General features: G+C 51.3%; 2 protein-coding genes and 1 long non-coding RNA gene across 3 annotated transcripts; 1 reads left to right on the top strand and 2 right to left on the bottom strand.

Annotated features, from left to right (window-relative positions):
- Positions 1 to 23154: 23154 nt before the first annotated feature.
- On the bottom strand, positions 23155 to 40621 carry LOC119099768 (peptidyl-prolyl cis-trans isomerase G). Its single transcript, XM_037222830.1, has 12 exons — positions 40489 to 40621; positions 38241 to 38539; positions 37074 to 37161; positions 36587 to 36616; positions 35999 to 36144; positions 35530 to 35644; positions 34951 to 35239; positions 34338 to 34430; positions 33756 to 33895; positions 28808 to 28860; positions 23627 to 23800; positions 23155 to 23213 (listed from the first exon to the last, which is right to left on the bottom strand). The coding sequence occupies exons 2-12, from the start codon at positions 38527 to 38529 to the stop codon at positions 23155 to 23157; spliced, it is 1476 nt and encodes a 491-aa protein (XP_037078725.1). The 5' UTR covers positions 38530 to 38539; positions 40489 to 40621.
- A 5279-nt stretch (positions 40622 to 45900) lies between these two features.
- Positions 45901 to 55309, bottom strand: LOC119101413 (S-adenosylmethionine decarboxylase proenzyme). The gene is made up of 9 exons (XM_037224743.1): positions 55212 to 55309; positions 54198 to 54320; positions 53531 to 53617; positions 51153 to 51279; positions 50387 to 50489; positions 49618 to 49856; positions 48997 to 49089; positions 46464 to 46619; positions 45901 to 46086 (listed from the first exon to the last, which is right to left on the bottom strand). Exons 2-9 carry the CDS (start codon positions 54311 to 54313, stop codon positions 45949 to 45951), a joined length of 1059 nt encoding a protein of 352 aa, XP_037080638.1. The 5' UTR covers positions 54314 to 54320; positions 55212 to 55309; the 3' UTR covers positions 45901 to 45948.
- An 11519-nt stretch (positions 55310 to 66828) lies between these two features.
- Positions 66829 to 67814, top strand: LOC119101463 (uncharacterized). Its single transcript, XR_005094567.1, has 3 exons — positions 66829 to 66869; positions 67070 to 67210; positions 67779 to 67814. It is a non-coding gene; the product is annotated as an uncharacterized LOC119101463 (long non-coding RNA).
- The last annotated feature ends 3859 nt before the right edge of the window (positions 67815 to 71673 follow it).

Raw genomic sequence — 71673 nt, 5'->3', positions numbered from 1 at the left:
TTGTCAGTTTACGTAGCCATTTTGGCGTCACCTATGCAAGATTAAAAGTCGTTTGTTGCGGTTGAGCAATTAAGCGATTGAGCGAGGACCCGATGAGTGAACCCAGGGCCACGCCATACATCACCGGAGCACAGGCACCCCTATGCACATGATGGGAGCGCTCGCTTAGCTGGTGCTGGAACCAGTGCGCTTCAGCGGTATACCGCCCGAACTTCTGCACGAGTCGGCGAAGCAGGACGCTGTGAAAGGCTTAGCTGCCCAGCTGTTTCCAGATGGGTGACTGGCCACGTGTGTGAACTGTTGACAATGAGCCTGACAGCGTTCAATAGTGCCGACTCCGTGGAGTGCCCGTGCTGGGAGCCATGCTGCTGCTCACTGATTACGTTACGGCTCGGCGGATACGCTATCAGCAGATTGCCAACGACGCGATCGGACACTTTGGCTACCGCCGTCAGAGTAGATATGGGACTAGTTGTTTTGGTCGGATTTAGAACCTGACTTGTGAAGTAGTGAAACCTGGGCTCCCTTCCAGGCGTTAGCAATAGGGCATATTCGACATGATGAAACGAAATACAAGATGTAAAATTAGCACAGGAATCGAATAGCGTGTTCAGAATGGTATGGTTAGCCCAATCACCTCTCCCCATGGCTCTTTTTGTACATAGAATCGCTATATTCCTTTCAGAGGACTGGAAAATTGTTGGATGTAGGGATGCTTTTATGGTGGCTGCCGATTTCACCTACCTATATCTGCCTTGGCCCTTGGGGGCACTGAAACATTTCGCCATTCACCCCTGTCCCATTTACCCAAGCTCATCCATCTTCGGAGCGGGGATCGCGCTCTGCAATTTGCGAGGCATGTGAACGCATGAGTGGTGTTTTGTGTAGTTTCGCTCAACTTAAGGTTGATCGCAAGGTGTATGTCAATTACACACGCGCGATCAATGCATTAGAAGCCCAGTTGAGACGCAAGGACACCAAAGCATAATAAACAGTGAAATGAAAATGAAGCCGAACATAATAAGGGCTGTAAGGAAGTTGTGCATAAGTTGCCCCGTAACGGATTGCTGAAAGCGTGGGTCCTTCCATGCGGTGCGACGCGAGTTGTGATAGCATTTGGAAAAAGAACGATAACCGAGCATGGCGGAGATCACCCTTCACTGTGTTCTGACGCGAAAGGAAGTGTTCGTGGTTCTCCGGTGCACGGCCGCGCACACGTAACACGGAACGCACACGTCCACGCATGGCACTACGCAACTGACCGTCGTCTGTGAGCCTCGAGCAGGATGGATGTGTAGGTGTGACCTTGACCAGAGGCGTGTGTCTTTCGATGATCATCAACCACGCTGACGGGCACTCCGACCGTCTGTCGCTGGTGGCGTTGATCTGCCATGATTATTTCGGGCCTGTGCGGCCTCTCACCGTCAAGGCGCGACTGGGCGACAGCTGGATAAAAATGGATAGTGGTGGATGTGGAAAGTGGTCCATGCAGCTGATCGGGACCGCCGTGCATTGGTCGTGACGTCGCCTGCCACGGGGACCATGAATGGCCGATGGCAGACCGCGGCCTGGTCCGGTCTGTGCTGAGGTCGGAATCCACGCCATCCTTAGCCTGGTCTGTTTCGCTATCATGTCTTTGAGGAGATGTAAGCAGCATCGTACTCCCAGCTTGTCAGAACACATAACACAGGGATGAATGTCTCCAAAAACAAAAGCATTCGCTCACAGACAGCGGGAATACACCAGCTGGCCCTGGAGGTCCTCCGTGGGGGCCCTCCACGGGGCCCTCCGTGGGGCCCTCCGTGGGGCCCTCCGTGGGTCGCCCGCAGAGGCGGCCGGCCGGTACGCAGCGCCAACTATCGTCGACCGCCGGCCTCTCAGGCTGACCTTTACGCTCTAAAACGACGAGCGCCACTTGATTGCACATCGAACTATTCAACATGCCAGCGGGGCGTCACTTTATGTGCTTCCTGCGGGGGGGGGGGGGGCTGAGCCTGCTAGCGCTGCCTGACCCCCCTCCCTTTCCAATGCTCCTCTGAACCCTCTCAATGCATATGAGCAAGCGATGCATGCTAGGCCAGAGAAATACAATAAAGGATCTTAAACATTGGCACACTAGGCACTTAGACACATCACTACCGTTAATTTTGTACTAAATAATACCCTGCATGCATGTAATGCCTTTGTTATGTAATTTGCTTCATATGTTAGGTCAGTCTGGAAATGCTAGACACGTTTGTCGCAGGATAACACTTAGAATGGAATAAAGAACAAACGACGGCAGTAGACCGCAGTTTTAAAAGCATGAAGTGACCATCAAAAGGTAGCCTATGTTTCCCTCAGCAATGGCAAGTGCATTTGTCGCATATCCGTGGCTGTGGTGCTATTTAACTTGAACTAAATAACAAGACAAATTTGAATAAGCATTCGTCAGTAATTCTATACCTCGCACGTTGTAACGACAAAAAGGGCTCCAGATGGGCCCCTGACGGTGAACGACGTGCAACACGTGAGCCTGCTGCAAATTATTGATCGTCCAGTTGACTGCCCACGGCTGATGATGGCTTTGAGCTTTTAATGGTTTGCTGGCCAGTCATGGTGCTTAAAGTTACCCCACAGCATGAATTCCATAGGTTGGGTGAGTGAGGAGCCACACTACGGTGGTCTTTAAGAGAATGTTCCACAATTAAGGATATTGAGGCAGGCAACAGCATGATGAAATACGCTCACTTGTAACCTTTGGAATGCTTCAAATGCAAAAGACTTTTCTAGACAACGCAATTTTAGCAATATAAGCTTCTGACGTCATCGTTTGATTGCGTCATAAAACGTTTGAATGACTTCGGAGTCGCCTCCAGATGCCCGTGTCAGACCCGCCTCTGTAGCGGACGGGCTGACTCACTTGTAGTACCTCAATCTGCCGGGAGATGACGTGTGTTTTTGTATGCGTTTGTGAAATCCTAATATATTAATAATAGCGTCACGAAATATGATCACCCCATTGGCCATGCGGTGCTCAAAGCCGGTTTTTTTCACACTAAGCAGGTTCAGGTGGTGTGACTGCCGCATCTCAGACCACACGCTCACGATTGTACAGTATCGCAGAGCATAACATCACAGACTTTCCAGTGATCAGAACGCTGTGGAGAAGGCAGAGATCAAACTGAGAAATGAACACATGTCCGGACAGCCAGTCTTATTGATTAACCACATCCGATATGTGACGATATTTTTGTTGACCTGCGATGACCCTGGCAGCAAAGTTAAAGATTTCCTTCAGTTTTGAGATGTTTGAATGGTTTGCACTACCAAACGCTTGGTCACAATACCGTACATTAGACAAAACCAGGGCATTATGACCTGATCCTAGGTAATGATTTGGATAAAGTGCGTGCTTAGCATTTAGAACGCCTATGAAGATGCCGATGCGTTTATTTACCACCTGATCTATGTGACAGCTGTATGACAGAGATGGGTCTAACGTGAGTCCGAGAGTTCGCACAGTTTCTGAACACTGTATGCCCTGAGCCATCAACATTATGGAAGGTCGCACTCGGCTTTGATTGTTTTTGGTATTTCAAGCCATGCCCTGTTTACACGATCGGTTTGATTCACGCATGCGTGACAAGCGCACATAATCTCAGGCTATAAGCTGCCCATCTGCCTGCGCCGCGCTTCTGCTGAATACGTCTTACCTTTCCACAGCTATCGCCACTGAGAACAGGATGTGCTTTCCTTTTCATCTCCCGCCTGGTTACGGTGAGCATTCCTTTTCATCTCCCGCCTCGTCACGGTGAGCATTCCTTTTTCGGAGAAGGGAGCCCGAGGAATCTTGGTTGCGCGTCTTAATGCTCAGCATTCGACTCGAATTGCTGTCATATTTGCAGCCGATTAGCGATGGCTTATCAGTTGCATATTTCATGCATCATTTAACACGCATGGCACATGATTTAACCTGGGTATGTTTTACATTGCGACGACGGATACGCATATGAAATTCCATACACACTATGCAGACACCATATTTCAGTTACAGCGCATAGCAACCTTGTGGCCGAAATACTATCTACAGCCAACGTAGTCTCCCTGTTGCAACACCATTCTCGGCAGCCTGGCTTTGCCTTTATCAGAATTTTGGCTTTTGCCTGCTTCTCTGATAAAGATGCAAAACACCACCTCATGAGTCCGCATAACTTAAACTTAACACCCGTTTTGTGCAACTTTTGTTATCACTTATTTGCATCTCACAGGTACGCCAATGAAACCGTAATTTGGGGATGATGCCATATATTCGCGATCTCAAAATCATTATACGTTAATACGCGTGGGCTGCATCAAAGTCGGTTCGATTTATAAATGTGACAAGTACGCTTCATGAAAAACGTCTTGCAAAGCTGAAGTTTTTACCCGCTGCTGCATTCCTCTTGAATATGCCTGAAAACATATTTTTCGTGAATGCATATCACGTTGAGGAAATACAATTTTGTTCGAGATTATATCATAGTTAGGGAGCTCCCGCGCTCTCAGGGGAGGGAGATGGAATACACCCCACGGCCCGAAGAGGTTTAAATATCATGTTGATAAGGAGAAGGACTGGAGCTGAGAATAATCCCGAAGTTGATCTTTGCATTCTGGGGTCGTGCCCATCCTATCCACATTTTCCAACATTTGCATTTCCAGGAAACTAATGCTGTCAATGGACCCATGGTGTTTTTTCGTTGCTATAACCCCTGGAATTCGCTTATGTTTTATTAATTGCTACTTCAGCCCAACAAAGATGGACCACCGCATAACGACTGCATATGACATGATGACATGGATTGGTAACATCGTTGATAAGTTTTTGAATGAATTAATCAGATAGAACTATGATATTATCGGCACGAGCCAATAAAAAAGGCATTTTGGCATAAGTCAATGCTGAAGGGAGTGTCCCAACTTTGGAGCATATTTTAAAAGCATGCTGTTACGAAATCTCTGGACCAGTCGCATCTGATAAAAATACTGGGTAAGGCAAATGCAGTACCGTCAATACATCCTAAGGATATCAATTTTAATTATTTTCGAGTCCAAATTACGCTGTCAAAGCTTTATAACCACACTACACTTCTTCCTTCCGGCTGCAACCTCCATCGTTATGACAACCCCGTGACACCTTTACTGGTGCAAATAAAAAACCGTTTGTGATTGGCTCAGCGGGCGACGAGAGCCAGTCACGGAGAAACGCATTGCTTGAAGCTTGAGCCAGTGCGCCACCTTGGACCGTATAATATTCCCATTCCCAGAGCCAAAGTGCACCTCAAAAAGAGCCGCCGTGGTAAAAGCCGTAGGGGAGAAATCAAAGCCATAGTGCGTGGCTTCGTTGAATAGCGTAGGATAAAAGCTTCCTGTTTGCTTACCTTTCTCTCTAAACAGGGTGTTTCAAGCTTTCGCACCATGTAGTACATAGTTTGACAAATTAGTGTGCTGCAAAAATTGCCGAGCACACACTTTGGAAAAGCCAGGCAAATAGAATGCATTACTTTCGTAGTGGTGAGCATGGACTCCAATATAATTTCTCCCGCGGGAGCGCCTACTTCAAGTCGAAATTCTTTACTCGTCAGAAGGATTTTGAGAAGCTGGTATTCCTGATCAAATCGCTCACGTCTGAGCTTAAAAAGCGCAAGGTGCACAACGGTGGCATGCTTCCTTGAAAAGCATTGCATAGCTAAGGAGCACGCCGAAGCAGACCTATTCTGTGCATCATTTGGTGTGGAATGACGTAAGAAGGATAAGGCACGAGAAGCGCGACACAAAGCACTGAGACCAAGGGCTGTGAGCGGTGCAGGAGCATCCGGTTTTTCGCGGAAGATATTCCGGAAAAACATGCCATGTTGAGCGAACATGGCCTTGATTGAGCTCACGTTGAACTAAGATGGAAGACTGCCATAATCCGTCATCGTGTGAGGGCTGCCCGACTGGACTGGCAGCCACCTTAACAAATGTGTTCAAAGCCCTCGTTTAAAGTTGGTTAGTGGTGTTCCCGCCCAGAAGTATGACCGCACTCCAGTACTGATCAGACGAGGGCGTTGTAGGCGTGTATTACTGCTATTTTCAGTCCAGGCGATTACTTTTTCTCTGATGAGGCAGAAAAGTGAAGAAAAACTCAAAAAATTGCGCCTAGCTAAAGTTCTCCGAAGCAAAAGACCGATCAAAACCATTCGAGGTCAGTCTCCTTTCTTGCCCCTCAATAAGTGCGCACAAGAAATCAGTTATCGCCATCATGATTAAAGGACTCGAAACCAGTGCCCAAATAAAACAAGTATCCACTACTGTACGCTCGGCCCCCACATATAGCCCTTGTGAAGACGACACCTTGACAAAATTGTAGCATCATAACCAGAAAGCCCCTGGGAAAAAGACCGTTACTAGACGAATCGTGACAATATGCCAATAGTTTTATGCTGCCCTTCGACAAGATTTGCTGTATCTTTTGAAGGGCTGCGCTGCTGCGGGTGAGGCTTCGTTGAGCTGATTTCCAAGAAGCGTCACTGTTGCATCATCCAGGGGCCTTACTCCCGAGAGTCAGGTGGCCGGTGCTGTCTCTGTCGCTGACTGTATACGGTAGCTGTCGGCCGCGCGCCGACCCAGGCCCGCGCCGACCGCGCCCGGCGCCGACGTGGCCCAGCCGCGGCGCGCCGACCCACGCCCGGCGGCCGACGCAGCTCAGCCAGCGGCGTGCCGGCCCGCGCCCGGGGCCGACGCAGCTCAGCGAGCGGCGCGCTGGCCGGACGTGGCGTCACCGGTCGGGAGCGCCACGCGCGGAAGCGGGGATCGCCGGCTGGGAGGCCCGACGCTGACGAGCTTGAGGCCGTGATCTCCCAGTCAGCGGAGGCATGCATGATGACACTCATGCGGCTCAGCGCCCGCCAGCAATGGCAGCACACGCACGGAAGCCGCCCGAGAGCGTGCTGTGGGATTCAGAATGCGGCGTGACTGTGTAGAAACCGGTGTTTTTCTGTCGGCATTAGAAGCGATGACGGAAAGGATGAGCTCCAAATATGCGGCTGAGCGAAATCCCGCTCTCTGGGAATTCATGATAAGACAGAAATGCGTGCGGACTTTCCAAAGCTGCTCTGAAAGTTTCGAAAGTCTCGTGCGATTTAGACGTATTTGACAGAGTTCCCAACATTTTATATCGATTTTTGTAATACTACAACATAACATGCATTAATGCGGTCATGTAAAATGCAATGGTCCATATTTCTGTAACACAAGAGTTCGACATCCGTTCGTCTCCACTACAGCGAAATGTTCTTGTGAATCAATATTCAATTCATGTTCACAGACGTGGGAATTGAGAGGCAAACATGCAGCAGAACATTTCTGGAGAATCCTTCAGTCTTACGCCACAACGAAGCGTTAGATGAAAGCATACATCTCTGAGATACTTTATAAAGCAACACAATAACTGAAGGAACAAATTCCATCGACCTAGTGTCAGGTATAAAGGTCCGACCAAGGTCAAAACCAGCCTATGTTATGTCTCTTGAGGTTGCTGTATTGGGTATCTCCCAGTGCTCATCTCGAATTAATTGATAGCAGGAATCGCATTTTACGTCTTCGGTGGACTTCTTGAAGGACAGAATAGGTCCCTGACCTGAAATGATCCAGGTCAATATTGTTTTTAGGAACATTCTGCCTAGCGTAATCTTTGCCGTTTATTCAAATGCAAAACTCAAAGTAGCCTTGTATGATTTGGAGCACCATGACCTTTAAATTTTGGCGACCAGCCTAGAGTGCTATCTTGTTCGACCTTTTTTGACCCAGAGGCCATGACCTAGAAACCTCAAACTTTGACCTAAGCGGGTCACGTACAGGCCAATACAGCCTGTAATTCGGGTGTCTCTGGCTTTCTTAGGTTCCTGAGATCTCAAGGAGGGGTCAAATTGACCTCCCACCCGAGAGAAGGGTATCTAATCGGCCATCCGGGCGCATCTTAGAGGTTAGAGGTCGCATCCATGTTCTCATGATTTTTGGCGGGATTTTCATGATGTTACTATGGCGTCATAAATGTCTGTGTTAGCCTTAAATGGCTTCCCCAAAATAGTCTGCACATCTTCGCTGGGTGTGTAACTAAGAAACTTTTTTAATTAAAAAATATTATTTTTTATATATTTTGTAGTCCTTGGATTTAGCTCACATGCCCCCCCCCCCCCCCGTATAAGACAGTGCTGCTTTATTCAAGTTACGACCATTGCACGAATTGCGAGCTACGAGCGAAATTTTTGGTCTGAATTTGTGCGTCGTGACACATTTTCCAACTGAATTATGTCATACCATCAGCAATTGTGATCAACGACATAATCACAACTAGCGATGCTCAACAACGCTGAATTGTGTTCAACGACTCATACTGAACAATCTCAACGATCAATCGCTGAATGAGGTTGAGGCTTAAAGCAAACTGTTTCAATTTCATGCATAAAAAATGCGATGTGAGTACACGGTGAGGATGGGTTTGTTGTAACTGCAATGTAAAAGTTAATGTTATATCAATAGGACCACAGGCTGCATGCTTATTATGGAATTTGTGCTTGCACCGTCTATGACGCGCGTACACTTTCGTTGAATGTACGCATGCCATATTATGTCAACTAGTCTAATTTCATGTGGGCTAGCTCTTCATAAAAAGTAGCCTAAAAAATAGATTTGATTTGAATGTTTAAGATTGCACGTTTTTAGCACGCGACTGGTTGGCCGGCTGGATACCCTTCGCTCGGGTGGGGGCCAATTTGACTCCGCTGAGACCTCAGGAATTGAGAGAGCTAGAGACACCAAATTCACAGGGTGTGTTGACCTGTACGTGATCTCACTTAGGTCAAACTTTGAGGTTCCCAGGGCATGGCCTTCGGGTCACATAAGGCTCACGTCAAACTCCTAGGTTGGTCCCCAAAGTACTCTCAGAACCTAAATACCTGTTCTAGGCAAAAAGTCACATGCTCAATTAAGGTCAGCGACATTTTTTTTACCTTTCGCAGGTCATGGTGGCCAAAAACCTCATAAAAGACTGCCTTCAGTTTTGTATTTGAACTAAGCGGCAAAAATTCTGCTCAGCAGCATGTTCTTAAAACAAGATGTTGACCAGTATCACTTTAGGCCAGTGACTTACCTTTTGACCTTTATGAAGTCCATGGAAGATGCACAGTGCGACTCCTGTTATTAATAATTTTTTAAAAAGCAACAGAAACTTCCTCATACAGCAAACCCTACAGTAATAAAACAGGCCGGTTTTGACCTTGGTCCGACCTTTGCACCTGACCCTAGGTCAATGGAATGTGTTTGTTCTATTATTTTGTTGCCTGAGAAAGCATCTCAGAGTTGTATGGCTTCGTCTGATACTCCATTGTTGCATCGGGCTGAGCGATTCCCTGGAAATTGACTTCGCTGGATCCATGGCCCAACGTTGGCCTGCCGTAGGTCAGGTAACTTACAAAGGTATATCAAAAATTTTATCACAAACAATCCCTCTTTTCAACTGCCTACAGTTATGCAAAACTTTGGCGCGGCTGCACCACGCCGTTCGAAGGCCATGCTGGAAAGACCTTCGGGGGTCAAATTGACCTCCACCCGAGCGCGTGTCATATGGTATCATTATCTACTGCATGCGGCGATGCCCGAATCTTTTAATTCACCCAAAACAGCAGGAAGTACGCAGCTACACACCTATTTTAAAACATATTGGCCACATGATTCCAGACTGAAGCTCAAACTTCCTCGTACAATTGTCCCGGAAGCGTAACGCTATCAAAAAACAATATCACTGCTACAATTAACGGTGCCATCCATTTCTTTGAGTTTAACTTAACATCACTACGTGTATGTCAAGGGTGATAACTTTTCACACAAACAGTTAAGTGGAAAGACAGTTTACAGACATTGCCTTTCTACGAGCCCGTTGGACGCAATGCATAAAATGCTCGCAAAAAGAACGCATATGACCGTGCATAGATACCAATTGTGGTGGTGGAAGCAGGTTCCATAAAATGCTGAAGTCATACTGACCGCATTCGTGATGTGGAGAAATGTGTAGTGGTAGGTTCCCTGTATAGAATAAGCGTTCATATAAAGCTCGTCAACGAGGGTCATGGCCGATAGCTTGATAGTGTTAGCCTTGTTACAGGACGGCTGTCAGTCGTGCAGGCGCATCGCGCGCTGAAGATCCTTTCTTGGGCAGCCAGTCGTGCAGTCACGTGTTTGCCATAATGCGATACAAATTTTGGCAGTTTTATTTTGTGAACGGATATTGTTTTGTCAGGCTCTTACAAACGATGCCTCATGCCAGCGCCCTTCAAGTGTGCGACTTTAATGTCGGGCCCTGATGAAGATTAAAGTAACCTTCAAGTCACATCCTGCGCAAGTTAGACCCTTACGCCGGTTAGATCCTTACGCGGTTTTGATACCTCCATTTAGGCATGTGTCGCTGTCCACGATAGTCCTTAATACACGAGAGTCCTTCTCATTGGCTCATTGCGCACTCGAGGCTCGTATGGCAACTTATCACGTACTTCAGGCTCTCCGCTAACTCTCTATGTCCTGAAGCTTTCATGTCACCCGTTCATGCCCACACACCCTTAGTGTCAAACCTGCTCGCGGCTACCCTCACATCAGCTCTGGTATCACGTGTGGGCTCATACAAGTTTGCTGAGCCAGCTGGCCTCTCATAGCACGCGCTGCGCCTGTGAGACCTTTACGTTGGTCCATTACATAAGTATGTCCCTCGAGTGTCAGCTACGCCGCTGTGACGCAGGCCCATCCTTGTACTTTTGCGGAGGTGTTTGCCAGAAAGCTGTGACACGTGTTCACGTGTCCTTCGTGCACGACTGCGTAGCCCAGTACCTTACGTAACGTAGCATCAACGCTTTGCCCTCACGGCATGGACGATGGGTCGCTGCGGGCCTTTCCGCGTGACCGCGTGATGAAGCGAATTGTGCTGCGTTTTGACCTGACAATAATGCACCGATGCTAACAAGCCGTATATGTGGATCGGGCTGGTAGAATGATGCTATTTCATGTTTGATAGAGTTTCCATGATAGAAATGGTTTATGTCTGTGTAGTGGACACACATACTACGACGGTCCGTGTGATGCCTACAGTTCATTGAGTCCACAGTTCATAAATGTTTCCATGCTACGCATGTATTGAACATATCGCATACTATGCATCCGTTTCGTTTTGGCATAAACAAAACTGAAGATGTCCTGGTGCAGGTTAAAGTGAAATAGTCAAGATGCTCGGGTAAAGCAGGACGATGTGGTTTCTGGGCAAAAGGTCGTGTGGCTCAGGTTCTAGAATAGCAGTTCGTCGGGTGGTAAGTTGTATGGGCAAAAGTTCGTCAGACCTGGATTTAACTGACGGCAAAAATGTATCTGCATATGGCTCTCTCAGGGCAATTGTTATTAAAAGACAGGCGTCCGTATAAAAGTAATTATTCGCTTCATACAAGTTCGTATAGGGCAAACGTTCGTATTGCAGATGTTCTCATGGGGCAAAAGTTCATATCACTAATATTCGTCTCGGATAACAATTTATCGCCCAAGGTGGTCACCGGTCACATCCTTGTACTCAAACCCAGTACAGTAGAACCTGTTAGCTTACGATGAATCGCACTCAGAATCTATCATAATTCCAGCTCCAGGCATCCTGTTTAAACTGCGGCTCATTATATATTCCGATTTCCCGACATTAACCGTAAATAGATTACCGTAATTGCGCCAAGGAAACATGATCGACTCTGGAATCAGAATACATTTCGTTTCATATTTATCGTCGGCCTGTCATTTTACGACTTCAGGTTTTGTATTTAAACAATTGGAATAATCTCATTTACCTTATACACCTACCAAGCTATTTGCGCAGCATTCAGAGATACTCCTAAGTATTTTGCTGCTGTGAAATTCGTGTATCGACTATTCAAGTATCCATCCTCAGCTTCCATGAAACAGCCTCAAGATCAGCGTGGCGCCCGCGGTGTTCTTTGACCCAGGAATGTGCATCGATGTGGCGGATATGGCTAAATGTTGGCCAGTCCTCATGGCGGCGCTACCTGTACGTCACCATGTGATGTTGTGCGCTGTGGCTTTGAGCAGTCGTCGGCGAGGTCAACAACTTTCCTTGTGCCGGCCCTTCAGGGCTGGAGATCGCTCTCAAATGTGGGTGTGGTCCAGGATCCAGAGGCTTAAAGCCACTTCCTCGTAAATGAACCCAAAAACTTCCGCTAATGAAATCCACCACCGATTGTATCAGTGAATTCTTAGATAGACCCTTTCAATATGCTTTTATACCCAAGATACATTTGTATGAAAGTAATCATGGAGACCATAGGTCATATAAAAATTGGGCATGTGTTACTACATTTTAACGCTTCGAATTTGCGCGAGGCTTTGGCTTCAAGCAAACAGTTTGTTCGCCGTTGGAACAATAAGCGACCATGTGTTTCCACCATTGCGACCCAACTAAACCGTCGCCGATCACAGTCACTATCGTAGTTGTCCTTGGGGCTTTATGACGAATTAAGCTGTTGATGTACGACGCTCCTCTCACCGAGCCAACTTGTTTCACCCTTTTCAAACAGAAGCTCAACGTGTCGTTTGATACCCACCCTGACACGCAAAAGACCCGTGTTTGGACGCGCCCCTGAAATGTGCCTACCAATCGCACCTCATCAAAGCCGCAAGTAGCACGTTTTTATCAGAAGGACTTGTTTTCGACGAATTTCTTCCCAAAAACACTTCTGCCCAGACGAACCATCATCCTCGCAGAACTTCTGCCCCGATAAACTCTTGGCTAATACAAAGCTCAGCACGTTGAATTGTTGATTAATTGTCTTGAACGTGACGAACTTGACAAAGATAAAATTTCGTTTCACAAATTTCAACCGTTTGAAGTTAAACGCGACGAACTGTTGTTCTTGAGCTTGTGTCCAAACTAAATCTTGAAAATTTGGCGTTAATGATCCTCCCCACTATCTTTTGTGTCGAACGCGCTTTTGCCCCATGCGAAGCTAAGCACGACGAATGTTTGCTTGCGTTGGACGGACTTTTCTCCTATACCAACTTAAGCATGACGAACCTTTTTCGCTGACGATTTTTGGCCTTTACGTAATCTTAAGCACGATTAACTTTTATCCTCGGCGAACTTTTGTTCCACACCAACTTGTACACGACGAGCTTGAATGACAATTTTTCCGACGCACCTTATTCCGTAGAACTTGTGTCGCTATGGACTGTTGCCGCACCAGGTTTATCTTGCAGTCGGCCGAAGTCCCCGACTTAAACGATGTTACATAACAGGAGCTGACAGCAACGCTGTCGTGACACAGCTTCACGCGACATAACTTTCGCGGTCAAAGTTCCCGCACACAAAACTATTGCGTAACAGAACTTCTGCACTGCAAAACTTGCGGGTTACATTGTTCCCATGCACGGCCAGACAGGTGCGGACAAAAGTTTTCACACAGCACTACTTTTACATGCAAAACTTCCTCGTAAGGTTATGTATACTAACACAGACGCCGCTGGCATGAACAATATTCGCAAAGGACACATATTCTAACGATAAATGTGCTGCGTGACGCTTTTCCTGTCGGCTAAAACCGCTATGGGAAGAACACTCACGTCTCAAAGTGAACGCAGTACGTCAACGGTCAAAAGTGATTTGCGATAAAACTTTCAACGAAAGGGTATCTCCTCCGATTTTTACAGATTTTGTCACAGGATTATTTCTAAGGGAAGGTTCCAAATTTGAAGATATTGCGGGACGATACTGAGAAGCGAAAAACGACTGAAACTACGCCATGACGTTTGTTTCATAAAGTTGCCAAACTTATTTGCCAGGAACGTTGCATGAGTGCCGACATATCGGCGACATAAACGAACAGACCATGGTGCACAGGTTAGTCCGCTCGTCTGGGAAACCAGACGTACGTAGTTCGATTCTCGCAGTGCCCACCCTTCCTGTCAAGGTGAGAAACAGGCGACGCCATAGAGCCTGAGGAGCTCAGTCCATCGTAACGCCCAATGGTGGCTCAATAACGACGACGAGGACCGTGACATGGATATCTGCAGTTGGAATTGGTGATGTGATCATGTCAGTGAGTTAGCTGGAAAGAGGTTTCCTGTTCTTTACCTTGATCAGGTTTTTCTTTAGTTTTATCAGGTCAATGGCCAGCGTTCACGACGGAATGTCACACTTGCAGGCATCAAAGAGGAGAGGTTGATTAAGGTTACGAAAATAGGTCGAGAGGTATTTGGACGAATGCACAAGATGATAACAGAACCATTGTGATGCTTTTGCAAGCTAACACAATGTGCGACTATGACCTGCTTAGATGCTATTTCGGTGTGTTCAAGACCAGATATAGATAGGAATGGCCCATGGCTCCCGGATTATACATGCCGAAATGTTCTACATTTGACATACCCGGAGACACTAGTTAAAGGAACATGAAAACTTATTCTTGCAGTTTGGTATTAAGATATTCACGTTTCCAACAATGTTCATGGTCAGAAGGACTCAATGTATTTCATTTGACCAGCGCATGCTGCGTACTAGTTCTGATTCATAGTGTTCTCAGCATGCTCGTAACAAGTTGAAATCTCTAGGCTGCAATTCAAATGCATACATGCCGTTATTATGCTCTATATTGACTTGTAAAAGCTCACATTCATGGTTTTTGGTGGTATGTATGCATTTATCTGTTACGGTTCGACGAAACCCTATATCTCCATTTGCTCCATGGCTCCAGCTTGCTTATTTTTCGAGATCTTACGGTGAGGTTCTGAGGCACGTGACAGGACAAGGGTGAAAACCCTTGTAGGGTGTAGAGTTAAATGAGCATCTTACGGGATTTAGGCAAACACGTGATGTTCAAGGCTATCTTAGGTCGCGCAACAATGCCGTGGTAAGTTTTCCCAATAATGTTGCTTTCGCGGTCAGCTATGTAATTCCGCTGCTATGTCACGCATTGCAACCAAATGCAGTGACAGTGCAATGTAAGTTTAGGAGATTCAAAATTCCATGTTTTCTCATTCCATCTGGGTTATGCTCACGCCACTGTGGCCAGATGTGGACGACATTTCGCGATGATGGTTATGCGGCATTCTTTTTTCTGCATTAGCTGTGAGGTTTTGGGCTAATTTTTCGAGCTCTAGAGCAAAATGCTAGTCAATGAACACTTTGGAGTCACTGTCTAATATGCGTTTGCTTAACCTATGACGAGCGGCAAAAGTCAAAATAGTGTTTGATGGCCTACCGCACACATCTAACATTTGTGATTCAAAGCTCTCGATTCCGTGATTTCTTGGTCGAAATGTGTATTTTTGGAGCCAGTGAATAATTATTCTCCTTGCCCAGCCATGTGGCGCAATCGTTTCCTCCCAAGACAACAAACTGATCTCCCTTCAATGAGAATCCATGGGCTGTTGAATATGGTTTAAACGGGCGTAATCAGTTGATTATTTCGTTGCGCATCAGCCGTGGCTACTTGCCGCGTGATTTTCGAACCTTAAAAACCCTTGTGAAGGCATCCTCCGGTGCCTGCTCAAATAATAGCAAATTCTGCACAATCAAGAGTAAGTTTGCACATACCCTTGTACGCAAAATTAGCTCAGTGCTTCCCTCAAATTTGTCATCATGTAACACTTAGGTTCATGTCATCATGTAACACGTGAAACTTAGGTTCGTCATTTAATATGAACACAAAAACAAATGGGCAACATCTGTGATCCAACTTACAAGCAAGTCTCGATAGCGTAAAACTCACTCCACGTTGCAAAAGTGTCACCTTAATCCCGGACAAACTCAGGCACGCATTATCGAGTTGAATATATAATGTTGCATATAACGTTGGTGTGCACTCAGTTTTCGGGTCGGCATTCTGCTGACGAATATGGAGCATCTGTGTTTGCACTCTACGCAATCATTATGCGATTATGTGTGAAAAAGCTTGTCATATATATTACAAGAATGGCATTGGTGAACCCAGGTGAAACACTCTCAAAGTGAAATATATGAAGTGACTTTACGTTACACGTTTCGAATGACACTTTGTTGCATACCCCATCGTACCCAAATTGCGTTCACATGCCTCTGGTAACTGCACACATTTCACTCCAGTACATAGTTGAAAGATGGACGTCTTCTTCGTACAAAGGACAGCTGTCCACGCCGCGCGAAGTAGCTGGCTTTACCACCGGGCTTCGAAATAGATACAAGTTGTTACATCTGCATCAACAACACATCTGAACGATTGAAGACCTTGAAATCATCAAGATCCTGATGATTGATCCAGGTTAACGTAAAACTATTTCAGTCTGGATCAGTTAATGTGGTAGGCTTTCCCGAGCCGAAAGCGATTAACCCGAAACCGGTATGAACACGAAACCCTCTTTGCAGTTGCGCAAAAATATTTTTGGATACTTTTGCGCGCGTTGAATATATATATATATATATATATATATATAAAATAGCACATATAAATCAATATCATCATATAATATATATATATATATATATATATAAATTATGTAGCAAAAGTAAAAAATGCTGGCAAGGACAGCAGCCACAATTATTTATGTAATTCGTCTTCGTTTCGATGAATTATGTGTCCTCATTAGGACAGGAATATAATGGTACAGTAAAATGCAAGTTGCAATGAAATGTAAGCACATTTAACCGGCATTGCTAGACATGGCAACGGTTACGGTTGAAACAATTCAACACGACCTCTATGCGCATAAACAGGACAGCTTGACACATACAGAAGTACTGCGATGAAATATCTGAACACGAAACGTTGATCATATTGAAACGTCGACAAATTACGGAACTGATAGCGACTGCTGTCCTTGCCATCAAGTTTTTACTGCTTCTAAATATCCGAGGATGTTCTGTGCATTGGAGGCTGCTTCACGTTAAAAGACAAACTTCTTAAATGTTCCGTCTCCGCAGTCGCTTAAAAATAATGCTGTGAGGTGAGGCGTGTTAGGTGGGTTCGGCCCTTCGTAGTTTTCACTGCAGAGTGCAGCAACATTTGGGAGGGTTTGTCGGTACATATAGCATCCTATCTAATCCTGACTCTCTGGCCATCCGAGGCCGTGAATTTGCGTGTGACATGCAATTAACTTTAAAAACTTTGTTCCGTATTCGGGCGTTGCAGTAATTATCTCGCCCTTAGCATTTGAGAACCACTTCGTATTCAGCAAAAGGCCGTCATTGAATATCATGAGGTTTGCATACGCTTTGCGTATTATAAGGTAGCTTTTTTCATGCAGAATCAAAAAGGTTTTTTGTCGCGTGATTTCTGCATTTTTGTAAGCTGTCCTGTTTATGCGCAGAGGTCGTGTTGAATTGTGTTAACTGTGGCCGTTATGATGTCTAGCAATGTCGATTAAATGTACATATATTTCATTGCAACCTGGTATCATTGTACGCTTATCCTGATGATAATACGCAATGGGTCGAAACGTTGACGAATTACATTAATGATAGCGACTCCCATCCTTGCTTTCAAGTTTTTACTACTTTTTAATATCTGAGGATGTTTCAGATATTACATCATATGTGCGGGATCGATTTGGTAGACAACTAACATCATGTAAGCTAATCGTATTGCATATATATATATATATATATATATATATATATATATATATAAAATAGGAGTAAAGTGTTCGTCTGCAGGCTTCTGTGTGTTTAACGAACAAACAACACAACTACACGCAGCGGTAAGTAGTTGGTCTAAGTAAGTTTAAAATAGCGTGAATTGTTCAGCGCCAGCCTCCACTTCCCTGGAAACGTCTGCGCCACCTCCCAGGAAGCACCAACAAACCGCTTTGAGAGATAAACGAGCAGAGGCTGACCGATAAAACGACAATTAATCCCTCCAGTACAATTCAAGTACGATAAGATCATCATACAACTTAAGAGGGTGTTTACTCGTAGGCGACCACAAGTTTTTGTTCTGTCGCGCCGAGCAGTTTTCCGCCATGATAACACATGCCAAACAGACACGGTTGCTGTGAATGCTTTCACCATTATAACGCATGCCAAGTGGCATTCGGATAAATTATCGAGGTAGATACCGACGCCTCCGGGCTCGCAGGAGACAGGGTATCTTCTGTGTTGGAGCGTAATGCGGATGAGCAGTGGCGCAGAACCTGTTTGGCGGCTAAGACCTAATTTTTGCTGGAGTTCTTAACAGATCGCCCAAAGTGGAAGTGACTCACCACTCCACGGGGACGGCGGACGTCAAAATAAAACGAGCCGCTCTCCAGCGGCCAGTCGTGCCCCGGACGGCTCGCTGGCAGCATCATGAACAGCGCGCTGATCTTCTTCGCGGCAGTGACGCAGGCACTGGCCGTGCCGGATGGGTATGTGGATCCGCCGAGCACCAACTACATTCCTCCTCCCGCGCAGCAAGGCTCCACTTCCTTCACCACGGTGACCAGCGACTTCCAAACGGGGGACGTCACCTATCAAGCGCCCAGCATCACCACGCAGTACGGCCCCAACAGCTACCAGACGTACTCCTCGTACGGCGTGTCGCAGCCGCAGGTCATCGGCCGGCAGGCGTACAGCAGGCCGCAGCCGCTGGCGCGGCAGCCGGTGGTGCGGCAGCCAGCAGCGCGCCCGCTCGGCTTCTCCTCTTCGGTGCCCATCCGCTTCATCCAGCCGGAGACAACCTCGGTGCAAGAGCTGAACCGCAACCCGGGAACAGGCAACTCGGGGCCGCTCGGCCGCTTCGTGGGCACCTGCGCCGCCTCCCTGGTGTGCGTGCCCGAGGCCATGTGCAACCCCTATACGGGCTTCGTGCGCGGCGGCCTGCGCTTCGAGACGACGGGGCCGTCGAACCTGCCGACCGTAGCACTGCTGCGCTGCTACCAGCTGAAGGACGGCGGCGTCGGCGACGGCGTCTGCTGCCAGATGCCGCACATCAACGATCCCTGGCCCCAGTTCCAGTGAGCTGCGCCCGACTCTGACGCCGCTCCGGAGCGTGGGATGGAGCGGGTCGGTCGCCGGACTCCCACAAGGCGATGGGCGTGCAGACTACGTTCAGTCGCAGTCGTGCTCATAGCTGACGGTCCGACGGGAACCGTCAAGAGCAGCGTGTGCTACATGGCAAGGATAACCGATGTGATGGGGGCGCGGCGCCCTGATTTATGCATGTTTGTCTTTGTTCAGAATGACCCGTGTGGATTTTTGTGCTTGTGAATGTAAGCTGTGACTTCTTGTTGCGTGGTGATATTGTTTTTGAAATAAATGACATAATTTAGCCAGACATGCCATCTTAGAGCACTCCGACGCAGGTTGTGGGAAGATAAATGCCCCAACGATGTGCAGAGCGTTTGGTGACGAGACAGATCTTCACCACCTGATTCAGAACTTGTAGACGATGAGAGTCTTGTCTTCGCTGGCAACGTATATGCCTCTATGCTTTCGTCAAAGTGTCAGGAGCTATCAAATAAGCCGTCAACGTCGCCAGAAGAAGACAATCCCCACGCGACAGACGCACAATTCCAGATGGCGTCAGCGGACCTTCATAAAAGTGTGGCCAAGGCTTGAAATGGAATTCTTCACTAACGTAGGTGATTTCTATGCATTCTTCGATATGGTTGATTCCATTTCTTTGATTTGATAAATGCTGCAATATGCAGGGGATTGAGCAAAAACGGGAGGGGCAAAACCTGTACAAAGTGATGGGCGGAAATCTGTGCCAACTGTCCGTGGGTAATGTAACACATTGTACAATACAGCTTTCAACAAATTAAAATCAAATAAGTACAAACTTTAAACGCCAGTAGCCTCGTTGTTCTGAGAACACAAAGGCTAGCGTGACTGTAGTAGCCTCGCCTGACTAGCGTGTCTCTGTACCTCACCAGATGAGTGGTCCTCGCAGAATCACTGATATTTGAAAAAGGACATCAGTCACATGACCTTGGTGGGTAAAACCGGAGCATCGCGGTAAAAATGTGAGTTTAGATATATTCCCTATCACCAAACGTACAAGCACTATGAGTATCATCGACCTTCTAAATATCACTAATCGTACCCAAGGCCCTATAATCGTACCCGCCGGTGGATCTCCTAAACTCGAGCATCCAGGTTCGCTCGACACTGCAACACATGCCCTGCCTGGTGCCAAAATAATAGCAGAGGTCAGGGAAGGTCAATCGTAAACGACAACAGTGGCGTTAAGTTTGCCAATTTGTCATAAAAGTTCATAGCAGATGACGAATCGACATAGACAACGGACGAAAAACGGCATTTGATATCCGTAAACGAGAAATGTGGGCCAATTAGTTCATAATCCAAGTTACGTGCAGAATAGCAAAAATTGACCTACAAAAACTGATCTTGGTTAATATTTTCCATGCAATGGTGACGCGACGCTGCGTTCATCCCCTTGTACAACAATTCTGAGAGTCGCTATGGACAGGAATCTTTCTTTCGAATGCCCAGGTGGGTTGCAGCGCGACAGTCTAAGCGTATTAAGAAAAACATTAACCACGACGTCCCGATTGTCAAGTGCTTCCGCCGTGAGCAGCGTGCGCAGATCTTGCTTCCTCATACCGCATCTTTTCCTCATATTACACCAATAGGTGATGCTTGAAATATGGGCATATCATCTTCATCGCACCCTCCCCAGCGCCCGAACCCTGCATCAGGGCAGCAGGAAAATGGTCCTCAATTGGTCTCACCTTGAGTTTTGGGGTAAATTTCTATGAAAATCAGTGTGGCCGCATAACAGAGCACTTCATTTTTGGCCACTTTTCTATCGCTCCCTGGCTTCCTCATGGATAACTGACAGACTCGCTAATGTCAGTTTGGGAATGGAGCACCCACCAAGCATCGCTCCATTGACGTTGCAACGCGCACTCGACTCTTAGAGCCGTACGCTTGATATGTAGCTAGCGGGAGCAGGGGCTCCAGGATAAACCGCCGTATCGTATTTAACCGAATGCTATTTCGCCAAGTACGAAAGCCCCCAGTATTTTTTGACATCCTGTCCTTTTGCCGCCGTATTGAAAAAGTGAACGAAAAAGTGATGACGTGTCCTTTTGACGACGCACAAACTGTAGCACTGCAAATGAGTGGAAACACTAATTAGCTGAGAGCTACTCAACCGAAATGTTATTTAGCTCAATGTTGTTATGCCGAAACGGGATTTGAACAAAAGGTAATGAGATGAATTAAATATAACCGAGGGATCAATTAACGGAATCCCTTTTCATTTAAATGCCAATTTGAGGAGCGATAATGCGACGAATAGAAAATGGCCCATTTGTTAAGCGGCTGCATTTTTTGTCGAAGTGTGAATTTCACGAACAGCAATTGGACGAGTGGATAACGTCGAATGGTCAGTCGGTCGAACTCATTTCGTCAAAATACGATTTGTGCGACTCAAAATTATCTGCACTGACGACCGCAGACCGCAGGTAGCGTTCAATAAATCATTGCGCACTGATGGCGTTGTTGGTAGGGCGTAGCCAATGTTGCTTGGAACATGGGGTAACATTCCCTTTCATGGGAACGCCCCACATTGGAAGATGATGAAGCAAGTACGAGATGTAATGAAATAACTTCACTTATAACTATTGGGGTCTTTCAAGTGGAAAAGACTGCTCTGTGGAAAAGACCGCGACACGATTTCGCTTAGCAAGCATGCACCGCAATGCGTAATAGTTTGATTACGTCATCGTACCGCGCATAACGCTGCGTAAGGAGCCAACTGACAGTCGTTATATCTGGAAATTGTGCTCACAACGCCAGATAGGAGACTCGAAGATAATCTTCTTAATCGGTCTTGATTGCCGTATGGGTAATGGAATGGCCGGATTAGAATGACGTTATTATGACGTCATGGAGGTCTGGGTGACCTTGAAATAATTTTCCCCCGGATGTCTTTACATTTTTGCGGGTGTGTAGCTCGAAAACTGGAGGGGTTTGGGTCTTATTACGGGCAGGGCTGTGAACCAACGAATGATCTTCAAGATGACTATTTCGGTTCAGAGCCCGTTCAGGGGTGGAACACTTCCTTCAACGAAGCACTTGGCCTTTGAGAGCACTTATTAAAAGGTGCAATAATCAGCCGGAAGAATTGGATTTGATTTTAAGCCATTGCGTTCTGCGGCTTGCGGCGCATGTCGCCCCGCGGCGAAGTGATTACTTGCTCTAGCTGGATATCACAGTCATTTGTTGCCAATATCTAATCGTCGTTCACAACGCACCGTAAGCGTTCCGAAAACTCAAATCACCCAGCCCCTCCCCCCAAAAAACAACGCCCAGAGAAGCGAGTACGACTGTATTTACGGGTACACCACGAAACATACGGTTGTCTGTCCCATGACCGCATACGTCTGCAGCCCAGTGCCTGAAGAGCCTGCAGAAAAATTTAGGATCCGGACACATCAACGAACTTGATCAACACGTACACACACTCACAGAGACGGACGCGTTCGCTCCGCAGAGCTCAGCAGAGCCGAGGCCCACACCACTGACCGGCGACGGTCGACGGCGGCGGCAGGCTTACCGCGTGTTGTTGTTGTTGATTAAAAGTGACGGACGAACGGTGACAGAGTCCACCTCTGCCAAAAACGTCCGACACTGCAGCACACCGACACAGCGCGCGCCATGGACACTACCGCCGGGACCGCCCCGTCGGCGCTGGCAGCCCCACTTCACTTCAGCGACGGCCGTGGCGACGGTAGCGGTCTCTGGAGCGCGAGCGACGGTCCCTGGAGCGAGACCGGCGGTCTCTCGAGCGCGAACGTCGGTCCCTGGAGCGAGAGCGCCGGTCCCTGGAGCGAGAACGACGGTTCCTCGAGCGGGAGCGGCGACCGCGGGCCCTGGAAGAGTGCTCGCGAGAGCCTGAGCGCTTCCCGCGCGAGCTGGAGCGCTTGCGAGAGCTCGAACGCTTCCCGCGCGAGCTTGACCGCTTAGTACGCGAGTTGGAGCGCTTACGAGAGCTCGAACGCTTACCACGCGAACCGGAGCGTTTGCGAGAGCTCGAACGTTTCCCGCGCGAGTTGGAACGCTTACCACGCGAACTGGAGCGCTTGCGAGAGCTCGAACGTTTAGCACGCGAGCTGGAGCGCTTGCGCGAGCCCACAGGCTTACCACGCGAGCTCGAGCGCTTGCGAGAGCTCGAACGTTTCCCGCGCGAACTCGAGCGCTTTCCACGAGAGCTATCCTCCTTATCGCGCGACCCAGACCGCTTACTGCGAGAGGTGGAGCGTTTGGCGCGCGAGCCAGCGTCCCTGCCGCGCGAGCCCGACCGCCTGCTGCGGGAACCGTTCTCCTTACTGCGGGAGCCTGAGCGTCTACCGCGTGAGCCGGCCTCCTTGCCGCGCGAGCGGGAGCGCCTGTCTCGTGACCTGGAGCCGGAGCGGCGCCGGCCGCCGCCCCGCGCAGGCGAGCGCGAGTGGGACCGCCGCTTGGCGCGCTCGCCGGACACTTTGTCGGCCTTCTCGTCGGCCGCTGGCGCCTTTTCTTTTTCTTTCTCTTTCTCCTCCTCCTCCTTCTCCTGCTGCTGCTGCTGCTGCGGCTGATCCGACTCGGCCCCGGCCGGCTCCGGCTCCGTCTCGCCCTCCAGCCGGCGCTTCTGGCGCTCCTGGATGAGCCGCAGCAGCCTGCGGCCCGACTCGTCCTCGTCGGCCGACTCGTCCTCATCCACGGCGGCCGCCTGCTGCTCGTCGACGGCGGCGTCCTCGTAGTCCAGCCGCTCGTGGATATCCTCCACGTCTGCCTCCTCGCCGGCGTCTGTTAGGCAGTGAGGGGGGGGGGACAGTCAGTTGGAAGACCAGAGGAGGGGGCGAGGACAACAAGAGACAGCAAGACCAAGTACCGGAGGGGGGTTATGCGGCGAAGAGAGAAAGGAGCGACGATAGTGGCAGAGGGTTAACAGGAACTGAGGTGGTAGACGAGTACGGCTATAGAAACGGCTGAAGGCGGAGGTCACGGTCAGATACTTGCGTCGGCCATTCTGAATCATACAATACGGCCACACATCTGCATTCGCAGCTTGACTACATAGCTTTCGACTGCTACGAACATCCCGTCGTTGGGTTATTTGCACAGGATGGGGCGCTGATCTTTTTCGCACGGCATACGAGACCCATTACAGCACGGACGCCCATGATTAAGACCAATAATCCCTACGGCCTTCCTGCAGATCGTTAGAGCGCGAATACACAGGGCCGGGAGACCATACGTTCAGCCTTTCCCACATACGCCTGACCCTTACACGCTGGGAATTATTTTATTTTTATTTTTTTTAATTATATAATTCTAAAGGCGGCGTTATCCATGTGCTGGTTTCGGTTGCAGCTGCTTTTGAGCTTCCCTCGACCTGCGGTTGATCCTGCTCAACAGCAGCATCCTACCTCCTACGCTTATATGGACGAGAGCCGCGCGCGAATTTCACGCCGGCGCGCGCGGGCCGAGGCCGCGTGTCACGTGACCTGCTCCGTGCGGCTGTCAGCCGGGCGCGGTGTCGGCCAGGAGAGCCGGGCGGCGCGTCCGGCGGCCCCGCACAGCTGCGCGGCACCCCCAGCCCAGTGTTGGAAAACTTGACGTTTCCTGGCATAATGTATACCAGGAGATTTTGTACTCCAGGATTGTGACTAAGTAAACTGAAATATTTTGTGCTCCATCATGATGCAACAAAAGCAGTTTTTGAAAAAACTTATTTTGCCTCTTTGTGTCAGCACAAAACGAAACCAGAGGGTGCAACACCTTGAGACTTGCTATTTCCATCAGGAGCCATGTATCGAAATCTGCAAGGGCACAAATCTTGCACACACCAGACTAAGATGCCCAGTAGCAAGTAGCCTGTGTTACCACCTAGGTATATGACGAACCATGTATGGAAATTTGAAAAATGAAGTGGGTAAATGTTGAATGGAATCGCCTTTGAGCAATACCGGGAAGTGAGAAACGAGTACCAGAATCGCACCGGTGTGTAGATTAGCAAAGCTCTCACTTCCTATGCCCTTCCAACTCAAACTTGAACATGGCTTACCCTACCATTGACGACGAACCGCATTAATTGCCAAGGATGCAACGAACAGTCATAGAAAATCACACGTCTAATCACCTACCACAGACGGCCGCCTACTCACGCAACACCACTGTGTCATGGCAATGCAAATAAGAGGATAACTCGCAATTCAGCGTCGGAAACGTCTTAACTATTCAGCGCCCTGCGCCCGTCTCCCAGCTCAGGTTGGAGGCTGAACATAGCAAAACTCTCCAGTTGGTTTTAATGATTTGCCCCTCGTGACTGATTTGTCAAGAGCATAAATATTCTGTTCGTGCTCATGCGCTGAACAGATTTGTAAACATTTGTACGGAAGCTGTATAGAGATGGACATCACGATTATGACCGACTTACTTGTACTCATCCAGAACCGCCATGTGGTTGGATTTTTGGCCGCTTCCTAGTATCAGGAGTGCAAAAATGTTGCGGCAGCTGTGGATTTAAACCAAGTTCAATTTGTCACCAAAGGGTGGGAAATTAAAGCTGGTAATTCAGGCCTTACAAAATATCCTTTATAGTCGAAACACGTTGCCATAAACAGCCACAAAAAAACTGTTCGGAGACAACCACCTCCCTCCGGCAAAAACACCAGGACACCAGAGTAACATGAACCCATAACTTTGGCCTGGCAAATTAAGGAGAATGGTTTATTAGGACAAAAATATCATTAAATTGCTACACAACTTATCATATTTCGCAATATCGGTTAAAGCGCATCAAAATCCATTAATACATTGCAATATCCGCCGGAATCAGCGGAATGACCGCCTCCGATCCCTTTTGGCCGGCTTGCACGCGTCTGTCAGGCATTGTACTCGCGCTGGCTCAGTATATCGGTTAACAGTGCCGCCTGTCTCTATTATTCGGGTGGGACGTGCAGGGCCTCGTCCGTTGATCGGGAGTTGGAAGTGGAGGGCATGAATGCTTAGCTCTTTTTAAAACCAGTTAGCTGGTAGAGCGTGAGTAGCGTGACCGTGGTAGAGCGTGAGTAGCGTGACCGTGGTGGAGCGTCAGAAGCGTGACCGTGGTGGAGCGTGAGTAGCGTGATCGTGGTGGAGCATGAGTAGGTGGCCGTCTGTGGCGTGTTCATTTGCATTTTTGGGGTACCATTTTTCTCTGCCTATGCGTATCGTACTCACCCTCCATTTTCAAGAGTGTATAAGCCCAATGCGTGATTACTCTCCGTTTTGGAGGGTGTATGCACAGAGCCTTTCATAAATCGCAAACCCATGTATATGCACATGTGTTGCATAGTACAGGGCATGAGACTGTGTTGTTTCAGTGTGCCATGTTTAATGCTGATGTTTTCTTTCATTTAAAGTGCTTTTACATGAATTGCTGTATATGAAAAGTGGCGCTTTTGTTGAGTGCCACCCATTGTACTGTTATCTCTCAAAGATAACCTAAATAAAACTGTAATGACCCGCAGCACTTGTATAATTTTGTACTCCACTATAGAAAATTTGTACTCCGCTACCAGGATTTTTTTTGGAATTTCCAACACTGCCCCCTCGCAGTGTGTGTGACTGTGGATACGTGAGACGACCTGGTCTCGCAACGCAAGCCAGCAACAGGCACGGGGCATGCGCTCCTTGACTAACCGAAACGTCTGAAGTTGTTTTAATTGAGATCGCAAAGTGCGCTTCGCCTTCTCAAATCCAAATACAATTCATTCGTACGGAGCCCCGACAATATAACGCGCACGCCTAGAACCGCAGCTGACCTACCGGTGGCGATTACGCATAACACTATTTGTCATACAACTTCGACTTCAGTCCACAGAAATGCCACCTCAAATCAAAGCCGCCGCCATCAAAGCCAATAACGTACGTCCGGCATCCAAAGTATCAAATGCCTGCACTCGGGTGAGACATTCCGCCTTTGTATTCCGTCGCCATGCCTGCGTGGCCTGCGGGGACTTCTCCCTGCCCCCCCCCCCCCTCCCCCCCCCCTGCTGCCACAAATCCCCTCCAATGCCCCCGCTGTGCCGGTACTCCCCATCAGCCGGTGCAGCTGCGCGTAGGACTCCCCCCGGCAGGTGTCTAACGTCCGTGACCACTCCGCTGCCGGAATCAGCGTGCGTCGGCGCTCGCCGGCTGGTGGCTCCCCGCGCAGAGGCTCGGCACCCCGCGCAGTCTCGGCACTCCACGCAGCGGCTCGGCATCCCACGCAATCTCGGCACCGCCGCGCAGCGGCTCGGCACCCACGCAGAGGCTCGGCACCCCGCGTAGAGGCTTGGCAACCCGCACAGAGGATCGGCACCCCACGCAGAGGCTCGGCACCCCGCGCAGAGGCCTGACAACCCCACGCAGAGGCTCGGGACCACGCGCAGAGGCCCGGCATCCGACGAGCAGCTCAAAGTCGGCCAATGAGCACCGCATCGATGTCGGAAGAGACAGGAGTTGCTCGGCGGGGGTCAAGGTGATAACGGATGGCGTCAGTGTTGAAATCGATTGGCGTCAGGGTCCCTGCGGTATCGGCACGCTCTTTGGCCTGGGTGGAATGAACTGTGGGGCAACTCGCGTGACTCACACACGCAATAAATGGTTCAGTCGGCGGCCGGTTAGCTGAACCGCAAACGGCGATATCACACACTTTCATAGCGATCACATCTATGCAGCACTTCGTTTTGATATCAAGCGTCACCTACGTTTCTGACAGGGGACATTAATGGTTACAGTTGCCTTAGCCCCTTCAATAACCGTCCCTTTCGTCGTCCAACGTTGACGTTGTGGTCATTCAGCTTTGCACGTATACTATGTGACGCCACATGGAGGTCAATCAAGTGAACTGGCGAATTTATGAGCGATCGTTTGCTGACCATAGGTAGCATGCAAAAATTGGGCGCTGGTAACATGCAAATATTGGGTGCCAAGTAAGACCTTGAGTGATTCAGCGTCTGCATGCAAAAGTAATGTGTCTCGTCCCCAAAACACCACATCTGGTACTTTGCGGTTCTACGTGGACGAAGATGGAGATATGATTATGTTGACAAGCGTGGACATGGCTCTACTTTGAAGCGTCGCCCGTACCCAAATCATGAGACTAACGGCCGAGATAATCATCGAGGCTATGAAAGGTTTATGGGCTAATTTGGCAAGGGCCAAATTAGCCCATAAACATTAGTTAGTACCGGCCGTGCTAGGTTTTTGCATGCAACGATCTTAAACAAACATGCCGGTTGAAAAACAGGAAAAGCAGAGCACCTCGTAATAACTTGCAGGTATAGCTGACACATCAAGAAGCTTCAGATATTTGTACGACAGGTAAAATATTTAATCCGATATCATTCCCATTCATTGAAAGACCTCGACAATGCTGCGCCGAAAAGAAAGACTAATTCCCCTGAACGGGGCACACCAGGTAATGTCCCTATCATCACCACGATCTATGTCAATCTGCCAAATTACCCCGAATCAAAACATGCATCTTGCATCCCAATCTCGCTGGGCAGCGGTGAGGGACACATTGCATCAGTCATGCCATTCCCGTCTCTGTGGTTGACGTCGACTCGGGTTTAAGGCGCCACAAAGTGCCGTCCCTCCGGTGCCCTATTCCGCCATGGGGGCGCGGCCATGCGGAGGTGGAGGCCGGGGCTGGAGGCCCGCTCCCGGCGGCCGGCGCTGCCTCACCTGCGGCGGCGGCGGCGGCGGCGGCCGGCGGGTCACCGGGCGGCTGCTGGTCGGGTCCGGCGGCGGCGGCGCCGGCGGCCGGCTCCTCCTGCTGGCGGCCGGCCGAACCGCCGCGCTCAGCGTCCTCGCCCGAGCGGCCGGCCCGCCGTCTGTCGGTCGGACGGGCAGACGGCGTCACCGGGCGTACTTGGTGAACAGTGGGCGCCGGTCCGGCCGGGGCCGGCACACACGGAGGCCGCCCACCACCGGACCACTGGGCTCACATGGCGTCTCCCACTGACGATGTTACATGCGACAACCAAACACATTCTGTTCACTGTTTGCCTTTTCACCGTCGTCGTCGTCATTGGGGTGCGACAGCACACTCCACTGCAGAAGGCCTACGGCGTCGCCCGCATGTCATCCTGGCAGGAAGGGCAGGCACCGCGAGGAATCGAACCCTGTAACTCGGGTTTCTCGGACGCGCAGCTCAACCACTACAATATCGGTGTAGTGGTTGAAGCCCCCGTCTTTCTTTCCTTTTCCATGAAAATAAATGCAATGAAGTGACAATGAGAAGCTGCTGCTTGGTAGAATCGAAAACATCGCACATCTGAGAACGTGCATGCTGTAAAGAGTAGATAACACATGTCAGGATAGTGGCGGCACACTGTCATGAGGCGCCTATCTGTATGCACGCCGATTTCGCTTGTCTGCCACGCCCTCTGCACAATGATGGGCATGTCCGATCTTGAAGAAAACCACCATTCCGCCGCAATGGCCAAGGTGCGACGGAGCCTACGACAGACGGAGTCACGGTAAGGCAAGACGAAGGTGCGCCCTCGTCCCCAAACTTGCAGCACGGCGTCAGCACGTGAACGTCGCGTCTCCTGTCGGGTTTATCAGACCCAAGGGCATGCCTGAGCTTGTCTGTCGGTCAGCCAAAACACGAGCCGTGGTCGGCAGCTCTGCGGCCATGCTTCGAAGCCATCAAACACGGTCCACGAGAGGCTCAGCAGCGTGCGTCGTAAATCGCACGGCAGCAGTCGATTAAGCCTAAAATACCTCGTGTAAACTTGACCTTCAGGTGTGGCGCACAATGGCACAGGCATGTTAATAATCGGATTTGCTTTAGTGTTTGCCACGCAATTAATCCTGAAAGGTTACGTCACATGACAAGACCACGCGACGATGATTTTGCCTCTTTTTCATGGGGTACATTTTTCTGCAAAAACGGAATGACTGTGCCGGATAAAGATAGTCTAGATGCACTTAAATTGGACGTAATCTACGGTCAGCTTTGGACAAAATATGTAGCTTTAGAACCGAACTTACTTTTCATACTTACTAGCCTAAAGCCTTGATTTTACTCAAACGTTCGTACACGTTAGCGCCTAGGTCGTTATTTACTCTTCCCTTGCACCTCAATTGTCACGCAATATATATTGTGTGTGTACCAATGACTGACGAAAACATCCTGCATGCTCCTTAAATCCCCAACTAATGACAAACCTCAGGCGCAATCCCAATAAGATCGCATTAACACAGCGCTAAACACATCCCATTTACCTCCTATCATTCCCGTGCGGAGAATATCCATGTTCTCCCACTGAAGAGAACTATGCCCACACGCACCGCACCGCCCACCTGCCGACGCGCCGCCCACCCGGCGTGCGACCCAAGGCCAAGCCCCCTCCAGAACCGTTCCGAATCGCCTCGACCTCCGAGGCGCGGGTACGGCTGGCCGGACCGGGGACGTGTTGCCGGCGGCCCTGGCCGTGGGACCCGACCGAATACGCCCGGCCGCCACCAATCCTACCGAGGACTGCGGGCGGGCAGGCAGGCCGATCGCCACGCGCGCCCCCGCAGCCATCGCTATGGCAGTTGCCCAGATGGCAGGCTATGGAAAACTTTTTACGCACTCAACCCGAACGCACGCGCTTTACGCACTTCCCGTGGACCCAATTCCTTTCGCTCTGCTACTTCACAGAACTCACTATTTAAAAAAAAAATATTTATAGGCATTTGGGAGGAGAGAACGTGCTTTTAAAGGCAAGACAAAACTGAGCCACGTCGGTTGGGAGGATGAAGAGATGATGACTTCCCATCGCCGCTCCAACCCACCTTAGAACTGGAGTTCCCGCAGTGGAAAGCACGTTCGCCACCGTCGAGTCCCCGGATTCCCGGGAGAGAGCCACTGCGGCCCTGGTCGGCCTCAGAAATTCCGTGCCATGACGTCAGCGTCACTTAGGCTATATAAAGCACAGTGGCGTCGCGGTTGATATCAGGTTATTCTGCGCAGGCGCGACGGAGGCGCTCGCAAGACAATGAGTGGCTCAGCGTACTGGATCTCATCAAAAGTATGATGTCATCGTTTTGCGAGAAGATAGCGTTAACTACCATCCACATGATGACGAGACGAGAGGGTTTTTTTCGAAACTTCTCTCAAACTCACCGCGGTGTGACGCTGGGCTCTGAGCACTCGTTGAGCAGAACTCAATGCGCGCACCCTGAACCATCACCCCAGATAGGCCGACCGATTCAGTTTATGAGACAGGTTGACCTTCGGCCTCATGTCCGGCACGATGCGGAAGATTGTGCTCTACGGCACAACGACATGGACGGTTCGGTGATCAGTCATCAACGCTGGCCAGTTCTTAGGTGAGCTATCCATATTATTGTGGACAAACCATGCACCGGTCCGGGGACTCGGTACGAAAGGCTGCTGGATTATGAATTTTGCATTTATCTCAACAACACATAAACAGCTGTATTTGGTACGTTCTTTGGGTCTGCAAAGAATAGTGACAGCATGCAAAGCTTAACGTGCCAAGTAATAATTCTGGACGCTACATTAAGATAAAACTCTAGTATCTAGTATTCCTGTGGTTTCGATGACCGATGTTTGTGTCAGCGCATTTTTATTTTAGGATTTATTTGTAATTTTCGATATGCATATGCTAGATGAGCTATCCATACTATTGCGGACAAACAATGCACCGGTCCGGTATATATATATATATATATATATATATATATATATATATATATATATATATATATATATATATATATACGCATATATACATAGCATGTGCATATATTGGCCATAACGGCAAGAGTGGTCACACACGCTCTCACACATTGCCTGCTATGTGCGATTGGAAGGATATGGGGCCAAGGGAGAAAGGTCATCAGTGATTTCATCGGATGTGCAACTTGGACAGGCAAAAACGTGGACAATGTTAACATGATGAGTATTTGCCTGTGGCATAAGTAGAGAATTGTGCATTTCCTCCGAAATGTCATTACATCTTTCGCATTGCCAACCTTTTCGTCCAACACTGCAACTTTTTAGCAATTTTGCTTCCGACACGGCCGCTATGCGAATCCGGTACACCATGGTGCACAGAGGACAGTCGGGGAGTAGTTCACCTTCTGTCTTAGAGCAAAACCCGGCGTCAATGGGCCATGGGCACTCCATATCCCTCCCCCCTCGGTCAATGGACATCTAAATTTAAAGGGTTAATTTCATGCATTTCCTCGTCGAAGCCCTGTGATTTCCCAGCATTCAGAAACCACGCGTGATTATTGGAGCTGCAACGTGCCAGTCTTTTAGCATGAAACATGATCATGTCACGACGCTTCGACAATCTAATCATGGCGTGCGATTTACATTTCACACAAAAGGGAAATTACCACCACCTCTTAGTAATCCACACAACCCGGCCAACTGGCCATAATAGCGCATTAACGCAGTGTTGGCCCGTTGACTACTAGTGCATTAATGGGTAAATGGGGCAGATATTTTGAAAAATACATTGCAAAAAGGAGTGACTAACAATAACTGTGATCCCCAAGCCCTCCTTGCATGACGAAGTTCCACGCCTCAGCCCTTTCTCCAACCTGCTATTAAAAACGAACTCTGTAGCATTTGTGTGTAACGCCGCACATGTAACAACGTTGGAAAAACAAGCAGGCCTTTACATGATAACGGCACAGTTAATGACCACGATTAAAGGATACATGCCACCTGTTCGTACTTTTCACTTCTTGGGTTAGACGCGTCTGATTTGATTTGATTTGATCAGAAATACCAGTTTCTCAATATCCATCTGCGTAGCTCAGCATTTCGATTTGAAATAGCCGCTTCCGCGGGAGGAATCTCGCTGGACTCTCTGTTCGTCACTATGAAAGTAATCCATGCCATTTTCCTTGCTTTTCCCACGTGTGTGTTCTGTAAAGTTTGCAACACACCAATTTGTCAAAATGTTTGCGGAATAAATGCTACGAAAGTTTGACACACTGCTCAGAGAGGTCTCGGTAGCAAGTTTCGGTAAACGGCCCTTGCCGCCCGCTATGCAACATGTTCATTTGTACAGACGTCATTCAGAGCGGTAGGGGTGCCACTGTTAAGTACACACATCCGCAATGTGAGGGTTATAATAACTCAACAGTGTTCTCTCTAACCCATAGCAGCTGCCAGCGGCCTTGAGCAAATTCTGCCGTCGTCATGAAAACGGCGGTCGAGATAACTGCACCTGCCGCGGACTCGGGGGAAATACTTTGGGGCGCCCACGAAATGAGGAAGTGTGGTGCTGTCCCAAAGCATTGACAGAATAATGTGGACCGGAAAATAATTACAATTTCTATCCTTATTATATCTCGATGGTGCTGCAGTAACACTACTCGGTGCTACATGGTCCCGAGGTTTCATCAGAGTATGTTTTTGAAATATGACCCACAGGTGGTACACATTTTCTCCACGCCTCAACGCCTCCTCCATTCTCCATGCTCCTTAGTACAGCACCGCAATAAAAAAAGCTCTAAACCCCCACGTTAAAGCAAAAGTTTGCATAAGAATTGGGCAGATATTCTGCGCAGAACATGCTACGTGTACCGGACAAAATCATCAACCCGACACGACAGCCCTCAAACCAGGAGACCGCCCTAAAGACGCCCAAGACCACTACGCTAAGACCACCCCATTAGGGTCGGCGGCAGCACACGGCACACATTCTCCGTCGCAGGTGGTGGGTGACAGCGGGTGTGCGAGGGGTCTCACTTGTGCCGCTCCTCGCGCTCCTTGTGGCGCCGCTCGCGTCGCTCCTGCTCCTGCTGGTCGCGCTCGGCGTGGCGCTTCTGGCGCTCCTCCTCGCGGGTCTTCAGCTCCTCGGCGCGCCGGCTCTCCTGCTCCTTGATACGCTGTCGGACACACACACGAGGCGGTCAGAAAGGAGGGGGGAGGGCGGAACGCCGACGGCTGCGGGTGCGTGAGGGCGGCTCGCTCGGTGCGGAACCCGAAGACGAATCCGACGTAGTATAGCGTAACAATGAACTTGCGCATAGGCGGAAAGACGCAATGCTTAAGAAACAGCACATTAAAATCAGCGAGTTACCCCAACACGTCGGCAAAGCAAGACGCCATTGAAACGTTGGCCATCGGACTTTCCATTACGAGAAACTGAGCGTTCAAACATCAAAACTGAAACTCCACTACGAACTCGCACGTTTGCCTGCCAAACAAGCAGTATGGCGCGGCAAGGATCACACAAGTCGGCGTGCGTGCCACGCCCAACAAAGGCCGCGCCAACTCCGTGTACAAACGCGCGCCACGCAGGGCGGGCCAGCGCGGTGCGCCCCTGACCTCGAAGTCGCTCAGTTTGATGGTGCGCTTCTGCGCGACGCGCCAGTGGGGCGGCGTGCGGCTGCGAGAGCGGGCCATCTCCGGGTCGTACCGCTGCCGGTCGGACAACACGCTCACATTGGCGCCGGACAACACGCACGCGGTGGGGCTGCAGACTGCAATACGCAGACAGTCTCATACTTCGAACACACAAGGCCTAGAGGCCGAACGCAGTCCATCAGCAGGAGCTTGTTCTGGCATCAAGGACGACGGTATTAACCGGCGGTTTGGGCACCCTGGCAAATCGGCTGGGAATGACTGCTCTTTTCGCGAAACTCGTGGCATGATATATGAGACGTTTTGATAGGCCCCCGCCTGCAAAAGAGCGGTCGGTAATCATGATTATGCAACAAACCGCACGTCAATGGTGTACATCCTTGTCCCGAAATGACGCAATAGGATGAATTAACGTGTGGGCACTGGGACCACCCAAATCAGGACGCATCCCGTACACAAAGTCATAACCAGAAAGCAGGGAGCATAACCTAACCAAACTTTATTCTAGCATTGACTAACGATCCCGAGCCCAGGCGGTCACCGTCCGGCGTCGCCCGCCGGCCCGACCCGGCCGTACCAGGAAGCCGCGCCCTTTGATGCGCTTGCCGGCGCGGATCTCGGTGCGCGAGCGGCGCCGCTCCCTGTGCCGGTGCTCTCCCTCGCGCTCCCGCTCGCGAGGCCGGCTGCTCTCTCCGCCTCCGTCGCCGCCGGCGCCGGCGCGTCCCCCGCCGCGGTCCAAGAAGCGATTCTCGGGCACGGGTGGGATCTCGTCCGGATCGATCTTGGTGGTAGAGGCGAGCGGGTGGTCGGCACCGGCTGGCTCCTCTGTCGCCTCCTCCGCCACCTCGCCCTCCTCAGGCGCCTCCCTGCAGGCGGTAGGCCGCAGTAGGTAGGTCAGGTAGGTCAGGGGCGCCGCAGACCGCGGTGGCGCAGACCAACCCTAGACACGGACCGACCCGGAGCGTCTACAGGTCACGCACAAACTCCACACAGTAGCGGCCACTGTCTGTACGCCCTCGGTGGCCGGTGGACGGTAGAGCGTGGTTCGGTACACCACTCCTTCCACATGTCCAGGCTTCCCATGCGAGACAGAACAGTGATAGTGGGGACACAAGTAGACCTGCTGCTGTTTCACAGCCGCATCGAGTTAACTCACGATTCCTTGGCTTTCTTTGCCTTCTTTTCCTTTTTGTCGTGCTTCTTTTTCTTTTTGCTCCTTTCCTCCGCCTCAGAAGAAGCACTTCGGTCTCGTTTCTTCTTCTTCTTCTTTTCTGTAAACAAAGTGCCTACATAAAACATATGAATCAAAACCTCTAAACCCTCCTGATTATCACAGCACACATTATCACAGCGTTTGCACTCCAATTTGCCAGCAGGTTAGAACCCACTACATAGTCATATGCGCGATGACGAATTTGGATGCAGATGCAGTAGTCAGATATTCTATCTCCCCGGCCCATATCACTCGCCACGGTAACCATCCATCAGCCATGCCAAACAAGCTACCCACAATGACCCCCTCCCCCCCCCCCCACACACACTCCCCGGTGTCCGATCACTCGAGGCATGGCAGTGTCAAGAGGTCGGCAGGCAGGCCGCCACCGTCCCCGCCGGCGCCGGCTTACCCTTCTGCTTGGTCTGCAGCACCAGCTCGCCGCAGCGGGCGATGCGCACGTCCTGCAGCGGACGCGACTTGTTGTCCGTGGACACCGACTCCACCTGGGTCACGACCTCCTGGCCGGACACCACGTGCCCGAACACTACGTGAACTCTGCGGACGACAACGGGACAATCGTCAGGCACTGGCCGCACCCGGAGACGGCGCACAAGCCGCAGATGCTTGCAGATGTATGAAGTGCATGTGCGTAAAACGAATATCGCAGTCATGACCATTTCATCCGCGCCCGCTACCATCAAGGCATTCTGTGTCTTTCATATTCAACCGCCATATGCCATCGAAATGAAACGAAGTGTTACACATTGTAATTTGATCCAGCTAAATCGGCTGCAACCGGTTGCAGCCAATTACATTTGGACCGACCATCCGACGATTTCAACTAGACCAGCTGAGCGCCATACAATCTAACCAGTGTAACAATGGCAATATATATATATATATATATATATATATATATATATATATATATATATCAACAGTCGAAATATGCATGTCAATTGCCATGTTAATAGCCTCAGCATGTATTGACACTCACCCATTCAGGTGCGGCGCAGGCTGGGTAGTTCTACAAGACAAAACAAATGGTTGAACACGGTAAATCTCGTAGGACGGCTTACATTCTACACGGAGATAAAACGGATTAGCATCTGTCCACGTCAGCAGACGACACTTCACAAAAAAATGATACGAAACAACGAACGAACAAAATCATAGTTCCGACGCACAACCAATGTCATGACTGAAATGCATGGGAATTAAATGCTAGCGAAGATGACAATACACCCTGTAGGGCTATGAATGAGCAGCCAGAAAAATGTACAACATATGACAAGAACAGGGAGCAGCATATGAACACATCAAACATATCCCAATCAATGCGTACCCAGAGACAAAATGTGCATTTACATTTGAGCTCAAAGTGTGCTGCAAAGCTTCCAGTATGAGTGAGCATGTTTACAACAAGACCTGAAATACTCGAAATGTGACATTAACAGTGTAGCGACAACTTGTGGATGGCTCACAGAAAGAACTGGGATCCGTTGGTATTCTTGCCGCGATTCGCCATGGATAGCAGGAACGGCTGGTCATGCTCGAGTTCGAAGTTTTCATCTGTAACAGCCAAGCAGAACAAATAACTTGCGAAGGTTAACCCTTCAGCCCTCGCCGCCTTAAGAGAGGGATGTGATGCGATCCCATACGTTTTTTAAGACTATCTCCACGGCATGTCGTGTAACCACGCCCAATTTTTTTGGTGGAGTAAGGGGCATTCGTTGTACGAGTTTTGACACCAAAAACGTCTCTAACATATCTAATTTCAGAGTGGCGACGGCTTTTCGGACCACTGCGCGGTAACCTACGGCCGGCGCAGGCGGCGGGAGGCAGCCGACAGATTCGTCGATCGCGTACGGCAGCCGACACTGGCACATGAACGGAGCCCCGTACATAAATACATGTTCAAAACACGAAACTGTATAATAAATCAGGAACACTTCTGCTTAAGTTTTATGCCGTCATGCAACACAGTTTTGTAGCAATTGGGATGTCAGCCTAAAAACATGCGACCTTCAGAAGAAAATTGACATTTGAACCAGCATGATGGGACCATTTATCAAGCTACTAACATAAAACGTGACACCAATGATTAAATTTTCCCGAGACCAATCCACTGCTTCGTTTGCAGTCTTCCTCCGTTTTAAAACTGCAGGTGAGGGGGATTGCGTCTTTTTTAGTTCGGAAATTGCAGAGGTGTCGCATCGATCCCCTTCTCCACTATATCAGGGGCAATGGTGAACTATCAGCCAGCAAACAAAATGTACTCAGGTGGTTATATCATGCAGCCTCCTCCCTGTCAGTCGCAAGCTAAAGACGAGAACACCCAGCTATGCAGTTCAAACACCTTGTTGACACACAACTCACCATCTCCATCTGGCCTGCACAGACTTCAAGCCTAATGATCGACATGCTAAGCTACCACAGCATCCTCTTCAAGATGCCACGACAAATGGGCTTCCTCTACGTCAAATCACACAAAGTGGGCATCGGGCACACCAGCACTACACTTCACATCTGTTCCACACGTCTCAACCTCTCCCCTCCCGTACTGGCTCGGCCAGAAGCCCGAAGTGGGCTCGTGTCGCCCCCCCCCCCCCCCCCCACTGCCTGAGGGAGAGATAAGCCATTCCACCCACCGTCGAAGGTGCCGCCGTAGATGGACTCGCCGCCGGTGCCGTTGCCGGCCGAGAAGTCGCCGCCCTGGATCATGAAGTCCTTGACGACGCGGTGCAGCTTGACGTGCTGGTAGTGCAGCGGCTTGCCTGTGTTCTGGCCGAGGCCTTTCTCGCCAGTGCAGAGGGCGCGGAAGTTCTCGGCCGTGATCGGGCACAGGTCGCTGAACAGCTCGAACACCACCCGGCCCAGCGGCACGCCGTCCAGCTCCAGGTCGAAGAAGCACCGCACGCGACCCGACTTGACCGTCATGGCGGCCGGTCTGTGCGGCAGAGAGGGCCAACAGGGGGGGGGGGGGGGGGGCGGGCACAGGACGTCAGCAAGGCCGGGTGGGTGACAGCTTTAGTGTGGTGCAATTATGGTGCTGAGAGGTCATGACTAACTTTGTCCCTGCAGGTGCTTAACTTGAAAGAGCAAATATGGAATCTGCCAGCGACATCATGATTATTCGCCTAGTGAGCAGATTGGTTATTAGCCAAAACCACTGGTGACAGAGTTTTGTGCAGTAGGTGGCTGGATGAATTGCAGCCCTTGATGGCTGACTGCATGGTTACAATAATATTTCAGTCAGTCACATGGCTCATGCTGCTGTCCTCCCAGCTACATTGGTAAAGACCAAGCTATCTATTCCAATGCCTTGCTGTCATATGCTACCATGGCTGTCATATAATACTAACTGTTTCCGAGAGATATTGCAGTACTGCTGTAAGTGATCAATTAAATATTTCTTAATATCTTATACCAATAAGCATTGACATGCAGAACTGTATGCACCACTTGAAGCAAACTAGGTAGGTGGCACGTGAGCAAAACTCTACCTTTTGCTATAATATGACACATAATTATACAAAGGCACCCAAACTACTAATAATGTCTGGAATATTTAGTGCTATGTGAGGTACGCACTCTACTCAGTTCATGCAGACCATTTCAAGAATGGTAGGGCCCATAATGTGAATACTGGGTCAACATGCAGAGGAAAGTTGTGAACTACATTGGTATAACAATTGCAAATGCTGGATGAGCCAGTTTGCCAAACCTGGCAGATTTTGAAGCAATATTGTAGGATGGAATCAGGGCCAAAATTGATATTTTGGGTACACTTTGAAAATTTGTGGGTGAGTTTAGAGCAATAACTTTGTTCCTAAACTTGAGTGGGCAACATTATTTTGGGGCTACTTGAGTTATCTTGAGGCAGGTATTAACTTGGAACTAAGGCTGGGAGTAACCATAAAATACAACAAAGTGCTTAAGAATGAATAAGTGACAATCATTTGAGGCACAGCTAATACAAAGACCAAATATGCCACACTTGTTTAAACTCCATCATGGTTGTCTCAATTACCTATATTATCCTGTTCAACCCTGCATGCAGCTGCCTGCACAACCCCTGTAACCCAAAAGCCCCCCCCCCCCATTAAATTCAAGCACCCAAGCAAAAAAAAAACATACTGTAAGCTCAAAACTCCCCTTCTTGCTCAAGAGATTGCCTGCAGCAAAGAATGCCATGCTAGATGGACTGTACTCAGCATCGCAGCTCTGAAATTATGAGCTTTTATAATGAGCCAAATACTTGCATCACAAAAGATATAAGGTTGCTGGATATAAGGCATAAGATATAGGGATTGCTGTTAACTTCACATTTGTCCTGTAGCTCTTAGGAAGAGAAATTAGTAGTCAGTAGATGCAAATTAAACTTTCAGGAAAATCTTGGAGCCCCCAGTTGTCAATTATCAGCCAATACACCAAGCACAGATGCTGGCTACCTCATTTGGGGCACAATCAGACCCAACCAAAACATCTTGTCAGCTGGTCTGCCACCTTTCCTGGTAGGTTGATAGGCATCTCAAGTATACAGGCAAATAGTAATAATCACAGGAATATGCCAAAAGGAGGGGCATCTAAATCTGAAACATCCATTAACACTAATATATTAGCACACTATACAATACAGATTTGAAAAAACAGCAAACAAAATCAATGCAAACAACAATGAAAAAGCTGAAAATGGCAGAGCCAGGAAAAATAAACATAACTAAAAAATTACTGATGATTTGAACTCATTACTAACTAATGAACTAATCCGTTAGCAAATGATGAACTGCGATGTTACACAACACTAGCACAAGTAGAATAAAAACATCAAACATTAATGAAATGTGATGTACCAGAAATGATAACATGAAATCTGCCTGGCCATCGAGCGCTTACCTTTGGTATGCCTTGTGAAGACGAACACCCCGACCAATTCCTAATACGGAAACGTGTCAATTCACAGCAAATTAACATACGACGCTCCAAAGTTTAACCCAAAAGCAAAATCATGAATATTCACGTTAAATGCGCGATATGCACCCCACTGCACCAACCGTGCAGAGCGGCCGGTCTCGCGACAAATGAGGCGTGGGTCTGCAACCAAGGTGAAACTAAATTAATGCTGCCCAACTATGCTATTCTACTGCTCTAGCTTCATCATCTCTTGTTTATCGCACGGATCGGAGGAGCGGTTTGACTAAACCATGCACATAATTCAGTTCAATGACATCTGCCACCAATGCTCGCTTGGGTCTTTTGCCACTCATGAGCTACATTGGTTACGTTTATATGAGATATCTGCCACTTATTCTTAAAACCTGTCTCCAGAATTTCCCGGACGGTGTACCGCAGTCTGAAAACCATTATTATAATGGCACAGCTAACCTAACCCAACCTAACCTAACCTAACCTAACCTAGCCTAAACTACCCTGCCTTAACCTAACCAACCGATACACACACCACTACAATAACTTTTCAATTGGACGCTGTAAACTGCACATGTCGGTTGCTGCCAGTATCGGGTGAGACGTTCTAGGGAGGACGACAGAATAGATGAAGGCTGTAATCACGCAAATGTGCTGTACTGGCAGCTTATAGCCCTATAGAAACGTTACTGAATGCACACAGCCAAACTCTTCGGACGCGATTTTAAGTGTTTGTCCAGGGGTATCGTATGCTGGCCATGTCCTTCCTGCCCGGCAGGACGTAGATTGCAGTGAGTCGTCAAGGGATAGTTTGGTAAAAAAGTAATGTTGGGGAATGAGCAATTTGCAATGCCGGCCTTTAGTGCTAACCCCGTCGCTTAGTGCATCAGGATATCGTGTGCAAATCGCCGCACACGTGACGTGCGACTAGATGTATTTTAAAAGGGGCGCAGCACCTGTGCAAATCACCGCTAAAGCCAGCCAACCATAATTCAGGGAGACAATGTCGCAGGATCGACCGAATAAAATGGATGTGTATGTCGAATAAATGTTTTGTTAGCTTTTAATAGCCCTGTGACGATGCTTTTCAATACACATACCACTAAAATAATTATTCAATTCGACGCCATACGTTGTATATGTCTGCTGCTGCCAGCCCGTCAGCATTGAGCGTGGTAGGGTCGACTTCATGAAATGAATGCCCGGTTCGGTAAGCGCGTTGTTTTGTGCAACTGATTACAAGTATTTGCAAGACAATAATGAGCATCTCTCCGGGCATCCGTATACTGACCACCACGCTATGCGCCTGTCAGACACATTGAGCAATCCAGCAACTCAGTGCAGAGACCATTTGAACAAAACAGATGATGTCGGCCGATGACCGATTCGCGACCAAAAGTGCTCCCAAAATGGCATCGCGTGCGCTTTTACACCTCCCGCATCCGAATAAAAACATTTGAAATTGAACGCTATTCCTTTGCGAATTTCCGCTGCGGCCGCCCCGGCATCATCGAGTGAGACGTGTACTGAAAGCTGACAGCGCTATATCAGCGCTATTGAGTGCATACAACCGCACTCTTCGCGCTCAACGATAAGCGTTTTGTTCCCGGGGCCACCATATCCTGCCCATCACTGCATTGGCCGGCCGGCTGCGATTGTGCGCCGTCGACGGGTGATTAGAACAAAATTTGAGATTCGACGCAATACCTTGGCAAATCTGCGCCGTGGCTGCCCCACCAGCATTGAGTCAGACGCTATCACTGAGTCGGCTGAATAACATGGATGCCGTAATCGGATAAGTATATGACACTGGCGGCCGATAGTCCTCTGACAGCACTGTCTGGCGCAAACAGTTCCACTCTCACGTGCGATTAGAAGTATATTTCCAGGGTCGCTGTAGAATCCTCAAATACGTTAGAAACACCCCATTAAGGCGCATAGTCAATTAATTCAATTCCGTGCGAAGAGTGCTACCGTGTGCATTCCATGACGGTGCTGTAGGGCTTTAAGTTGGCGCTACAGCATACTTGTTTGATGAAGGAATCTATTTGTATATAGAGTTGATCCCCCAACAACGCACACTTCAACGGTGAGTGGACATCAGAAGGGACTATTCGCGAAGTCACAGCGCCTATAAAACTTCGTCTTTTTATACCAACCAACCGTCAGTACACGACTAACCCATTATGGGAGCGCTAATGCCGGCGTTGGAGCCTGGTCACCGGCCGACAGTTTTTTGTTGTTTTTTTTTGTTCATGTGATCTCTGAGGGCCCATTATGAAAGGGAGTATTCCTCAGCTGTATGTAGTTTTGAAATGAAAAAGCCATCTTAAAGATAATTCGGTGCAGTTCACAGGCGCGCCCTTATCAAAACCTAAAGCCACCTAGTTTCTGAGTTACACGCCCGCAAAGTTGTGCAGACTTTTTCGTGCCGACTATTTCAACGCCATCCAGCCATGTACGTCGCCATGAAACCAGTGTTCAGCTCCTGACAGTCCTTTTGCCATGCGGCGTTCAAAGCCAAGAAGAATATAATCGCCGAGCCGTTCATATGTGGCGTTGACCGTCAGCACGATTTCCAAATACAACAGACGTTGACTGACTCTCAATCAATGTTGTGCAGACCGTGCATGCTACGGCGGCCAATTACAAATACGTATTGCCTTGCGCGGAGGGTGGAGTCGTGTGCTCACTGCATCGATATGGGAGCACTATCGTTTGACAATATAAAACGAACGTTAATCGGTGTGTATCAGCTGTTGTGTCCATATGAGCTCATGACAGCGCAATGCTACATGCGGCGGGCCTGACGTAGGATGATGGCCAGAATACGATGGCTCGGGAAAGTAGTGCGACCATGTGCATTTGAAAGCATCGCTCTTGGCTTCCAGATGGCATTTTAGCATGGTTGTCGGGCATCGGGCAAAAGCATCAACTTTACTCGGTTGACCCAATGACATCGCATCTCTCAACGCTGCTGGGTCAGTCGCAGCGGCAATGCCTAAGCTTGCGGTGGTCAATTCGACATACTTGCCGCGCGCGACGGGTGCGGCCGTGTGAACGCGGATATCGCTGTGGAAGCGCTGTAAGCCGGTTATGTAAGTCGGAAGTCGGCTGACGTCACCTATTTTATTGATTTGACCCCCTGGCCGCGCGTTACTCAGGTCGGCGGCCCTGTATCGTGCTAGCCAACATACGGCATCCCTGGAAAAAAACTCATTCTCGCGTGCAGGGTGCGAGGATTGCCTGATCCGCACGAACTGCCTGACGTCATAAAGCGCCATATTGGCCATATCAGTGCAAGTTGGTAACCTTGTTCCGAGGTGCACACTACGCGTAACCCGTGGTGCCATTCAATATCCCTGCCGAACCCCGAAAACCCCGAACCCAGACCCATTCCAACACCGAGAATGATTAAAGCTGTGTCGTGTCGTATAAACGTGTCACCGACCGCCAGGGCCATTTCGAGATGGGATGCCTTGATTAGATACCCGTGGGAGGTGATAGAAGTGTGGCCGGGACCCGAAACCTCGGACCAAAAATCCGGAGACGGGCACCCAGCCACTTCACCATTACCGCTCGCCTCTCCAAACAGGTTTCGATAACGCCCACACTATTTTCTGTTGACTACTGAACCGTTATGAATAGCACTGGTGAAATATTCAACGGGTTCATTTCATACCTGGTTCCTTGAGCTCACTCATCCCTAAATACAAGAAACTTGCATGTTCCGGTGACATCTGCATCCTGTCTGAGATGAAAAAGATAAACCAGAAGAAGAAAAGAAAGCGACACAAATTGGGCTTAGAAATCAAGTGAGGTGACTTTCCTTAGTACGTGGGGACTTTCGCCAGCGGCACGCCCCTAACCAAGCTCCTGGCTGCGCCCCTGCTTCATGTTACGATACCCAGTGGTTTGCACACAATGCCGCGGGCATCGGTCGTGTATTCACAATCCAATGTCATTCTCGAGCACCACGGAAACTGCTTAGTATCGTCTGATGAAGCATGGGGATAGCTATATCCTGCACCAGGTGAGTATTAACGCTACCGCGCGAGATGCACATCGGGACACCGCCGAAGACGCAAGGCGTACAACGGGTCGCAACGCAGCAGCGTTCCGCTAGCAGATGTCGCTAGAAACGAAAGCCATCGGACATCTGCTTAGGACATGCAATTCCTATGAGGAATACAAAGAACGTAACACGTACACCAAGGCCAGAAGCAGTGGCGAATGGCCCATAACATTGGCCGTAACGTCCGACGAGTAAAATGTTCAACATAATCGCAAATTCCCAGAGGACTACCCGTCCGGCTGGCTGCAGCGGTGCCGCCACTTTCTGAAAACCCAAGCGTGTAGGCACGTCAACACCGCCTAGGTGTTGACACGCCGCAGCAACTGGCGCCCCTCAGCTCGTACTGCTTACCCCTCACGTCTGACATCGCGAGAGGGGTAGCCTTATAGATCCTACCTCCGAGTGACCTTAAAGTACGTGCCCTGAACTATCTGCGAACCACCTTCTCAAAGAGGCCTGCTACAACAAGAACCCTCTCCTGTTTCTGCTAGCATCGTTTGCTACTATCTGCTAACATTATTCGCCTGACCACCGCGTAGGAGCCCCAGAAGTAAACAACTATCTACAGCCCTGTTAGTAAACCCCGGCACGTGTCCATTGGGAGGTCCGAGTTCTGCTGCCGTCGTCATGGATGGGGCAGGGAGAGGGCCAGGGCGGGGCGGGGCGGGGGACGGCGGTAATTGCGCGAGCCGGGCCGGGCCGGGCCGGGCCGGCGCACGCGGCGGGAGCGTTTGTACCGGAACACTGAGATCAGGAGTGCGACTGGCAAGAGAGCGTGGCGTCCACTACACAGCCAACAAACGAGCAACACGGCGGGGCCGGCCGGCGCTCTCACGGGCGCGGCCAGAGCGCAGTGACGGCGGGGGCAGCGCCACCTGCGCGCCGTCACAGCCCGGCCCGGTCCCGTGAGGGTGCCTGCCGCCCGCCCACTACCGCATTGCGTCCCTGTAGGAGAGGACAGCTCATACGCCGCGTCTATCACAGGTCACGGCAGTCGCGGACACCCCAGGGGCTGGCGGCCACCTGAGGCGCCTGCGCCTGCCGCCGAACTAGGCTACCGTGGGCGAGTGCTCGCAGCGCGGGGCGTGTCCACGGCCCGGCCGCCACGCTACGGCACGGCACCTCCGCGCCAGCGCCGCACTGCGAGCACCGCGCCCGGCGCAGCCATCAAAACAAACGCCTCCTACTGCCAGCGCGCCGCCTCAGGAGATGTTGTCCACGCCCGTGTCGATGCGGCGGCCGCGCCGCCGGGACCAGCCCCGGCTGCGGCCGCGCGCACCCCGCCTCCCGCGCCCGCCCGGTCCGGGCCGCGGCCCGCCGACGCCCGGCCGCCGGCGCCGCGGCCGCGCCGCCCACTAGGACGGCCAGCAGTCGAACAGGCCGTAGACGAGGTCGTAGCCGCGCACGCTGCAGTACTGCAGGTCGCGCTGCGCGTACTTGGGCCGGATCGACGGCAGGCACAGCTGGCGAGTGAAGGCGTTCGCCTTGGACGTCTGGAAGGCCCCCAGCGGCGTCAGTCGGGGCGGCACCACTCCCAGAGCCCCGCCCCCGGGCCTGCTCACGACGGAGATGTCACGGGCCACACTATCAATCACACACACGCACGCCACGCGCAGCACGCCGTGTCAGGCACTGAACCAAGTGCAAAGTCAGGCATACAAGCTTGCATGACGCATGAGGAATGAAAACGCCCAGAGTTCGTGCTTCCAGTGCATGTCCATGGGCGTCATGCAATTTTACAAACGTTCTCACCGTCTGACACGGACAAAATGAAACGTTTTGACGCCACTGATTCGCACCAGCACAATGAAAGGCATCAGCGAAAATACGAGGCATCAGGCGCAATACGGTGGCGTCGGCGAAAACACACCTTGTTGGCAAAGACGGTCACGAGCACCTTCCCGGGCTTGAAGCAGTCGATGACACGGTTGATGACGTCCTTGTAGCACGACTGCGGGATGTTGGTCTCGAACGACACGTAGCTGAATCCAGGCTCCGGCGTGATGTGGATGGTCACGTAGCACCCCTGGCGGACGACACGCAAACACTTACTGTCGAGAACGCTTGCCAGATGGCGCGATACCGTTGGCAATGAGTGAGCCACTAGCAATGAACCATTGTCATGACAGTCGCTCCAAAGGATAACCAGATAAATATACAGATAAATATAAGATAAATATAAGATAATATACACAAAGTGATGAACTACCCGTCGAGATCCCACATCAAACGCGAGTTCAGTCATATCCTCGAACTTGCGAGTCTCGAAGGTGGAGCAAATTAAGTAACATTCGTTTTCGACCACAACGGAAAACGACGCAAACGAATAGTTCTTGTCATTCAAGATGCATGTGCCGCAACCAAAAACTGGCCCAAAACCGCCTCCAGAGTGCAATTACGTACGCTATGTCGATACACATACCACACAGACCACATTGTTCCAGAACACAACCAAGCCACCTGAATTTACTAGGCGCTAGTGCGAGCATGAGCATGAGCACGGGCACATGCGTGGATTGGTCTAAACGTTAGATTAGTAGCAGTCGCTCCTGGGGTGCGCGAGTATGCTGGAATGGTCGCAGGACAAACACACAGGCGTTGGGGGGAGCCAGTGCGACGGCGCCGGTGTGAAGCGTAGCAATCCGTAACGTCACGTGATCGGGGCGCGGTAAATGTGCCCAAATCCAGACAGAAAGCCTTCCCATGACAGCAGCCACGACTCGTACGGTGACACAAATGTGCGGGCGACACAAGTCCTCTCAGGGTCTTGCGTGAAACGAGTCTGCCAATGCAACAACAGCGCGAAAAGCGGGCACAGGAGGGGGGAGGGAAGGGGGGGGGGGGGCAGGAGCCGACGGCACGTCAAGCTTATAGCGATCTCGTGGCCACGACGGGCGCGCTGCGCCACAGTCCCATCCTGGCGCGGCCTGTGCCGAGGCATGGCGGATAAGGGGTGTGAGCACTCCGCGCACTCGCCGCGTACTTACAAGATCGTATACGTCCTAGCCAGCCGGAAACGGAGCACGCGTTAACCATTACCCACGCTTAATAGGGTACAAGGACATGTCAGACCGGCGTCTGTCATACGCCGTCAAAAAACTTTCTTGGGAGGGGTTTCGATGTCACCGCTGAAACTGTTACATTCAATTCCCCGTCTGCTATCGCGCGATGGGAGCATTAACCTGCCACAAAACACAACACTGGCACTCTTAAATCGAGCTCTCCATAGGTTGTGGCTGCCTCCGGTTTCCCTCAAAAACGATCCGTACCCCTTGTCACCCCGGCTGCCACGCCCACACTTTCATTGAGGCACTAAATTATGGGCATGACGATTGGGGTTCCAGGACGTGCAGACTTTTAAAGTCATTTTGCGCCCAGGTGATGACCCCCCGGCTATGGGTTCCACAGCCGGCGGAACGGAGCGCGCTGGCAAGCTCCACTGTGTTCAGGAAGCAATGAGCGCCGTTGGACATCTCTGCACGAAAGCAGAGCGGAGGTGCCACACCCCCACTTACTGTGACGCCTGCTGTGATCTGCGACAGTGACCCGACTGTTGCACTTCAGCAGCTGGCATACTGGAAGAGGCCTCGCTTCACTCTCTTCCTGAATGTTTAATGAAAAGCCGGCAACCCGAGCTCCATAAACATCGATAGCTTACGGCAAGCCGTTGATGATATTTACGGTCACGCGACATACTTCGGAACTAGACGCAATTTAAAACCTGCTATCACACAGTGCCTGCCCAAATTCAGAAACACCGCCCAGCCTTCTCGTCCCAAGCATCAGCTCCAGCCCCATACACAGATGTACGGAGCGCACAAACCCCATTAGTACAGCCATTATCGTCATCGACGCTGCATGACTACACGCAGTCAATACGCTCGCAAATCCCAAACCCTCAGCACGCGCATCTCATCGGAGGCTCGGCTGCTACTGCTCAGGATCAAGATATTAACGGGCGCTTGCAATCCAACTAGCAAAACATGAGGAAAATGGAATGACGTAACGATATCAATAAACTCCCCGTACATGATGGGGAAGAGGTAGCCGTTGCGACAAACCTCTTCCTGTCCGGCAGACATTTCGGCTGGATTTTGTCCGTAAGCCATTGTTCGTCGAAGGAGACTCAACATAGAACGGGTGTAAACCGCAAGGCTCTTTCCGTCCCGTCTGCACACCGCATGAGGCAAGTCCAAACAAACACACATAGGGCGGCACCCGTTCGTCAGCGGGCAGCCAGAGTTAGCCTCGGCCGGCCACTGCGGAACGACACCGCCCAACGGAACAAGCCGTGACCGCCGCGTCCGTTACCCGAGGACTCCCATGGGCTGAGCCCATCTGCTGACCTGACCTTGGCCCCACGCTCCGCCCAGCCCGTGCTCATCCCCCGAGCGGTCACCCACATTGTCCAGCAGGCCGTTCATGGAGTAGCCGCACGGCTCGAACAGCACGTCGTCGATGTTGACGCCCGGCAGCAGCAGGTCGATCCCCGAGCGCTGGAACGGCCCGGACACGGTCAGGTCACAGCCGAGTCGACCACCGACAGAGACCAGGCGCCGCGGCCACGACGGCACGAGACACGCCACGGCACCACACTCCTGTCTTGATGGCGTGCGGATCTGACATCTCGCGGCGGTTTTGTGGAAGGTGTTATGCCATGCCTGATTACATCACGAGGTTTCAGAATGAGTGGGGGTAAACGTTTCACCGACTGCCAGAGCCATTACGAGACGGGATGCCTTCATCAGGTACCATGTTGGATGCGGTAACGGCGTGGCCAAGACCTGAACCCAGGACACTGACTCCCGAGACGAGGACCCTAACCACTACACAATCACCGCTCCCTCCATCACGAGTTTTACCAAACTCCCCTTAAAGCCGGTTGTTTTGCACCAAGTACCACAGCTAACCCACGGCATTTCAGCAGAGGTATCGCACAGTCGGACTGGATAACGGTTAAGTCGTTCACGCAAAGGCCTTCACGCGTCGGCTTGGGCGGCCTGATGTTCGGCACGACACCTCACCTTGGTGGCCTCCGCGGCGGTGGCGCACGTGCTCTGATAGAACAGCCCCATCACGTCCTCGCCCAGGTCGGTCATGACCACTTCCAGCGTCTGGTCCGGCTGGCGGCGCGTGGGCGCGTGCGGCGGCGGCGCCGGCAGCGGCGCCATACGGCCGCCCGCCTGCAGCGCGTACGGCCGGTCCAGCGTGAACAGGTACCAGCAGTCGCCGTTCATCTTGCCCAGGCAGTAGGCGGAGCCGGCTGACGAGGGGACACGCACGACTGTCAGCGACGCCGGCGCAGGCCGCGCACGTCCGGCCGATGGGCCGGCGGACGCGTGCGGCACTGGTCACACACGTCCGACGCTGGCCGCGCACGTCCGGCCGATGGGCCGGCGGACGCGTGCAGCACTGGTCACACACGTCCGACGCTGGCCGTGCACGTCCGGCCGATGGGCCGGCGGACGCGTGCGGCACTGGTCACACACGTCCGACGCTGGCCGCGCACGTCCGGCCGATGGGCCGGCGCTACGTCGGCTTCATAAGCATGGCGGCGGGTTTGTGGCTTTACCCAGTGAGAGGGAGAGAGAAAGAGTGCACGAACCGCGTTGACTGGACCATTCCAAGGCCCTGGTTTAATGGTAGTTTAGTTCGGAGTGGCCGATCCAAGCAGCTTAGACGTTGACCGGAAGCATACTCAAGTCAACACAATGCACTAATCGGGGTTTCCTTTCGAATTCCCTGCGCCAGCTGGGTCCGCATGCCGCCGAGCTCGCCTGCAGCCGCACTCACTGGGGAACATGTCCTCGAGGGCGGCCACCTCGGCGCTGAAGCTGCGATGAGTCTCGTCCTGCAGGTGCGGATGACGGAAGTTCTTCCGCGAGTAGAAAATGTCCTGCCGGCGACACGTCCCAGTGTAAGCCTAACTGGCTGTGTTGCCCTTCCACCAGTGTCTCCAGGAGCGACATATGACTCACGTTTTACGGCGCTGTCTGCGAGTTATATTGCTGGTATTCATCACTCGGGTTTCGGACTCCTCGCAAATTGCAGTTTCATAACGGGCTCGCTACTTTTCTCCTCGTTGTTTATTGAGACTTTCGGGCGTGCCAATCACAGCGGTCATTCTACGCCCGCAACGGGTCTCGCTGCAGTGTTCAACCAGCCGGCAAGTGACATGATGAACAGAATGACGATTGAGCTACGACTATGCCAGGCACCGGAAGGAAGGTCGTGGTGACAAGACCGAAGCCAGGCATTCGACCGTCCAATCAGCCGCCGTTATGTTACCCGCACGGCGCCGCACCTGTGGGCAGGATGAGGAGCCAGCAGGACCGCCCGAAGCCCGACAAACACGGATCGTCCCTGGGGCGGTAACGACACATTCCATTCAGCACTGGGGGTTTGTGGGTGCGGAGCACGTGGCAGCGCGGTGCCTGTGCGGCCGCCCTGCCTTGCTGGGCGGCCGCACAGGTTGCCTGGGACTGGTTTAGCGGCTCGTGCGCCCCTCGCGCGCCCCGCGCCCGCCCCGCGGCGCCGCATTCGCGCACGTCCCACTCACCTCCACCTGGGTGAAGCTGGTGTATTGCTTGACGAAGCCGAGTAGGCGGTGGATGCACTTGAGAGGCGTGGTGGTGCCGCACGTCTTCAGGATGAAACGGCAGCGCGAGATGAACATGCTGCTCTCGCTGCAAACCCGCCCCAGGCATCGTCCGGTCACTGCGCAGGTTTGTCCAGTTCAAGACAGCAGTCAATGTTACATAAACTGACGAGAAACTCACAAAGTCAGTTCGTTACGCGTCAGGCAACCACGAAATTCCAAACTCCTGGTCCTCGCTGTTAGGCTTAGTTATACTATGTTTTCGCTGCCTCGACAGATGAAAAAAGAACTAAATAACTTCAATGAGCCTAACTGGTCCAGAAAATACTCAGAACCATCTCAAACATGTACCCAAAACAGGCAATTACGGCAATAAGCGCCTTCGTACCAACAGTAACCAGAGAGGGCAGCGGCAAGGAGCAGTGCTCGAAGATAAACACCGTAGCTCGGCGGGCGGTGCGTCAGACACTCTGACCGACGACTGACAGACATGTAGGGTGGCGCTCATGAGCACAGCTGAGCCATCTCGTTCACGACGGGCTATTCTGTCACAAAGTCAAGCTGGAACATGGGCAGACACTACAGCATGGCGCTGTGCTCCGCCATGTCCTAACGCGTCCTTGACCACCCGCCAGAATGACATGCGATAGGGGGGGGGGGGGGGCAATCTCTCATTATTTTAGCTTTCAGTCACGTTCGAGTCACAGGATTTTCGAAAGCTGGGTGAAGGTCTCACGAATTAGGGGGCCGCAGCAGCCGTAAGTCAGGTACTTTAGGATCTAACAAGGTCACTATCCGAAAATGCGCCAATCGGAAACGTTAGCCAATGCTATTCAGCATTAAAGACATCAGCATGTTAATGGGGGCAATCTGTCGACATTTGGCTACATAAGGCATGACACGTGCGTAATCCTGTGTCACCATACCGCAGCTGGCGAGGTTGAGCCCAAAACAACGTCGACTTGAACCCAGGACAGTAACGAATTAATACGAGGAGATTCAGCACGCTGACGGTGTGATTGTTGGACACGTTGGTTGGTTATTAAAGCTTTCGGGCGCTTGAACTCTGCGGCCACACAGCCCCCGATGATTTTCAGACAGATTATTTTGATAAGAGGGAGGGTTTCCAGACGCCCACGCGCCCATCTGCAGACATAGACGCATAGCACGCTCTCGACGGGCTTTGATGCCTTCCGCTCGTGTGCTTCCGCGAACGGCGGCGCCAGCATCTGGCGTGCGGAATACGTTGTGGTGCGGTGGCGTCCAGCACGCCACATAAAAACGAACCGTGTCTTAACAGAATGACGTCAGCAGGTCACTAAGCCATGCACAGGCGTGTCTTCACTGGGCGGGAGCTCTGTCAAGTCACAGGTCCTTGTCGGTGCTGCCAGTCGGTGTTCACGATGGGTCTTCCGACTGTGCTATACCGTAACCTTAATAAGCTGCAGACCAATTCCATTTACTGGACTGGTTTTTGCTTTTGGCTTTTGTTTTCTTACTGGCTTTTGGTTTACTGGACACCTCTGGCTTGAAGATACACCAAATATTGTTGAATGGTTTGTTTCAGTGCCAATATCATTTCACAACAACAAAAACAAACTGATCGGACAGATGCCCATCTAACATGCATGTTAGCACATAGCATGTGCATGCCAAAGTAGCCCACAAAACCCTTCCCTGAACAGGAATTATCAATGATGACATTGTCAGTATAGGTGCAAAAGGGATGCTTAGCTTGAACCCTGGATCACAAATTCTACAAACCATTTCAGCAACTTTAAAAAGGGAGACCAAATGAAACATACATACTTTGCAGCACACCAACAGCATGGCAGTTGTTGCCAGTCAATGTGATAGGAGAGAACAGTAAGCATGAAATAAGCATGCTCAGCCACAACAAGAGGCCCAGTCTGAACATAGAAGGAGTAATGCAGTGCAGACAGCAGCATCATCTCCAGATAGCAACTATCAGATAATGGTCATCAGATAGCAGCTAACAGATAGCTGTTATGTGAAAAAAGATAGCAGATAGCAGATAGAGGTATCTGCTGTCCCTATGATGTCTGGGCATGTTGGCTGGCCCAGCATTGCAACAATGTCTGGACCCATCATGCATTGATGCATCCCATGTGCTGCATGTGTTTTGTTGAGAAAAATGTTGTCAAACTGTACAAAAGAGGAAACCAACAGATGCACCAACACTTGGACAATGAACAAGATACTATGCATTTTCAGCCAAAAATGGCCTTTCACCTTGGCAAATCACATGCTAAAGAAAATCGTGCTGCACAGGTAGCAGTCACCATTGCACAGCAGGTTGCTGTAGGCCTGTGGCTGACCTGAGAACATAGGCATCAACCAGGCTGCTCGACCTGGTGCTGATGATCTCGCACTTGGCATCTTCCATAAGCTGGTCCAGTGCCTCCCTGTCAGACACAGACACACAGCACTTCTGTCAGAGATGGCAGCAGTTTTAATATCAAAAGGCAGGATTTTGAGTCTGTTCTTTGCAATAGTGCACAGTTCAGATCTTACTGATAGGTACTGTTGACAAAATAAATGACAAGGCACATGGGAATGACATTTCACCGCCAGCATGGAATATTGCACATCATTTATTTTAGGATGGACATAAAATAAAACCATTTAAGCTTAAGTGGCTAACACAGCTGTAGGGAGAAAACCAAAAATGCACCTGGTGGTAAGTCTCTCTTGAAAACCTCCAAACACAAAGTCAAAGCCAGGAATGGCCCCAGTAAGCTACAGCTTTAACTAATACCATGAAATACGCCATCTCTCAGCCGGCACTGTTTAAATCACATGATTAAGCACTCTGCAGTAAAACCTAACTTTGCAAACATGGTAGGGTATAACACTGCTCAGCCCAAGCTGACGTAGTGCTAAGGAGTAAGAAGAATATCCACACCTGGTAGTGGTTCCCATCAAACATGCATATGTACAAATAATTAATGCTTTCCAGGTGATGAGAAACAAAAAGCAGATTACCTGGGGATTGCTCTCAGATCACAGTTCTTGTTGAAATGGTCAGAAGATGAACCCACCCAAACTTCCAGCAGTTTTTCCACACCCTCAAAGAAGTGTTCCTTTATGTCTTCTTTCATCTTGGGCCTGCAATTAAATATGCTTATTAGCTATGTAAACACACAAGCTTCTAAATTTTATTCATCCTAGTATCTCACTCTTGACCCAATTTATATATCCTAACAGCTTAATTATGGAACCTGCACTCTAATCTAAGTTTGCAAAACATCTATCCCCTGCCCCTCTACACATCAATGAGCTGAATCCCTTCCTTGTGTGCACTGAACTTATGCAAAGCCAAATTGCCCTAGTTCTCAAATCATTTTTCCATGAAATAATTAAAAACATTTAAATATATTGGCAAAATCACAATCCCTTGAAACATTGGGTCTTTATACACTGACATGCATCAAACTCAGATTTGCTGTAATGTGCTCAGATTTATGGTGTACATGCCCTGGTATTTTTGCATTGATGTGACTATTGCATTAGACATCTTCACTGTAGCATACATTCTTTCACAATCCAGTTCCAATCCACCCAAGTCTGACACGCATTTCTACAAGCAAGCTTCATAACCAAAGCAAAAAGGGCCCCAATCACCTACAGCCAGACTGCAAACAAATACATGTTACACTGCACATGTCAAGCATAGCAATGACATCCCAGCAAAAATTGCAGATAATGTAAATCTCCTAGAGGACAGTGCACAGTCAAACCTACTTTCAGTGCATGAGGAACTCATGTTTCAAGAGGTTGTGATATCGCAATCACAATTTGTTGCACAAATCCCTTAAAATATTTTTAATTTCGACATTTTGTGATAATTCAACGCACGCTGGCCTGCGACCGGCGTAGGTGAGCCCGGAGCTCATCACACCAATGTCACGTAAACGTCCGACGCAGTGGATGGGTTTATCTCAGACTGGGTCTGCGGCAACATGCCCAATTTAAGTTCGCCAGGAAGAAGCCGCTCACCTGACGCCTCTCACAGAGAGCTAACTAACAATGAACCTGATCTATCAAAGTTGGTTGATTTGCCGCTGCCTTTCAATGCGGCCCGCACATCCAACCCACTAGCGCGAAACGAAATGCGCCCAGGCAAGGCCTATGTATATAATGCAAAATCACCAAGCAATTTTTGTGCACCCCACGGGAACCACTCCGTGATGTCATTGGGAGCAATTCCGTTCGCCGCCCGCCGCGGACATTTGAAGTGCGGCTTGGTTTTCGTCGAATCGCTGACACTTCTGTCCGATTTTACCGTACACAGTATCGTACCGTAGGTCACGTTTTATGAGAAAAGGAAAGGACGCCTGTAATAAGTGATTTGGAGTCGCAGACAAGCACGATGATCTCAGGCCGGTTCTCAGGGTCGCGAGACAGGTAAGCAGCCTGTGAGCGTCGCGGCCCGGGGCGCAGTTTCACACACACACACACACACACACACACACACACACACACACACACACACACACACACACACACACACACACACACACACACACACACACACACACACACACACACACACACACACACGCACGCACGCACGCACGCACGCACGCACGCACGCACGCACGCACGCACGCACGCACGCACGCACGCACGCACGCACGCACGCACGCACACACACACACAAATGGAGGGGTTGAGCACTGGGAAAAGACTCAATCTGCCCCAGAATAGGGCTTCAATAGGGCAGAACAAATAGGGCAGATATAGGGCAGAACAAATGGGCTTCTCCCCGGATTTGACCCATATTCTTCTAAAAGTTGGGGGCTGCAGCCAAGTTGGAGTGGGGGCTGAATCACTTCAGCTGAAAAGGGAACTGCAACCTTGGTCACGACAGCCCATCACTCCAATTCTCTCGCAAAACTCCTTTCAAAGATTACCGCCTACCGGGTTGCTGTATGACGCAGAGGCCGGCACGTTTCCACGAGGCGCCGCTAACTTGTTTCTCTCAGCGATGAGGCCAGCCGGGACAACTCTCTTAGCATTCTGATAACTCTTCTGCGCAACGAGAAGTCCAAGCCGCGGCACGACGGCCAGGCAGGCAGACAGGGGCACCTGAGGGACACCACAGAGGACGCCTCCTGTAGTGTCATGGTACGCCGGGACACTCTTCTAATAGAACAGAAAGCCCGTTTTTTCAGGCGTTACGCATCCTAGAGACGCCGCGTTGTGTGCTGCTGCTGTCGCGGTGTAGATCCGCACCGCACAGGCTGGAGCCCCTCTCTCGCCCAGTGGCGGATTCAGGATTTCGTCAGGGGGGGGAGCATTGTGGGCCCCTAGAATTTTAAGCCTAGCTTATTTACGGCTAGCCGACTAGTCCATGTGATCCGCTGATGGCTTGTAACTAAGGCAGAGTTTTTGCTTTGACTGCTACAGAAGTGTAACAAGTATCCTGACATTCAAATATTCTAAGAACGTAATGCGCAAGTATCATAAGTGTCACAAATTCAATAACCAATGGAAACGACATGCGCGACATCGGCGATGCGTAACATTATGCTCGAGAACTACGTATAAAAGTTCATCGGTTCATCCTGTGATCTCGGACTTGTGCACATGAAGTAATGTTTAGTGAGGCTTGTACAAACGAGCAGGCAAAACGCTCTGGTGCTCGCAAGCGCATGTGGGGCTTCCCGCAACAGAATAAAATCCTTCTGGCGTCATCGGAAGAGCCCACGACTAATGTGAAGAGCCCCGGAGCCATCAAGCGTGCCCGGCTGATTAAGATCTAGGACAGGGACGGTGGTGGTGTAACGGGTAGGGCACTCGATTTGAGCCTCTTGGTCTAGGGTTCGGGCCGCGGTCACGCCACCACGACATCCAAAATGATACCTAATAAAGGCATCCGTCTCGAAATGTCCCCAGCAGTCAGCGAGACGTAAAGCTTCAATCGTTATTATTGAGATTTATATCCCCGTCAACGGTGTAGGCTCTCCTCTAATATGGGAAAACCCAAAACCAATAGCGACGACGCCTGAGCGATCGAGGGTGCCGCGGCAGGCCAACAAAGGGGCTCCCGTCAACTGTCTCCTCAACTCAATGTAGTGGGGCCTCTGAACGATCGGAAGTATCTCGGCAGGCTAACATATGGGACCCGGCCAGAGCACAGTACCCTCTGAGTAAAGAGGAACAACCCAGGAACTGCCCCTGTGCGATAAAGACCGCCCGGGCAGGTTAGCAGAAAGAGTGAAGGGTACTCCGCAAGTGAGCTCAAAGAGAAAGAGCCCTAGATCAATGTAGAAGTTCCCTGAGCATCAAGTGCCTCGGTGCTTTATCTTACATGGGCCCAGCAACAGCACTGGGCCCTCCGAGCAAGTGGAAAGCACGCGATGCCAATATGAAGGCCCCTAAGCAACTGAATGTAGTCCGATATACCGGACTTCGCTGATAGCGCACCGAACCTTTCGGGTGAATGTGAAGAATGCATGGAGGGCCCTTGATTGATCAAGAACGGCCAGGCATGTTAGCAGATAGTAGGACCCTACTATGGTAGGACCCTTCGTGAAAATAGGAAGTATCCAAGACACAGTGTGCACGGCCCCCAAACAATCCAGCGTGGCCGAGCAGGTTGGGAGCCCGACAAGAGCGTAGGGCCGTCCAATAAAATAGGAAACACTCAATACCCAACGTGGAAGACCCCCGATCGGTAGAGTGTGCTCAAGCAGCTTAAAAGATGGCCCCCGACAAGAGCAGGGGGCCCTTTATTATAATAAGAAATGCACGAGGCCCAATGTGAAGGGCCTCCAAACGATCGAGTGTGCCCGAGCAGATTAACTGATGAAGCCGCCCGACAGGAGCGTAGAGCCCTCCGCAAGTGGCAGGAAATTGGAAGGGCCGTAGACTAATGTAGAGGGCCCATGAGCATGTGGTGAATGTGTCGGTAGGCTAACAGAAACCAACGTGGAAGGACCCTGGGCAAGCTAGAATATCCCAGCAATTTCGGATTGACCTTGCAAAGGAACACATAAGGCCCCCAGGAACATCGCACAACCTCTGAATATCGTAAAAAGCCTTACACGTGCTCGGACGGGAGTCAAATTCGCCCCTCCGAAGGCTTTTCGTTTTTCAAACGGCGCGGCGCTGCCGCGAAATTTGGCGGCGCTGCCGCCAAATTTCGCATAACTGTACATAAATAGCAAATCGTTCAGCATAAAAATTTATACCCATCTTGTAAGGTCGCTGACCTATGGCAGGTCAAAGTCAGGCCATGGTTTCAGCAAAGTCAATTTCTGGGAAATCGTTCAATCTGATGCAACGACGGAGTGCTAGACGAAGCCATACATTTTTTAGATACGTTCTAAGGTAAGATAACAATTGAATGAACAAATTGCATTAATCTAGGGTCAGGTATGAAGGTCATACCAAGGTCAAAACCAACCTGCTTTATTACTCTAGACCTTGCTGCGTGGGGTAGTTTCTGGTGCTCATTGCAAGCTTATTGATAACAGGAGCCGCATTACACGTCTTCCATGGACCTGTTAAAGGTCGGAATAGGTCATTGACCTAAAGCGGACCTGGTCAGCATTTTGTTTTTAAGAGCATGCCACTTAGTATAATCTTTGTCGCTTATTCGAATGCAAAACTCAAATAAGTCCTGTATGACTTTGGTCACCACGACCTCCAAAAGGTCAAAAAAGGGCAATGGCTCTATATCAGCATGTGACCTTTTGTCTAGAATAGCTATCTAGGTTTTGCAGGCATTTTGGAGACCAACCCAGAGTTAAGCTTCGTTTGACCTTATTTAACCTCAAGATGGTGACCTGGGAGCCTCAATAGTTGACCTAAGTGATTGTATCAGCTGACCTAAGTAACTAAGGATGGTGCGAGTAGGTCACCAGGCTTCCAATCCGGTCGCATGATCGGCGGGCCTCCAGCATCCCGGCCCGGTGTCAGGCGTTACTGTTCCACGACAGTTTACCTCCTACACAAAACGCCACACTACAACTCGGATCAGTCACCAGTCTCCACGCCCGGTGCCATCATCGGAATCCACACCTCGCAGGCAGCACTGGCGGAGCGATCGCGCCCACGCGGCTACGGGTCGCGCATCCAGCGCCACCACGGCCGTCGCCGCCACGGCAGCCGCCACCGCCGTCACGGCCGCCGGCTAGATACGGCCACCCGGCCGGCCATGCTGTCCAGCCAGGTCGGCAAGCCGTCGGCACCCGATCCCAGCGTGGTCTTGGCTACGCAACAGGCTACTCCGGGCCTCTTCGAGAAGAGCAGGTTAGATTTTTCTGGGCGGCGCGGTTAGGCTTGAGAAGTGGTCATGTACGAGCCTTGAGGAGTATGGGTGTTGTATACTACCCACGCCGTGGCAGCGGACCCTGGTGAAGCAATCTCCTCTGGCAGCGGTAGACCCGGACGACGAGCTCTCCTCATTTAGTCTGGAACGCAGCCAGGGCCTTGACAGGGCAGTGGTGGTGGTGGGGAAGGGGGGGGGGGCTCAGGGTTGAGGAAGACCGCTCAAGATAGCCGGATATGGCCCGCTCGTTGATAAAGGGCTCGGTTTTCTTTAAGTAATACAGAGTTAGTTAATAAAGATTAAAGCAACTTATTCAGGCAATAAACTGAAGAAATTAGGCCATGGCCAGTGTAAATCACTGCCCCCGGTTTTGTCGCTGCTTATGAAGTGGGCTCCCAGGCCCACACAGACACGTAGCTGACTGCTATGTTGGTGGTACCTGTCCACCACACAGGCCTTTATAGAGTCATGGAGTCTCCGATGGCGCAAAAGGCCCTCTGACCGTTATTTGAGGACCTGTCCCCACAAGCCGGACCCCTGAGTAAGACTCCGGCCAGCCCTTTTTACCCTTTAGCTCTCCAATCGGACCCTTGGTCGTCGGTCCCGATAGGCTCTCCAGGCCAGGCCGAGCCTCCTCGAACACTGTCTCTGGCCGATTCGCGTCCCCTGTTAGGCACTGGGCCCCTGGCAGGCGTCAGTGTCCCGACCGATGTAAATTGCAGGCCCGGTTTTGTCTCTGATTTGGAAACGTAAGCTCAGACCCATGCCGACACGGAGCCGACAGTATGGTACTGATGGTGTCTGACCGACACATAGGCCTTGATCGACTCAGGGGACCCCCGATCAGCGCAAACGGCCCCCTCGCTGGCATTGGAGTGCCCGGACCTGTGGGCCAGGGCTCCTTAATATGGCATCTGGCAGGCCTTTCTAGCCCTTCGGGACCTAAAATCTGGTCCCTCATCGTCAGTCCCGAGGAGCAGGGAGGGGGTCAGGGAGAACGTGCCCCCTGTACCCCCTTCCTGCGCCATATCCAGCAGATGGAGACCCACGAGCCGCACCCGCCTTGTCTAACAGCCGTAGATTCAGCGCTGTTCTGTCCTCATCCAGTTGCTGCAGACCTGACGCCGTACTGTCATTTTCCAACCGGTGACCCCGCATATATTAATATGACACGTGAGTAACAGGATACGAAATTTTTAGACATCTCGCTGACTGCAGGAAGTATCATGCGTCTGAATAGCACCTAACAACGTCCGGCAAGCCATCTGCACGAACACGCTCCCATGACACCGACTCCCAGCGTGGAAGCACCAAGGGTGCCTATTTTTATCGCGCGCTGCACGTGAGTCTTTCACGGATAGTCTGTTTTAGGAGGCACGATGTGCGGTCGGTTGGATAACGCCGCGTTGTGCGCTACCGAGGCAGTATTTGAATGATTGTGTTCATTTCCCGCCCAGCCTGGCTGTGTGGAACGTTCATGTCTTTCTGCGGGAGAATGTTCTAGTGATGTCGTGGCTCTGATTGTGCGTTGTTTTAAGCCTTCCATGTAATAAACGTGCGTAACAATGAAAAAAAAAATCTGGCCATAACGTTGTATACATACTGCGCGACAGCGATAGTCCAAACAACTGTTCCATTCAAAATCCTCACATCCTGTCTTAATACTTTCGTGAAACTGGATGCTACGTTATTTACGTTTTGGTATTCCCGTAAGTCAATATCAGTGACGCAACTGTGGGAACGCTGCTAGCAACTCAGCATGACCTAAGGCTCACTCTCATGGTGACAACTTCTGCGCACAGCTGCGCAGGTCTCAATTGCAGTGAGTATGACGAGTGAGCGCGCCACAGTCCGAATTTATACTCGACTTCTAGCTGATTGCACAATATGAGAATGACGTCACTAAATATTTAATTTAAACTTTCAACCATTCTGTATTCATAAGTCATGGTATAAATAAGCATATGTAGCTCACCATAAAGAATATCTAAGATGTCCAATGAACTTGCCACCTCTGCTTCAAAGTCAAGGTTAACGACAAGATGCATGAAAGGAAATGCCGGGTACCTCAATATTTTAGCCACGTTTAAACTCCACTTCATGATTTAGAGTTGATGTTTGCAAAGAGTTGAGCTATTTTATAGGTAGCTGATTGTCTGAAAATGCTGGCAACAGTTCAGAAATGCGCATGAGTGGACGTTTACGTGCACAGATGACGTCATCATCCATGATTTGCATTCGCATTGCATTCGCGCTGAAAATTGTCGATGCTGGTCGTCGAGTGTGCGCGTGCGGTGGTGCAGCAGTTCATGTTTGCTTCGGTGACCCGCGTGGATCCGTCAAAATTAGTTGTTTTCGTAGTATCGCCTTGTCTCTGTGCGAGCAAAGGACACACCAGGTATTTGAGGCTGAAAGCACTGGGATCGTTATTTTGAGCATTGTTAGGGAAGCACTGCCTGTGGAATATATCCTAGTTGAATAAACAAGCTATAATTTCGGTACGACCCGTTTGGATGGGGAAGTATGAACTCAGGGAAACATATGCCTATTTCTGATTTTTGGTTATTCCTTTACTTGGTTTTAGTAGCGGAGTGCCAGTTTATACTTTGATGATACTGGCCTCATCATGCACTATGGCTCAGTTCCATGTCATTGTGAGAACTGTTTGGGGCTGCGGTTATGTGCATTACATTAAAATGTTAAGTTCATTGGCCTGCATTCTCACACAACTGCTGTATTCACTGGTCACATGCACATGCTGCACAGATGTGAACTCAGCATTTTGTTTTGTCTCATGCAATGTTTACACCGTGATTGGTCTATGAATAGGTGTATGATTGGCTCGTTTGTAGATGATGCCAGATGGTACTTTTGTCTATTTTGGTTCTCAGGTTTTGCTGTAGTGCTGCTGGATCTTTAATATTTGTGTTCTATTGCAGGGGATGCAAGACATTTGGGACCTCTATAGTATGCAATGAAATCAGAGTTGAACTCATCATCATGCACTTCAGCCCAGCTGTTAAGGTATTTCATATAAAAGCTTTGCATGTTAATTGAGATGAAGCTAAATTGATGGTTTACAGTAACTCAAGTTATCTGCTACCAGGCTCCTAATTGTCATTGCATTATTCTTGGCACAAGGATAGGCCTGGTAAAATGAAGAGCACTTTTATTATTATATGCATCTTAAATTGCACCATATGAGTTTGATGTCTCCAGTGATTATCTGAGTGTTTTCTCTATGTAAGTTTACCTGATAGTAAAACATGCAAGTTAGTAACCTAAGAAGTAAGCTGATGCTTAGATGCTGTGCATCCTGTTGCATCACTTACAGACCACTCAGATGTTCTGGTTCATCCTATTGCATCACCTAAATACCATTCAGATAGCTCCTTGGCTCTTCCCATGCTAGGTTACATGACTATATTTATGTTCACAATTATCAGTAGCCTGTTATACTAGACATCAATGATTCGCTATGCCCTAAAACTCAACATCTGTATTGTAAGGTGTGGATAATCTATGTTTTAGGGGTTGCTGATGTGTTTTGCCCTGAAGGGCTTCATAAGTGTGCTTTATTTGGATCAAATACATCTGGATCATGTGGAACATTATGTGGATATGCAATGAGTGCCAGAAGGATGCATTTCACCATGGGATGGGATGGTTACAAATATAATCATTAAAGGCTTTTTAGTTGAAATATTGGCCATTTCCAGTATGGAGATTATGTCTTTAAGGACTATAAATCTCAAGTGTTCCTGCTGTTGCTTCCAAAACATTTTGCAGATCAACATAAGATCTGGGACAGGGAAGGTAGCATATATTGCACAGAAAGCAGGATGCTAAACATCATACCATGTAAGATCATTGAGTTGTGTCCTTGTTTAATGTTCAGTCTGCCTGTTTTGTGGGTCTTTAAGGATGGTGGCCATGCACAATTGTCACATACCTGTCTCCACCCCAGGAACATAGAGCAGTTGAAGAGCTCTTTAGGCAGTACCAGGTGCATTGAGGGAGACCAACAGACAGCTGCCATTCACCATGAACTGCAGACTGCCTTGAAGAAGCTGCTGCTGGCTGACCTGGAGTATGCCCTGGATCACAAGGCAGAGCAGGACCTCTGGAATATGTGCTTTAAGAACCAGATCACCCTGATGCAGGCCAATGCCAAGGACAAAAAGGTCTGCATGTGCTGTGTCAGTCTCAACCCTTGCTGCTATGTTTTGGCGTGATAAATGACACTGGTTATGTACTCATAGCTCATGGTTTTGGGATGCTTACTTTTTTTAGGGTTGGAAGGCATATTTACTGCCTTGTACTTAGCATCTGGGATTGGTTTGGGTGGATGAAGAGTTGTTTCAAGGTGTCAACATATAGCTTTTTGTTCTGGCATGCTACAGAATGGTGCCAAGCAGAAGGATTGGCAGGTCACCCTGCAGCTCTTCCTGGATTCAGCTCTGGGATTCTACACCATGATGTTGAATCAGCTTTGCCAAACTTATGATATTGATCTTCCATTCCGAAGGTATGTCAGAGCAGCTGCAGATTCTGCCAGTTGCACCTGTGATGCCATGCTATTGCCAAATGTCACCAAGCTCACATAGCTATGTTAACACAACAGTATTTAATTATTCTGTCTGGATCAGATTCAGGTGCTCAATCAAGGCTCAGACCAAGATGGTAAAGTGGCTTAGACCTGCAAGAGACTAAGTAGCTTAGCTACAGCTGCTGTTTTCACTCAAAATTTGTTGTTGTTCACATTAATCTCATTTTTGGGGCATTTTTGCAGTTTTCACCCGCAAAGCTTAGGTGTATGGTATATTGAGCCGGATGTATGCTTCAGCCCAAATAAGGTAGAGAGTACATCTTTTCATGTCTGTCACTGACAGCTGCATGCTATCCACCAGGAAGGAGACCGTGCTGTTCGGCTCGCTGGGCGTCGAGAACCGGGCGCCGGCGGCGGCGACGCCCAGCGGCAGCTCCTGCTGTTACGTGGTGCAGGACTGCCTGGTGCACATGGGTGACGTGGCCCGGTACCGCGGCAAGGTCAAGCAGGCAGAGTCCTTCTACCGGTGAGCGGGTCGGCCGGCCAGAGCCTCTCGGCCGGCGCTCTGTGTCTGCCCACTGAACTACGTCAGTTTGCAGAGGTTTGGTTGCGTCGTTTGCGTACTTCATGAAATAATTGTGCGTACTTCGTGCTGTGCCGCTGTTGGGAGATAGTTATGTTACAGTCTTCTCATTCAAAACTGTCAAATTTACCCCCATTAAAAAAATGTGTCATTGCATGGGGATGGTCGTTATACTGCTACTTGTTGCAATGTGCTCAGATAGTGTTGATTCACGAACGTTCACTCGCGGCCACAAAAACCTGCATGACCAGAACCTAGTGCAAGCGATTGGTTCTGGTTTTCTTCGCTGGAGCTTTGCGACATCCGTTGCCTACTGTACATTGTTTTTTCGGCAAAGCCTAACCGCTGGCTGTCTGCTGGCCGCCAGACACGCGGTGAAACTGGTGCCGTCCAGTGGCCAGCCGTACAACCAGCTGGCTCTGCTGGAGGCGCAGCACGGTGACCGCATCTCGCCCGTCTATTACTACGTGCGCAGTATCGCCGTGCGCAATCCCTTCCCGGCGGCCACCACCAACTTAAGCAAGCTCTACTGCCGCCTGGCATCACAGGGGTGAGTGTCAGCTCCCTCCTGACCACCACGAACCTAAGTAAGCTCTACTGCCGCCTGGCGTCGCAGGGGTGAGTGTCAGTCCCCTCCAGACTACCACCAACCTGAGTAAGCTCTACTGCCGCCTGGCGTCACAGGGGTGAGAGTCAGCTCCCTCCTGACCACCACGAACCTAAGTAAGCTCTACTGCCGCCTGGCGTCGCAGGGGTGAGTGTCAGTCCCCTCCAGACTACCACCAACCTGAGCAAGCTCTGCTGCCACTTGGTCGCTCAGGGAAGGTTAAAGAGAGAGGAGGGAGGAGATGCTGGCAAGCAGTATGCTGCTGGACAGTGTCCTCATGTTATGGCGCCGGTACAAACAGCCGCCGCCGGGACGGCGTAATCACTTCGTGATGATTTTGTATATGCTTCTGGTCGGAAGTTTATTGGGGAGCGTGTTTGACGAATGGAGTGGTTTATTATCATTTTGTAACTACATATCTCATTACCTGTGGTGACATTGCACACTTTCGTACTGGAGATGGCGATTGGGGGCGGTGCAAGTAATTTTGTCATCGGTTCTGGTGACACATTTTGCGGACAAGTTAGTGCATCTGCACAGGGTAAGCTTCAGTCAGGCCAGTATACATGAGATGTCCTAGCGGTCTAGGCTTAAGGTGGTTGTCACCGACCAGGACCACCAGGACGCGTCGCTCTGTGCTGCCGCGCCGCCGCCGCCGCCGCCGCTGACCCGCCCGGCGCCGACAGGCCGCCGCTGGAGGGCAAGGCGCGCCTCTCGGCCTCCGAGTACACCACGCTGTTCCTGCAGCTGCACGCGCGGCTGCAGCAGCGCGCCGAGCCGCGCGCCCTGCGCCCGCTGCTGGTGGCGCTGACGGGCTGCCTGCCGCGGCTCATCTGCACGGACGCCCTGTCCCCCTGGAGGCTGCTGCAGGTCAGCGCGCGGCAGCACCGGGGACGGTGTGACGGCCCGCGGCGATCGCTGCGGAAACGGCCGCCGTGCCACACGCAAATGTTTCGGACATGGACCGTCTGCAGTGATTGTGGTAGCTGGGGAGAGCACATAGTGGCATCGGCTCGCGGGCGTCAAGGCAGCGTCAAAATGGCGTAAAGACCACCAACCCAGTGCAGGAGTAGGCACGTCAATCCGGGTGTCTCGTTTAGTTCTGCTCTGTGCTACCCCTGAACTTAACATTTTTGCACTTTGCGATCTGAATAAGATAGTCAAAATTACACATTTAATACAAGATGTACATGATATTGTTGTTCTAACTTCAAGAGCTTCCTGCAATTTTCAAACAGGAAAAGCGCAGTGTGCCTTCCTCCAAGGTGCTTATTTGAATGCCTGGTCATGAAATGGGCGACGTGTCGCGTGAACCTGGCGCCCCATCGAACGCCATGCCGACGGCCCTGCGGTGCTGGCATGCCGTTGTCAGCGGACCTCACGCGAGCAGCGCCGCCCGCCGGTAACGCTGTGTCGCCGCCTCCAGATGCTGGCGATCAACGTGCAGTCGGCGCTGGCGGCGTCTGGCCGGCCGGACGGCGCCTCGCCGCTGCAGACGGAGCGGCTGAGCGAGCCGGAGCGGCGCGCCGCCGCCGCCGCGCTCGAGCCGGCCGCCGCCGCCCTGGACGCCCTGCTGCGCTGCTCGTACCGGCTGCCGGACGCCGAGCGGCGGCGGCAGTGGCCCCTGCTTCCCGTCGGTCAGTGTTGGCAGCAGCAGGCAGACAGGCAGAGCTAGCGCTGGGTTTTAACCGCGATTCATGCTTGTGGTGTACGGTATCGGACGGTGGGTGATAGTTGGCTGGATCGCAACTCTGTTCGTAGTTTCCGGCCCTACCACGCGTGTCCTGAGTGTACATGTCATCACCAGCCAGGTCACAATTGCCGCGGTGGTTTTCAGTGCGGCTGTACGTGTGCTGGCTGGCCGAGTCGCCCCAGGCGCTGTCCATGGAGCCGTTCTCGACGCGGCCGCAGCTGTGGGCACATCTCTGCCACCTGGTGAACGGCATGGAAGTCACCGCCGAGATGATCACTGAAGCCGGTACGCCACGCTCCAGCTCGCCTATCGGGCTGGTGTGCCGTGCACGGTTGGGTACTACAGTGCTATGGATGGTGTAGCCGTGCGTCTCATGGGTCGGTGGCAAGTATGAATAGGTGCATTTTTCGCGATTTGGATGCTTAACAACTCAGTGAGTGTGCACGCCACGATGCCTGCATTTCTAAGAGCAGCAGGTTATCATTAGTGGCTGATATACATAAGTTGAGCATGAATTTCATGAAATTGACCAGTAGTGGGGATTATGACTGTCAACACCATGCTATGTCTATTTTGCATTTGATCCCTCGGACTATTTCTGTAAATGTAGAAGTTTTTGTTTTGCTGCACGAATTGCTCGGGCACATTGGTAGAGGTAGATGGCAGGGGTGTCCCTCGATATTTATCGACCTCGGGCAAAACCCAGCTGTGCGGCGGCACCTCGACCCTGTCTAGTCCGTGCGCCATACTACGGTCTGGCCTGACCTTGTGCCCGTTGCGTGTCCACCTTCCCCGCCCATGCCAGCCCGAGGTCCGCGGTGCCGGTCCATGACCCGCCGCCGCCGTCCTGCAGCCGACTCGAACCGGCCGCTGCCGGAGGACCTGGACCTGGCCGGCTTTCTGCCGCTGGCGGGCGCCCAGCGCGGCCTGAAGCTGGCGCGGCCGCCGCCGTCGGCCGCCGCGCAGCCAGCTGTGCGCGCCGGCCGGCTGCGCGCCGCCTGCCAGCGGCTGGCGCGCCACGGCGTGGTCTGGAGCGCCGGGCCGGCCCAGCCGCTGCAGAGCGGCTACCGCGCCGAGCCGGGCCTCGTGCTCGCCCAGCTGCAGCAGCAGGTCGAGACGGACGGCCGCGACCCGACACGGTCAGTGGCGGGCGACGGCGGAGGCGGACAGGCCGCCGTGCGGCAAGGACTGCCGGCATATCACTGACGTGGTGCCGCAATTGGGAAGCATGGGAAGAATACGTGATGTGTCTATGGTCTATTAAAATGGCTATAGCTATGTCTATTATATTTACTATTATTTTTTAATTTACTATTGTTCATCATTATGATCATGACCATGGTCTGTTGAAAGTATAACAGTGCAATAAAGTGCAGGCATCAGGGGCGTTGGTGCGACGCGCTGTAGGCTAGCCTTACCAAGGCCGTTTGCGTTTTTAACCAATGTTCTGTGTGGCCTCGGCCTTGGGTCCAGATGTAGCTCTTTCCAAGTTCATCTTCAGTGTCTGGCGTTTTCCCGTCGCTGGTGCGGCAGCGGCCGCCCTGATGGCGCCGCCTCTCTGCTGACCTCCTGCCGGCGTCCGCAGGCCGAGCGTGGTCAGCCCCGAGATCGGCCTGGGCTCGTGTCCGCTGCCGGAGCCGGTCCTGTCGCCGGGCAGCGAGCCGGCGGCTGGCCCGCAGGCGCGCGCCGAGGCCAAGACCGGCATCCTGAAGACGGAGGTGGGTTCGCCGCCGCCGCCGCCGCCGCGTGCTGTGCTCCGGCAGTGTTACAGTCTTGGCGCACGAGGAGAGTGATGTTGGGGCTTCGTCATATTGAGTTGCAATCTGCGGAGTCAATGCATGCATCAATGTTTGCCCTTAATTCATTTCAATGGAACAGCCGTCCTAACGGCACTGAGTGCTATGGGTCCCTGGTGCTGGTTAGTTGGCGACATGATTATTCGTATAGTTTGTGGTCATGAGTTACGGCCAGTGTAAAGTACGCTGGGCGCTGCCAACACGAGCTGTAGCTGGCCGAGCGCCGGACGCTGCCGCTGCTCCGGACGGCTGTCTGGAGGCGTGTGAGCCGACGCCCCCGCGTGATCCGGCAGGCGTCGTCCGCGGGGCGCCGCCGACAGAACGTGGCGCTGCAGGCTCTGATGAAGTCGGGCCCGCGCGTGCCAGCGCCGGCCGAGGAGGCGCGACTCAGGGAGGGTCGCCAGGTGAGCAGCCGGCGCCGGCGGCGCTGCGGGGCTGCCGGCCGGGCTGGGCCCGCGCCAGGCCGCTCAGTCTGGCTGGTGGTGACACAGCAGTCCGTCGGACGCTCTATGGACTGCAGCGGAGATGGTGCGGCGTGGCCACTGTAACAGTACACGTTGTTTTGTGTGTGTCATAGAGGTTGCACACACCGTTCGTTCATGAAAATAATATCCTTGCGTGCTATCCTGTCGTTTCGGCTTGTTCCCGCCATTCATCGGGGATCCCGTGTGCGCGGTGTCTGTGTACTTGTGGCGGGTGGGGGTGCCGCGCCCGCCAGTGACGCCGGTCACGCCCACACAGGTGACGTTCCGGACGCCGTCTCCGCCGGCGCCGTCGCCGCCGGCGCCGCGGCCGGCACCGCCTGCGGCCGAGCCGCGTCCGCCCCCGGCTGACGGAGCCGCGCCGGCTGCCGGGCCCGCCGCCGGCTCCGGCCGCCGCCTGGCCGCCGCCGCGCGCACGCCACCCCCTCGAGGAGGCGCCGCCACACTTCAACCCGTGCGTGCCGCCGCCAGGCTGGGCGGGGGCGCAGCCGTGGGCGGCGGCAGAGCCGCAGCCGCCGCCACCGCGGCCGCCGCCGTACGACCCGCTGAAGCCGCTGTGGGGCGGCTGGCCGGCCGGGCCGGCGCCGCCCACCAACCCGCTGGCGGCCATGCTGAGCCAGTGCCGCGGCGCGGCGCCAGACCCGGTCGGCCGGCGCCCCGACGAACTGGGCGTCTACTCGCTGTTCCCCAGCGCGCCGGCGCCCGAGATGACGTCCCGCGGCGCCGCCTACTCGCTCTTCCCCTCGTCCAGCATGCAGCAGCAGGTGGGTGAGCCCGCATCCATGGCAGCAGATATCCATGTCGAGGTACAGTTAGTGAGCTTGGGAACGTAGTGAAGAGGATACGCGGAGAAATTGCCTCAACTGCGCTGTGCAAGCCGTCACTGTCGCCTATCGCTGTTCGTCTACATATGTAGAGGATCAGTGACCGGAATTAATGGCCTTAAAAACCGCACAAAGATTGACTCCGACTGTGGCCGCCCATTGTCCAGTTATACTCGTCTGATTTCAATGGGTGTGGGCCATTTCACAAACGATCCATGCTAAGACCGCAGAAGAGCTTTATGTCGCGTGAAAACAGCCGTGCAGCTGGCCAACGACTGCCTGGGAAGCGTTGTAATGGCTGACTAAGAGCGCCGACAGGCTTCCGCTGGTGTTGTCCATCACCATGCCCCGTGTTGTGTGTCTCACGGTGACGTTCGCCGCTGAGGGCGGCTCCTCCGTCACCAGTCGTGTTGTGTGTCGCGCGGTGACGTCCGCCGCTGAGAGTGGCTCCTCCGTCACCAGTCCTTTTGTGTGTCTTACGGTGACGTCCGCCGCTGAGGGCGGCTCCTCCGTCACCAGTCGTGCTGTGTGTCTCACGGTGACTTCTGCCGCTGAGGGCGGCTCCTCCGTCACCAGTCGTGTTGTGTGTCTCACGGTGACTTCTGCCGCTGAGGGCGGCTCCTCCGTTACCAGTCGTGTTGTGTGTCTCACGGTGACTTCTGCCGCTGAGGGCGGCTCCTCCGTCACCAGTCGTGTTGTGTGTCTCACGGTGACTTCTGCCGCTGAGGGCGGCTCCTCCGTCACCAGTCGTGTTGTGTGTTTCACGGTGACTTCTGCCGCTGAGGGCGGCTCCTCCGTCACCAGTCGTGTTGTGTGTCTCACGGTGACTTCTGCCGCTGAGGGCGGCTCCTCCGTCACCAGTCGTGTTGTGTGTCTCACGGTGACTTCTGCCGCTGAGGGCGGCTCCTCCGTCACCAGTCGTGTTGTGTGTCTCACGGTGACGTCCGCCGCTGAGGGCGGCTCCTCCGTCACCAGTCGTGTTGTGTGTCTCACGGTGACTTCTGCCGCTGAGGGCGGCTCCTCCGTCACCAGTCGTGTTGTGTGTCTCACGGTGACTTCTGCCGCTGAGGGCGGCTCCTCCGTCACCAGTCGTGTTGTGTGTCTCACGGTGACTTCTGCCGCTGAGGGCGGCTCCTCTGTCACCAGTCGTGTTGTGTGTCTCACGGTGACTTCTGCCGCTGAGGGCGGCTCCTCCGTCACCAGTCGTGTTGTGTGTCTCACGGTGACTTCTGCCGCTGAGGGCGGCTCCTCCGTCACCAGTCGTGTTGTGTGTCTCACGGTGACTTCTGCCGCTGAGGGCGGCTCCTCTGTCACCAGTCGTGTTGTGTGTCTCACGGTGACTTCTGCCGCTGAGGGCGGCTCCTCTGTCACCAGTCGTGTTGTGTGTCTCACGGTGACTTCTGCCGCTGAGGGCGGCTCCTCCGTCACCAGTCGTGTTGTGTGTCTCACGGTGACTTCTGCCGCTGAGGGCGGCTCCTCCGTCACCAGTCGTGTTGTGTGTCTCACGGTGACTTCTGCCGCTGAGGGCGGCTCCTCTGTCACCAGTCGTGTTGTGTGTCTCACGGTGACGTTCGCCGCTGAGGGCGGCTCCTCCGTCACCAGTCGTGTTGTGTGTCTCACGGTGACGTCCGCCGCTGAGAGTGGCT

This window comes from Pollicipes pollicipes, unplaced genomic scaffold (assembly GCF_011947565.3).
Source record: "Pollicipes pollicipes isolate AB1234 unplaced genomic scaffold, Ppol_2.1 Scaffold_4881;HRSCAF=5763_pilon_pilon_pilon, whole genome shotgun sequence".
Lineage (NCBI taxonomy): Eukaryota > Metazoa > Arthropoda > Thecostraca > Pollicipedomorpha > Pollicipedidae > Pollicipes > Pollicipes pollicipes.
This window is presented reverse-complemented; position numbering and strand designations above follow the sequence as displayed.

Bases quoted from the DNA above. Each gene is read 5' to 3' on its own strand.
- LOC119099768 (XM_037222830.1), bottom strand. From the start codon at position 38,529: ATGACGGTCAAGTCGGGTCGCGTGCGGTGCTTCTTCGACCTGGAGCTG. The intron at 37,162-38,240 runs GTGGGTGGAATG...TGGCTGTTACAG, and splicing joins CTACGGCGGCACCTTCGACG to ATGAAAACTTCGAACTCGAG. The intron at 23,214-23,626 runs GCGAGACGGAGC...TCTCGTGGAAAG, and splicing joins CCAGAAGCGCCGGCTGGAGG to CGCTCGAGTTCGCGCGGGAA.
- LOC119101413 (XM_037224743.1), bottom strand. From the start codon at position 54,313: ATGAAAGAAGACATAAAGGAACACTTCTTTGAGGGTGTGGAAAAACTG. The intron at 46,620-48,996 runs GTGGGTGACCGC...GTCGTCCGCCAG, and splicing joins TGAACGGCCTGCTGGACAAT to GGGTGCTACGTGACCATCCA. The intron at 46,087-46,463 runs GTGTGTTTTCGC...GGGGCCTTCCAG, and splicing joins TGACCGTCTTTGCCAACAAG to ACGTCCAAGGCGAACGCCTT.